The 70,944-nt window shown below is 37.5% G+C and overlaps 4 protein-coding genes across 13 annotated transcripts in view; all 4 read left to right on the top strand.

The window, feature by feature from the left end:
• Positions 1–10,389: 10,389 nt before the first annotated feature.
• Positions 10,390–20,458, top strand: LOC137125262 (cytochrome P450 2J6-like). 2 transcript variants are annotated; one of them, XM_067500441.1, is made up of 11 exons: positions 10,395–10,626; positions 11,831–11,993; positions 12,294–12,446; positions 12,601–12,761; positions 14,862–14,930; positions 15,366–15,470; positions 15,692–15,830; positions 16,352–16,437; positions 16,866–16,967; positions 17,935–18,076; positions 18,190–20,458. In XM_067500441.1, exons 1-11 carry the CDS (start codon positions 10,465–10,467, stop codon positions 18,375–18,377), a joined length of 1,470 nt encoding a protein of 489 aa, XP_067356542.1. In that variant the 5' UTR covers positions 10,395–10,464; the 3' UTR covers positions 18,378–20,458. The 2 variants fall into 2 exon arrangements, with proteins under 2 accessions (XP_067356543.1, XP_067356542.1); XM_067500442.1 differs by lacking the exon at positions 17,935–18,076 and having other exon boundaries at positions 10,390–10,626; positions 20,210–20,458.
• A 6,789-nt stretch (positions 20,459–27,247) lies between these two features.
• Positions 27,248–34,600, top strand: LOC137125261 (cytochrome P450 2F2-like). 2 transcript variants are annotated; one of them, XM_067500439.1, is made up of 11 exons: positions 27,248–27,450; positions 28,005–28,167; positions 29,436–29,594; positions 29,780–29,940; positions 30,134–30,202; positions 30,990–31,094; positions 31,225–31,363; positions 32,557–32,642; positions 32,765–32,866; positions 34,079–34,220; positions 34,341–34,600. In XM_067500439.1, exons 1-11 carry the CDS (start codon positions 27,292–27,294, stop codon positions 34,526–34,528), a joined length of 1,473 nt encoding a protein of 490 aa, XP_067356540.1. In that variant the 5' UTR covers positions 27,248–27,291; the 3' UTR covers positions 34,529–34,600. The 2 variants fall into 2 exon arrangements, with proteins under 2 accessions (XP_067356540.1, XP_067356541.1); XM_067500440.1 differs by having other exon boundaries at positions 27,401–27,534.
• Positions 34,601–34,746: 146 nt separating this feature from the next.
• Positions 34,747–54,425, top strand: hsf4 (heat shock transcription factor 4). 7 transcript variants are annotated; one of them, XR_010914115.1, is made up of 15 exons: positions 34,747–36,002; positions 37,360–37,395; positions 38,670–38,778; positions 38,894–39,021; positions 39,735–39,859; positions 42,264–42,339; positions 42,744–42,811; positions 43,433–43,532; positions 44,739–44,857; positions 45,187–45,414; positions 45,539–45,656; positions 45,828–45,893; positions 50,469–50,569; positions 53,252–53,353; positions 53,742–54,425. XR_010914115.1 is itself a non-coding variant. In XM_067500447.1 (14 exons), the coding sequence occupies exons 1-13, from the start codon at positions 35,877–35,879 to the stop codon at positions 50,526–50,528; spliced, it is 1,347 nt and encodes a 448-aa protein (XP_067356548.1). In that variant the 5' UTR covers positions 34,747–35,876; the 3' UTR covers positions 50,529–50,569; positions 51,521–54,425. The 7 variants fall into 7 exon arrangements, 5 of the variants coding, with proteins under 5 accessions (XP_067356548.1, XP_067356546.1, XP_067356545.1 ...); XR_010914114.1 differs by having other exon boundaries at positions 51,521–53,353; XM_067500447.1 differs by having other exon boundaries at positions 42,264–42,327; positions 51,521–54,425.
• A 13,738-nt stretch (positions 54,426–68,163) lies between these two features.
• Positions 68,164–70,944, top strand: part of gnao1a (guanine nucleotide binding protein (G protein), alpha activating activity polypeptide O, a) — a 98,035-nt gene continuing 95,254 nt past the window's right edge. The window contains exons 1-2 of one of the 2 annotated variants that reach the window (XM_067500113.1): positions 68,164–68,897; positions 69,656–69,698. In XM_067500113.1, the coding sequence (XP_067356214.1) occupies positions 68,780–68,897; positions 69,656–69,698 (161 nt within the window). In that variant the 5' untranslated portion in view covers positions 68,164–68,779. The remainder of the gene's footprint in view (positions 68,898–69,655; positions 69,699–70,944) is intronic. The other variant, XM_067500112.1, reaches the window with a different exon arrangement.

Below are 70,944 nucleotides of genomic sequence, written 5' to 3'. Positions count from 1 at the left end.
ATCACATAAATCACATCACATAAAAGTCAGGGTTCAAAGAATTTATGTGGTTGTTCTTTTTACATATTTTGCCATTGAACTCCATGCTTCTTTATCTCTTGCCTCAGGTCATTCTGGTTTCCCATGAGTGCATCACATAACCTGAAGTCCTGCTGAGATGAAACCCCTGTTGCATAGTGTGTCTGACCACAGCAAGCAACACAGATTGGCTGAAGACACTCAGACTAGCCAAAGTGTAAACTAAGCTTCAGTGTTCATGACACAAATATAAAGGGAACACTGGGGGAACACTTACATACACAAATGTTGCACTTGGACAATCTGCAACCAAAAAACACCTCCATTACAGGCAAAGAAGATTTATAGTTAGATTAAATCTGAATAGACTTTGTGCAGATAATGCTTCCATTCATTCTCTTGCTGCACAACATAGTAGCAACTGAGCTTCAGTACACAGACTGAAGGCCTGATGTTCTCCTTCAGGATTCTCTCATAGGGACCAAAATTGATAGTGTCCCACTTCTTCTTAGCTAACCTCTTCCCCTGTCTACACTCCTGAACTTCCTCGTTCCACCACCAAGTCTCCTTGTCCACTTTCCTCTTTCCAGATGACACATCGAGTACCCTCCTACCTGTCTCCCTGATCACATTAACTGTAGTTGTCCAGTCATCTGGAAGCACCTGACCACCCAGAGTCTGTCTGAGTTCCTCCCTGAAAACTACACAACATTCATTCTTTTTCAACTTCCACCACTTCATCCTCTGCTCTGGCTTAGTCCTCTTCATTTTCCTTAACACCAGAGTCATTTTACACACGACCATCCTGTGTTGTCTGGCTACACTCTCCCCTACCAACACTTTACAGTAACTGGTCTCTTTCAGATTACAACGTCCACACAAGATATAGTGCAACTGAGTGCTTCTACCTCCCCTCTTGTACGTCACCCTATGTTCACTACAGCCATTTCCATCCTTTTTGCAAAGTCTACCACAATCTGTCCTTCTGCGCTCCCGTCCTGAAGACCAAACCTGCCCCTCACATTCTCATCCCCTCTGTTCCCTTCACCTACATGTCCATTGAAATCTGCACCAATGACCACTCTCTCACCTCTGTGCTCTTTCACTTCTGGGGATGCTCCGCATCACCTAATCTAACTCTTCTCTTCTAACTGACATCCTACCTGTGGGGCATAACCACTAGCAAAATTCAACATCACGCCTTCAATTTCCAGCTTTAGACTCACCAACCTGTCTGATACTCTTTTCACCTCTAGAACATTCCTCACAAACTCCTCTTTCAGGATAACTCCTACTCCATTTCTCTTCCTATCTGACCCATGGTAGAACATCTTGAACCCTGCTCCTAAGCTTCTAGCCTTGCTACTTTTCCACCTGGTCTCCTGGACACACAGTATATCCACCTTCCTTATCTGCATCATGTCAGTCAACTCTTTAGCCTTACCTGTCATAGTCCCAACATTCAAAGTCCCCACTCTCAGTCCTACACTCTTGTCTTTCCTTTTTCTCTCTCTGCCTCTCTGCCTTCTTACTCTCCTTCTTCTACCAACAGTAGCCAAATTGGCATGTGTTTTACGCTGTATGCCCTTCCTGACACTACCCTCTGCATTTATCCAGACTTTGGACTGGCACAAGATGACACTGACTTGTGTCCCCTTGTGGTTGCATTAACTTTCCAGCATATTCATAATAAATAAAAACTAGTTAGAAGTTAGAACCTATAGCTCTCTTTTCCTCCATAGGATCATAAGGCATCCTCACTTTCTGTGCACTGGTAAAATGGATTAAATTCCAGGAAGATGGTATTGTAACTGTTAATTTGTCCTGATGACAATAATATAAAATAAATAAAAGTTACAAATGAAACAAAATGTTGTGTGAATGTTTTTTTTTAGGTGTGCTAATTTTGTAAATTTTGCTGTTCTACCTTGCTGTACCTACCTCAGAATTATATGACTAATATTTCATGTTTACACAGGTCTGGGGGATATTTGTGAATCAGAGGTTGTTGTTTTTGTTTTAATTGAGGGATTGTCCACTACTCAACATTCAGAAGGAAATTTGTCTCTGCCCAGTGCACACATTGCCTACTGGCCTTTCGCAGTCCAGTAAAAATATAAGAAAAAGTCAACATTAGAGATGGAGGTAAACAGAATTTGGAAAGAGGATTTCTTGGATATTTATTGAGAATCTTCTGTTCAAGCAGTTTTCAAAGAAACCCCACAATGTGATTTTCACACATACATTGTTGTTGTTACTGTACACGTGTGGCTCGCATTTATATTAAATTTGCCTATATGTGTCATTTTAGAACTGTAACAGTGTTCTCACCAGAGCTGGAAAAATGTGAATTACAAACAAGTAAGCATTAAGGCTTATAATCTATCTAAATGATGCTAAAGTTTCTTTAGATTAATGCCCTTCAAATAGGTGGATATACTCTAATACAAGTGATTAATGGATTTGGAGATTCATTGAAATCACAGCTTTAAACATATTATGGTCTCTTCCCCCTGGTTGTCAGCATATTGCTGGATGATGTCTCACAGTTTTATTGGTCTGCTTTAATTTTTGGTTAAGCTTCCATTAGTCAGCATTGTTTTTTTCAAATGAACATGTTGTTTAAATCTGTCTTTATCCAGGCTGTGATCCATGAAGTGCGGAGGATGCCCAACACTGTTCCATCCAGCTTCTTTCACTGCACGACTAAAGACACAGACTAATGGGATATTCTATTCCCAGGGTAAAATAACTTGTGTGTTAAATGGCTTTGATAAAAATGCCAGTTAAAGTTGCCAAGTCCAATGACAGAGGCCTTCATATTCAGTTGAATGGGGAAGTGGTGGCCACTGTTGTCAGCAGGCACAATATTTGTGGCAGCAGACTAACCTGCAGGCACCACAGTTTATGTTGGAAGTCGTGGAAGTCTCAACTTCTCCACAATCCTAATGCCATGCCAAAATGAAATGCAGTGTGAAAAGCCTCAGAGAACTATGTCCTTTAAAAAAGCAGAACCAAACGGATGAACTCTCCAGAAAAGTTGAACATGACTTTGCCTAATTAAGGCAGGTAACTCATTTTCATTACAATACTGTTTGTGACACATTACAAATGGTTTCTGTCTGCCTCTATGCCCTTTGTTTTTTGGCTTTGTTTCTCCTCAGGGTACACTGATCATCCCTAACCTCACATCAGTGTTGAGTGAGGAAGGACAGTGAAAGTTTCCACATGAATTCAATCCTGAAAATTTCCTCAATGATCAGGGACAGTTTGTTTAACCAGAGGCCTTCATGCCTTTCTCTGCAGGTATGAGAGCGTAACAAACAACATGAATAAAGGTGTTAGTGTTTCACACCTGCACAGTTAGGGTAGGTTTGATCAAACTCTTGTAGATGACATGAGATGTTTTTATGTCTCAGGCCCACGTATGTGTCTTGGAGAAGGTCTGGCTTGTATGGAGCTCTTTCTCATCATGGTGACTCTTCTGAGGCGGTTCAAGTTCATCTGGCCTGAGGATGCAGGAGAATCCAACTACACATCAGTGTATGGGGTGACTCTGACTCCAAAACCTTATCACATGAAGGTCCAACTTAGAGCAACGCAGTAAAATGGTCAGCTGACTCACAGTTGATGAACACAAGCAGACAGCAACCCCTGTTAACATGAAAATAATTAGTGATGCTGCCTGAACAACAAAACTAACAGAGACCTCCTCTAAGCAAAAAACAAAACATACCATTTTCTATCCTGCAAACAACAACCCCAATTCTAAAAAAGTTGGGATGATGTGTAAAAAGAAAAGAAAAACAATGCAATGATTTGCGAATCTCATCAACCCATATTTTATGGAAACAGGGGCAACAAAAGGCTGGAAAAGTAATTGCTCAGTAATTGCTCAACTAATTGGTCAGTAACATGACTGGGTATGAAAGGACCATTTCAGAAAGGCAGAGCCTCTCAAAAGTAAAGATGGGAGAATGTTCACCAATCTGTGACAAACTATTTAAAAATTGTGGAAACATTTCAGAAAAATGTTCCTCAAAGTGAAATTCTACAGTAAATATCATCAAAAGATTCAGGGAATCAGAAGGAATCTCTGTGGATCAAAACTGGATGTGAGTGATCTTCGGACCCTCAGGCAGCACATTAAAAATAGGCCTGATTCTCTACTGGACATTTTCATTTACATTTAGTCATTTAGCAGACGTTTTTATCCAAAGCGACTTACAAGTGAGGTACAAGGCAGCAAAAATCAAAGTCAAGAAGAAAACATCAAAGCAAAGTCCTATCAGAAATCCTATCCGATTCATGAGATGCAAGTGCAAGAAAGAGAAGAAAGGTCGTTTTTAGAAATTTAGAATAGAAATTTTCCCTCTTGGAAGAATTGTAGACAGAAATCAGCGTGATGAACCATCTCAGTTTAATACATGCCGGCATGGAGAAGAACACATGGATGTTGAGTGTTGTTTCTGACTTGTATCTCTCAAATCCCTTCTATTTATACTTAAACCCAAGAAAGGAACCACCCTCACAAAACATGAATGAAAAAACCAGGTGCATGCAGTTGACAGTCATCACTCTTGTCCCTTTCTAGGTTATCTGAAGATATCAGTTGTGAAGTAAATAAAACCCTTTTATTGTACCCTCTTTTAGATCTTGTGACCCCAGGACTCACTATCTGCTGCCACATTGCTTTGGGCCTTGTAACAACAAAGTGCCTCCTGTGATCTCAAACATTCCTTCAAACACTACCCAGCCTGTGATCTCTTGTCCTCTTTCTGACCTCTTCAATAAGGCCATCTTGGTTGACTGTTTGCTAATTATCTAACCATATGACTAAATTTACTCTATTCCCCCACAGTAGTGAGAGAGGACATGAAGTTATTTGGTGTGAGAGAAGGGGATGCAGAGGACAGGATTAGATGGAGGCACATGATTCGCTGTTGCGACCCCTGAAAGGGAACGGCCGAAAGGAAAAGAAGAGGAAGACAATAAGTTAGCAAATTGCTAATGTCCAGACACCAAATTAAACTAAATTAGATTATGTCAGGTAATGAAATACAAGCATTACTATTAGTATTATTAGAAGATGGTAATCATTGTCAGCCTTTTTCAACATTTATATGAGATTAGAGCTAAATTTGAATTGGTTATCATTTCAGCGACATGCTTTCAGTTGTTATTGCCCTGTGCTGTCATTCCTAACAGCAGTGGTTTCAAGAGTAACTCAGTCAAGATGCTTGTTGGGTATAAAAGAAACCTTTAGGTTTTAAGTGTAAAAACACCTTATCTATGTCTCTATCTAAAGAGACAAACTAATTGCCAAAAAGGCTGCCATTGTGATAATTTATAATTTTTTTGTCTCTCTTGGATAATTTTGTATTTATTTTTTAGATTTTTTTCAATATAATTAGACCCCCTTAACTTTATTATCCCTGTCCTTTTCCCGGTAGGTATGTACAATAATCTATAGATAATGTTTGGCATCCATTCAAAACGCAGTTCATACTGCAAAATCATTGTGATCTGTTTTTTCCAGTCTTCCTGCACAATATTATTTGACCCTCTAGAACATTTATTAACCCAATTTGATTCCTGGATTGTCCTTATTCTGGAAGAAAAATAGAAAAAATAACAGAAGGTTAATAGCTCCCTCCAGTGGGCAGTACATTGCCCAGTAGAGAATTTTGTCCTCTCTCACTACATCCATCCACCTTCTTCACCTCTGCTCCCTGTAACCTCACTGTTCCACCTGGGTCCCTCTCATTCACACATATGTATTCTGTCTTACTGCAGCTAATCTTCGTTCCTCTGTTTTTCAGAGCAGACCTCCATCTCTCTAGATTTTCCTCCAGCTGCTCCCTGCTCTCACTACAAATCACAATGTCATCTGCAAATATAGTCCACGGAGATTCCTGTGTAACCTCATCTGTCAGCCTGTCCATCACCAGACCAAACAAGAAGGGGCTCAGAGCCGATCCTTGATGCAGACCCACCTCCACCTTGAACTCCTCTGTCACACCTACATCACACATCACCATGGTCTTACAGCTCTCATACATGTCCTGCACCACTCTAACATACTTCTCTGCCATTCCAGACGTCCTCATACAATACCACAGCTCCTCTCTCGGCACCCTGTCATACGCTTTCTCTAATTCTACGAAGACACAATGCAACTCCCTATGACCCTCTCTGCACTTCTCCATCAGCATCCTCAAAGCAAATACTGCATCTATTGTACACTTTCTAGTCATTAAACCATATTGCTGCTTACAAATGTTCACCTCTGCCCTTAGCCTAGCGTCCACTACTCTTTCCCACAATTTCATTGTTTAGCTCATCAGCTTTATTCCTCTGTAGTTGCCATGATTCATTGTGGTGTTGATTTTTTTATTTTGGAATGTGTTTTACATCGAATGCCCTTCCTCCATTTATCCAGAAGACACTGGCTTCTGGCCCCTTGTGGTAACATTACATTTCAAAATTGTGTCCAATTATGTTTAAAAAGCTACACTCAGTTGGCAGTTTGTAAGGTAGCTATTAGACAAAGCTAAAGTAATGAGACCGAATGATGTTGTTACACTGACTGGTAAAGGTAGACAGCTAAACCTTATGAAGGAGACTTATTGCAGGACGGTTTGGACTGCTTCAGTTTTAGTTACATAGACCTGCCGGCTGAGAAGAGTTCAAATACATCCACAAATACACAAATGCACATACATTTATTGGTCAGACAATGCTGGAGGCTGCTGTATGAGATGTTTTAGTACTTACTAATAATAAGCCTCTGTCTAATTTCAGATTTCACACAACTGGGAGTTACAATTCTTCTGGAGATGCCTTCACCACCTGCAGTTGAATTCTCCCTCCTTCCTGCTGCAGCCACAGGAATCTGTAGTTTTAACACAGGTTAGAAACTATATGTCTAGCTCTTAATAGTTTAGTGGCATGGCTAAATAATCAACAACGACAAAAAATATTGCCTTTGGACCACAGTTAAAATGCCCTATAATGGCAAGCTGCACAATAGTGTTATTTATCGGACGTCAAATATTTGTCAAGTAAAGCCCTGCTAGCAGCACTGCTAACCAAAGCACAGTAGAGACTTCTATTTATGGTTTAGTTCTAGGTTCACATGCAATAAAAATTATGCCAGAGTTTAGTTTAGAGAATACACGTTCCATATTTTCTCATTATTTATGTTTTAAATAAACGTCATTTTCTCTCCCCACGCAAAAATTATCTTCTTAATTCAGTCTTTTTTGCTTTGCAAACAGTGTTCACATTATGTCTTATCTATGTTTATTGTACATGTAGATGAGTACTTCAGAGACCATTACAGGTTTGTGCCACTGCTTCACGTTCTTGAGCCACACAACCCGGAGAAGGCTTTGTGTTCCAATATGATTCACATTTGGAATGTTTGGATGTGGACAGTGTTTCTGTATGAGCCAAGCCCCTTACAGACTGATACTGCTGTGTCCTTTGGCCTCAATTTTGTTCAGATACATTTGAGACCATAAAATTTGAGGACTTTATATAAACATGGTTGTTATGCCTACATAGTTCAGACAACATTTGACAACTACAGCTTATGCTTGAACATGGTGATAGTTTGATCTTAATTCCACTGTGGTGGCATACATATCCATAATGTCAAACATTCATGCAGTACATGCAGTACATTCAACAGTTTCATGTTACATGTTCTAAATGTAACTAAAAATGTTGTGAAAACTTATGAAAATTAAGAGTAATGGGTTAACAGCTTAGTTTTTCTGCAGCAATTACATACATTGTTTACTTGTGTTTAATTTCAGAAAAAGGCTCCAAATCCAAAATGCATTTCTTCTTTTCAGCCACCAGTCGTCACAAAGTGCTTTCCACATCCCCAGTCCACAGTACTGAATCTTACTGTCTGTGTATGCATTAACAACTTCTTAGTGAAAAATAGTTTTCAATCTGTTCTATCACACAGCTGGTGTCATAACCCTGTGTTTATGTTGACTTGGTCAGATGATTTGATGGACATAAAATTTCCTATAGATTGTGTCACTGTCTGTTTAACGTGGGTCGTGATGAGATTGCATTACTGTTTCATACTTGTTCAGTCAGCCTAAAAGGTTCCTAAGCAACTAAACTGCAAAATAATTTTAAATAGAACATTTGATATTTGGATTATAGCCCACTGCAACATGTCTTGAATAAATGAATCAATACATTTACCTACAGACATGTGAAAACCTGTTCATCACTCTTCTGGAGTGGCAAGCTGGTTAAATGCGATGTTGAAATGCCAGATTTGTGAGTTTGATTCCAATGTTGTTCCATAAAAGAACCATAACCAGTGATCAATCAGCTTTAAAGTGTTTTCATTATTTATTAAAATAGGTTTTCCTCTCTTTCTCTAGTTGTAAGCACAGTAGGGACTTTGAATGTTGGGACTATGACAGGGAAGGCTAGAGAGTTGGTTGATGTGATGCAGAGAAGGAAGGTGGATATACTGTGTGTCCAGGAGACCAGGTGGAAAGATAGCAAGGCTCCAAGCTTAGGAGCAGGGTTCAAGTTTAACAAGATGAGAGAATGCTGCAGATCATAAGACCTAAAGGACAATCATGTTGTTCAAGTGACATCTATGAGTCTATGTAGATGTGAGGTATACCATTTACCTTTCATGTGATGATATTTGATAGTGAGCAGCAAATAAATCAGAAGAGAGAGGGACAGCAACATTATATCACAAGAAAACTTCACACATAATGATATAAAAAAATCAATAAAACAATTTAGGAGGAGTCTTCTATAACTTGGAGAATTCCTTTACCCTCAGAGAGGCTGAACAGATGGTAAAAAACACGTACTATATGTGTATGTAGCCTAGTGGAGTAAAAACATAGTCTTCCAAAATGTTTGAGGACAATACCTTATACCACTATATGTAGATACATGCAATGTAATTTAAAAACCTCTTTTCCTGTTCAGGGTTATAGGGCGCGGGAGCCTAACCCAGCTGTCTATCTCAGGGCCATGTGAAATACTTGTCAGTTATAAACATAACTTAGCAGCATCTGGTGGTTCTGGAGTCAAAGGTCCTTTACATAAGTAGAAGTCTTACAAATAAGCAAAAATACTCCATTACAAACAAATTTGTTTCTTAAAAAGTTTTCTTGAACAGTATTGAAGTACGAGGGGTTAGCACTGCAACCTCACAGCTAGGAGGTCCCCGGTTCAAATCCACCTTCCAGTTGTATATATATATCTATATAGATTATATATATATATATATATATATATATATATATATATATATATATCTATCTATCTATCTATCTATCTAGATAGATAGATAGATAGATAGATAGATACATAGATACATAGATAGATATACATAGATAGATATATAGATATATATATATATAGATATATATTCATTACATGTGTTCATACATAGTAAATATGTGGTGTATTTTTGAGTTTAAACAAATGTAGTTTGAGGTTAGTTTTCATTGTGCTAGTTTCACAAAGGTGTTACACCCTGGACTCTCTCTGAATTTTGGTGCCACTCATTGCTACACGCAGCTTGGGTTATTAGTCAGAAATTGTCTCATCTTCTATATACCTCCCACATACATTCCTTGGCTAATTTTACAGATGCCAGAGACAAGGCAACTGTGTAATGCATTCAGGCACGTATGGTCAAGATGTTCTATTGAAGATCAAACCAAGCATCAGAGTGAGGACATATTAAGCATAAGTAAACACCCTTCCATTAACCATGAGAGGACATGAGAGTGCAGTGCCATGTGGACACACAGGACTCTTACACTGAAAAGAAACAGTGAGGAAATCGAGATTTGGCACACACAATCATATTAGTGTAGTGTCATTGAAAAGTAATCTTACAGTATTAATAAAAGTATTCTTAAAATAGAGCAGTATTCTTCATTCAGTGAATAACTGCTCTACCACTACACTGGTCCACCGCTTGACCTCTTTAAATTTCTCTGTCCTCATCTATAAAAGGGACACTCCAGGGGAGATTAACACAAATATCAGTGGATTTTTCCCCCGGATCACCAACACGTCCAGAAGCAGCAACAAAGTAGCTGTCAGGAGCTGCACTACCTCGGTTCGTCCATCTGTCTTTTTCATTATTCAATCACATTAACTGACAGTAAAATAAAAACTGGTCCAATACACGAGCTGAGAATGGACAAAAATGTCAATGTTTTTAGTGATTCTAAAAACACATCAGTGGCTGCTGGTTGTGACCAAACAAAATGAACCCTGTCAGAACATGTGCCAGTAAACATGTTTGATTTGTATGCCACTCCTTTGACACATGGAACAAAGTACACTGCCAGAAAAGACAGAGGTAAGAGCTAATGATTTAAAGCAAGCCCTGTCCCCTAGCCTCTTCAGTGCAGTCTGCTCCATTCCACCATGTTTGCTACAATCATCCTGCTATGTTTCTCTGTTTGGTTCATCATCCTCCAAATCAAATCCCGGAGGCCCAAGAACTTTCCACCTGGACCCCCCAGGCTGCCAGTATTTGGGAATATGTTAAACCTGAGCTTTGACAACCCCCTAAAGGACTTTGAGAGGGTGAGTAAAACCTGAAATGAAGGATGTTCCCACTCAAATGCCTTGAATTGTTTGTGGAACTTGTAGATTGATGTAGTTGATAAATTGGTTAAATACTAAAACTTAAAACTTGGCCTGAAACTAATGAACTCCAGATTTCTAGAGCCATTGATTTTTTTTAGACTATTATTATAACAATAATTTCCAAAGTAACCATTTTAACCTGTAATATGCTTCTATGCACAAAGGTTAAGGTTTTTAACAGCATAAATGCTGTTTTCAATTGATTACGTAACATGTTGCCACAGTCTGTGCACAGTTGACTGCCTGTCAATGGACTGGACTATAACCAGCCCATGGTAAAGGTCAAGTACATAGGCCGTTTCATAATCTACACTCATAGAATGTTTATGATAAAGTGAACAATTCAAAGAGGATTTGACATCTCAAGGTCTCAAAACTAAACTCTTGCACTCATGCAGGTGAGAGGGGTTAGTTTTGTTGTTTGATTGACAGACCTCCATGTCGCAAGTCATCATGATAAGGTTTCTGAAAAAATAAATTTCTATTAATTTTTTGCAAATATTATTTTTTTAATCCTTTGGATACTACAAGTCCAGAGGGCAGCTCTGTATAATCAGCTATTTCTGCCTGGCTACACATCACAAACTGTGTGTCTGGCATAAAGCAAACAAAATGTTCACCAATACTGTACATACCTTCAAAATATAATGACTTGCCTGAGGTAATGAAAGTTTTAAAGAGGCACTGCACATTGGGTTTCTGAGTGAACCAATATATTTGAAAAATGTGATGTAAGGAGCATAAAAGATACCTCTGGTACAATCCCACCTCCTGTTAAGGTGCAATGATGTGGGGAGCAGAGCAACAGTTAGTTGCAGGAGTCTAAATTTTAGAAAATCATATACTAACAAATCTCTGTATAAGATTGTGTACAAAAAAGTGTAGTGCTTTAATTGTGACGCTTTCAATTTTCTTTTTATATTTTTTGGTAATTTTATCCTTATATTTTTGTATGCAATATACAGTATATATTGAATAATAATAATAATAATAATAATAATAATAATAATAATAATAATAATAATAATAATAATAATAATAATAATAATAATAATAATAATAATAATAATAATAACAATACAGTCAATCTGAAGCTTCTCATGTCTAAGTATTTTAAATACTAGCTCTTGTTCTCTTCCAGTTGAGGAAGTCGTATGGAAATATTTACAGTCTGTACCTAGGTTCCAAACCATCTGTAGTCATCAACGGAGTGAAAGCCATAAAAGAAGCTCTAGTGACCAAGGCTAGTGATTTCTCTGGACGACCCCAAGACATGTTTATTAATGATGCTACTGAGAGAAAAGGTACAACATGATAGTATGATCAAATACAGTATACGTTCATAAAAAATTGGTGATAGTGCAGTTTAACTTTTATTGCCTGCATCAGTGGTTCACAACTCTGGTCCTCAGGGACCCTTGCCCTGCTTGTTTTCCAAGTATTCTGTAATAGTGATTAGAACGATTATCATGAGATGATTTTACGAGATATTTGACTCAAACAAAGTTTTCATTTGTTTTTGTTTTTTTGTACAATGAATATTGAGTGTAACAGAGTGCATGATGCACAAATATTTACTGTCTATGGAAACACACCTACTGTAGGAGTGATTCTGGCCGATTATGGCTCAAACTGGAGGGAACATCGTCGCTTTGCTCTGATGACCTTGAGGAACTTTGGTCTGGGAAAGAATTCCATGGAGGAGAGGATTCATGGAGAGATCCAACATGTAATTAAGACCCTGGAAGAGAGCATTGGTATGTCATCTGTGGCTACACACAATCCTCACTATGTGGTTTATTGTTTCTCTACAATGTCTGGGGAGATTCTCAGTCTGTTTCTGTATGATGTTCTTTTGTATTCTTGTCCAGTGCTTTTGTTTTACTGCAGCCTACATTATATTTTTTACAGGTAAAACCCTGAGTCCCCAAGTCATGTTTCATAATGCAGCCTCAAACATCATCTTCCAGGTTCTGTTTGGTACACGTTACAAATATGATGATGAGTTCACTAAAGTGATTGTTCGCTGCTTCACTGAGAATTCTAAAATAGCTAATGGACCCTGGGCTATGGTGAGTCAAAACTAGTTTCTAAATGATCGAACCTGGCTCAAAAAAATCAACAAGGTCAGAGAGGCTCTAGCTGCCCTAGTGAGTTCTCTGTGCATTTGCCTTAGCACTCAGCCGAGCTAATTGCTAACATTGCCAACATGTGCTAAATGACAATGGTAACATGATGACATTTAGTAAGTATAGTCTTTACCAAACAAGCAGTGAGAATGTACATCTGCATTCCAACTTTGGATTGTCTAACATCCTCATCCATCTTAAGAGTTGTCCATAGGCCAAATGCTTTTGGACTTGCAATGTTTTTCCCATGACCGATGTGCTTTGTTCTATAGAGCCCACCATACAAATCCATTGACATTTGGACAGTAGTCAGGTTTGTTAATTCAATAGTTGTTTGCACTGTTTAGAGCTGATGAAAGATGACTCAGACACAGTGGTGCTTTGACTAAAATTCAAATGTCAACATGCAAACCTTCTCACAAAAACAGTGCTAATCAGATATGTCTCCTATATATAAGTTCAAATATACTAAATATACTGACTTGCAAATAAAGTGCTACCCTGATTGTGTGGTGGGAAAAGCATTCCATTGAAGTAAAATATTAAGACAATCATGCAGAAAATGAAAGTGCCTTTATTCACTGTTGAACCATGGTTAAAACAGATTTTATTAATTTATTAATTTTTATTTTATTAAATCATCTCATTACATGAGAAAATGAATTTTGTCATCCAGAGATAACAAGATAATTATCCTGTTATCATACGATAACGGCTTTCTTACTGTGTAGTAACAGTACTCTTTTACATACAGTATTAAGTCTTCTCACTCATATATAAAAAGCATTCTGCCCCTTGGATGTTTCACCCTTTTTTTTTGACATAATAAATCTGTCATGATCAATAGAAGAGTACAACTTTTACAAGAACATTTCAGCAAAAATATCTTCTTAATGTCAAACTGAAAACAATTAATGTCAACAAAATTCACTAAAAGTCATTGAAATGACTGACCTAAGGCTTTTGGTGCTAGTAGTCCCACAATTAGTGAAATGGGGATCACCTGACTGCAGTGAATGTGTCTCAAGTGTTTGCAGTAAAAAAGACACCAGTGTCTGGAAGGTCCAGTTACTGGCTAATCAGTGAAATCCATGATCAAGAAAAGGAAAGAATATGTCACATGTCTAAATCTGCCCAGAACAGGCTGTCAACACAAACTGAGTCACTGTGCAAAAAGGAGACTACTGAGAGAGGCCACCAACACACCGATGACTATTTTAAGGGAGTTACAAGCTTCAACAGCTGAGATGGGAGAGACTGTGCATGCAACAACTGCTGCCGGGTTCTTCACCATTCAAAGCTTCATGGGAGAGTGGGAAAGAGAGAGCCAAGAAAACTCATTGCTTGAGTTTGCTAAAAGGCTCGTGATAGACTCCATGGTCAAGTGGAAGAAAGTTATTTGGTCTGATGAGACCAAAATGGTCCTTTTAGGCCATCTGACAAAACGTTATTTTTGGGCAGACACCAAACACTGAGCATTAACACAAACACACTATCCCTACAATGAAACACAGTGAAACACGGTGGTGGAAGCATCATGCTGTGGGGATGCTTCTCTGCAGCCGGCCCTGGAAGACTTGTAAAGGTAGAAGCTGTTCACGCTTGATCACAACCTCACAGAGCTTGGGCAGTTTTGCAAAGAAGAATGGCATAAACTTGCCTGATTGAGACCTATCCACACAGATTCTGTGCTCTGATTGCAGCCAAAGATGCATCTACTAAATACTGACCTGAAGGGGGTGAATATTTATACAAACAGTTATTTCAGTTTACATATTTTTATTTAATTCACATTACTATGTAGAAACCTGTTTTCATTTTGACATGAATGAGATTTTTTTTTATTTTGTTTGTCATAGTGGCCAATTTATATTGACCACGATTTATTTATGATGTCAGTAAAAGTGTATAACATCCAAGGGGGTGAATACTTTTTATAGGCACAGTATATCCGTATAAAATCATCTTATTAAAGCAATTGATGCCAGGAAGTAGCATCTGCAATTCTGGATTAAAAAACTACTCGTTTATCGTTCTTTACAGCTGTATGATTCTGTTCCCATGATTCGTAAGCTGCCACTGCCGTTTACAAAGGCCTTTAAGAATGTTAAGGTATGTTTCTTTGATCAGAAAGATTATTCTATATTAATGGATTACTATAATCTGTTCTAATCTATTATAATAAATTATGAAAATAAACCAATTTAAAAATATATATAATAGCCAAGAATTAAGAGAGAAATATGCATATGAACATCAGTGGTATAATGGAATATTTTTCTAAAGCCTGACACACAGGCTTACATGCAATATTATATTTTTATTGATTTGATTTATGTTTATTTAATGTAAAACATTCATGTTTGTTAACAGTGTACTGTTAACAAACACAAATGTTTTACATTAAATAAATGAATGTGAAAGAAAATGTATTTGAAGTTTTTTCCTTTAATCTCAAACATGCTGTTACAACCAATTTTTTGCACTTTGTCAGTGACAACAAACAGGCTATGGCTTTGTGAATGAACTATGAATGATGTTTTTTAGACTTGTCAAAGTCTTTCAAATCGTTTGTTGACCGAGCACAAGAAAACCAGAGTCCCTGGCAAGCCACGAGATTTTGTTGACTGCTACCTAGATGAACTGGATAATGTGAGTGTGTGTGTTCTAGTATTTTTGATATTTTTCTAGGACCAAAATAATTATTTTATTTACTAAGTAAGGACATTTTTTGAAATTGAGAACTTTTTGTTTCCTTGTTTTTTTTACTGTTCACTGACTCACCCATTAGAACATACTTAAGTTGCATACAGACTAATTGGAATTCAAATTGAAGTTAATGTTCATCTTAAAACTGTCATTCTCCTTTTTAGAGAGACAACGATGCTTCTTCATTTTCAGAAGAAAAACTTGATATGTACACTCTAGATCTCCACTTTGCTGGGACTGACACAACCTCTAACACCCTGCTTACTGCCTTCCTCTACCTTATGACTCACCCACACATACAAGGTACTGTATACCTGCACACAGATATTACATGACTTGTTATTTGTCTTTGTCACTAGAGTTCTTAATTGTGTTTCTATCTTAAATACATTCATTTGTACAAATCCTATCAGAATAGTAATTTTTCACAGCAGACCTCAAACTAGAATACACCTTATTCTTGTTGGGACTACTGTATGAACACAGCTCTTACTCCAGTTGTACAAAGATCATATAAGTAGTTGCAACAGCTCAGGCAACACACAATAATTAAAACCAGGATTTTGTGAACGTGTCAGATTTAACCAAAATGCTAGTTTTCATCTTCAGCAAAGTTAGATTTTTCCAACTTAGATGTTTGTTTACTTCATCGTTCTGCAACCAAAGTATCAGACACAATACTGAGATCCTGTTTGTGTTGTCCTCTTTCTGCCATGTACTGTACCAGTCTCTCTATACATGGCTCACGTGTATTGTGAACTCAATTTTTCTTTAACCCTATATTACTCTTCCCTTTCCACCCTCCTCTCTCATGTAACTTTCAGAGCGTTGTCAGCAGGAGATAGATGGCGTGTTGGGAGGGAAGGATCGGGTCAGTTTTGATGACAGACACAACATGCCTTACATGCAGGTATATCATCATGAATTTCTCAGAATACTTTTACTTATGTTTCATGTTTACACAGCGGCCTGGATGATCTTCTTTGCCCTCTTGTGCATCATGGCTAATTTGTTTTTACATGTACTGTAGGTGTGGACAAACCAAATCAGTTTTTTTGGAATCAGATCTGGGCCATTGTCATATGTTGCCCAGACTGGAGTCATATCTGATCTCTGAAAATCTGGTTGCTGTCAGAAGAATCTGACAGAAATTCCTTTTGGGTGTTTTATTTCACCTCAGAGCACACGTGGATATTGCCTGTCAGTTTAGAATGTTTACAGTGTTTTCACCAGAGCTGGAAAATGTGAGACTGGAAATGAGCTTTAATTCTTTTATTGTAAATGTTGCTAAATAATAAAAATAAAAGAAATAAATGAAATAAATCTGTCTTTTTCCAGGCTGTGATCCATGAAGTGCAGAGGATGGCCAACACTGTTCCACTCAGCGTCTTCCACTGCACAACTAAAGACACAGAGCTAATGGGATATTCTATTCCCAGGGTAAAAAGAACTTGTGTTAAATTGTTTTTGACAGAAATTACAGTGACAGTATCAATACACTGTTAAATGTGCCAACAGCTGAGTGGAAGCCCACTATTTATCATGTGCCATTATAAAGTTCCATTGGGTTAGGATGCAGAGGGCCCCACAAGGTGTACCTTGGTGCCCGTCATGAGCCCGGATGAAATTTGGAGGCTTGCAGCAGGAAGTAAAAACTCATGCCAAATTCCGCTGTGGTGTCGCCTGACGGGACAAACCGAAAGCCTTTGATTTGATTATAAAGTTGGGAAGTCCCATGACAGTGCACTTCTTATTGATTTAAATAGGGAAGTGTATATATGCTTTCCGTTATTTAAACTCTTCTGCTAAGATGGTTATACGGAGCGTTTAATCCCTTTTATTATACTGGGCCACACTGCTGACCTCTCGGTTCTTTTAGGACACAATTCAAGCATGTTTTTCTTAGGTCATGTCTGTAGTAGAGGAAGACGTTAGCCAAAGAGGTAATGTGAATAAGATATGTGTTTGGCTGCAGAGATGAACAAATCCAGATCTTTTACGAACTTGGCATCTGATCCAAATTGGAACCACCTATAAGAACCCATGTGCTCAGGTACTAGGCCTTCTCTTTAGCTTCTCTACCCTTTGGACATATACAGTACATTGTAGTTTGTCAGCAGACAGAGTAATTGTGGCAGCAGACTAACCTGCAGGCACCACAGTTTGTGTTTGCCTGGAAATTTCAACTTCTCTACACGCCTAATGCCATGCCAAAATGAAAAGCAGTGTGAAAAGCCTCAGAGAACTAAAAGCACAAACAAACAGGTGAACTCTCCAGAGAAGTTGAACATGACTTTGCCTAATTAAGGCAGGTAACTCATTTTCATTACAATACTGTCTGTGACATTTTACAAATGGTTTCTGTCTGCCTCTATGCCCTTTGTTTTTTGGCTTTGTTTCTCCTCAGGGTACACTGATCATCCCTAACCTCACATCAGTGCTGAGTGAGGAAGGACAGTGGAAGTTTCCACATGAATTCAACCCTGAAAATTTCCTCAATGATCAGGGACAGTTTGTTAAGCCAGAGGCCTTCATGCCTTTCTCTGCAGGTATGAGAGCGTAATAAACAACATGAATAAAGGTGTTAGTGTTTCACACCTGCACAGGTAGGGTAGGTTTGATCTAACTCTTGTAGATGACATGAGATATTTTTATGTCTCAGGCCCACGTATGTGTCTTGGAGAAGGTTTGGCTCGTATGGAGCTCTTTCTCATCATGGTGACTCTTCTGAGGAGGTTTAAGTTCATCTGGCCTGAGGATGCAGGAGAACCCAACTACACACCTGTGTATGGGGTGACTCTGACTCCAAAACCTTATCACATGAAGGTCCAACTCAGAGCAACCGAGTAAAATGGTCAGCTGACTCACAGTTGATGAACTCAAGCAGACAGTTACAATGCAAACAAAAAGCAAAAGTAAATCATGTAGATATACTTAAATCAATTCAATTCAACTTTATTTATATACCGCCAATTCACAACAAAGTAATCTCAAGGCACTTTACAGAATAAAGTCAAGAGTATAAAGATGTATAGAGAGAACCCAACAATTCCCCCTTGAGCAAGCCCTAGGCAACATTGGAGTGGCAAAACTCGATTTAAAACTCCAGCAGAACTCCAGCCGCTCCTCCAGCTCAGGAGGAGCGGCCATCTGCCTACACTTTCACTGTATAATCATATATTCCATTGAGACAGCCACCCCAGTAAGAACAACATTATGAGATGTTTCAGCAAGTGCCCCAAAACCCTGGCTGGTCAAGGCAGATGACCCCCTATCCTGAGCCTGGTTCTGCTCTAGGTGTCTGTTGTTAAAGGCAGTTTTTGCTCTCCACCATCGCCTAGTGCTTGTTCCAAAGAGATTTGGTGGGTTTTCTTTAAATATTGTATAGCCTTGACTTCATTAGGTAAAGTGCCTTGAGATGATTTTGTTGTAAAGTGCATTATATAAAGAAAGTTTAATTAAATTGCATTAAAAGTAGATTGTAAAGTAGATTTTATGTATAATGAAAGAGATGAATAGTATTAAAAATAGTTGCAAAATGTTAACATTGTAAGGTCAATAACATCCATGTATCAACATAAATTACTTTACTTGACGTTTTTTGGAGAGTCTGACTTCTGTCAATAATGATGACTGGACAGGATACATAATTTAATTTGCTGCTTTCGTGTGTTGTTTTTGATTGATTGAACTTAGCAAAGACTAGACAGTTCACCAATAAACACTGTTTCCAACAACTATCACAGATTTCTAGTCTCTGACAGGAACTAGCACAAAACTGAAATTGCACACACCTGAAGAGTTAACTGTGGCCAACAGTGTTTCAGACTCACTGGAAAGTCTGGAGATAGACCCACGTCAGGCTCTTATGTAAAGGAAGGTGCTCAGATCCAATCCATTCCACTATGTTTGCTACAATCATTCTACTATAGAACTGTTTTTTATTTTATTTTATTTTCATCCTTAAACTTAAATCCTATAGGAACAACCAAGAATTTTCCAACAGGACCCCACAGCCTGCCAGTATTTGGTAATATGTTAGACCTGAACCTAGAAAGCCCCTTGAAGGACTTTGTGAGGGTAAAACACTCAAATGAACAATGTTGCTTCTCACATGCCTTTAGTTGTTATTGCACTGATGTAGTTGCTATCATTAAAACTACAAGAAATCTAAAAATAAATACTAAATAAGAAAACTTTAAACTTGGTTTTAACAGTTACTATGTCAAGATGCTTGTTCAGTATAAAAGAAACCTTTAGGTATTAAGTGTCAAATCAAATCTAATATACATTTCCATGCAAAAGGGTTATTACAGCAGCACAGTTTTTATGTAATTACACAATAGATTGTGTATAGATTGTGTATAGAGCAAACTGTCTGTGCACGTGGATCAAACCCAGCCAGTGGTACAGTGCATGTACATAAAGCATGGAGTGTAATGAGTCCAAGATCTTCTTAAAGTGGTACTCGGGAATTTCAATACTGTGTATGTGAAAGGGGTTAGGGGTTTGGTGTCACAGTCCCCGTTTTTGGACTTCAGTTTTCTTTAGTTTTACTTCCTGCTCCTGGATTTTATTTTGTTATCCTTCTGCACCACTTCCCAGTTAGTTTCTTTTGTTGTTTTTTTGTTTTTGTTTTTCATTAACCCTGAATGTTTTCACCTGTGCCTCCTGGTACTTAGGGTTGTTTGGTTTTTGGCATCTTCAGAGTACACTGATCATCACTAACCTCACATCATGCTGCATGCGGAAGGACAGTGGAAGTTTCCACATGGATTCATCCCTGAAAACATTCTTTACTTATCAGGGAGAGTTTGTGAAAGCAGAATGTGCCTTTCTCTGCAGGACATTGAAATGTTTTTATGTCACAGGTCTAATCTATTCTATACTAATCTGCACAGATGTTCAATAAAAAAACACAATTCAGAGTATTTTTTGTCTCAATATTCTGTATAAGACAACAACATGAGAAACCATCACTCCTACCAACAACGCACACCCTAAAGAGACACAAAATAATTACACATATTACATTATATATATTACATCACTGTACAGTGATCTATATATAATGTTTGGGGTCTTTTGGGGACTAAAATCTTTTATCCATTCACTCCATTCCCAAGCCATTATGGATACAGGCCATACTGCAGAATCATTAAGGTCTGTCTTTTCCGGTCTTCCTGCACAATATTTTGTAACCCTGTGGACTATTTACATATTAACCCAATTTGACTCCTGGAGTGTCTTTAATCTGGAGGGAAAATAAAAACAGAAGGTTAATGGCTCCCTCCAGTGGTCAGTACTGGCCAATGGTATTAGCACTTTTGAGTTTAAAACAACACACAAAACATATATACTTCAGGTTCTATGTATCTATCTATGTATGTGTCTATGTATCTATATCTCTGTCAGTCAATCAATCAATCAATCATGCACTGTTATTTTGTTGCTTATTCTACCCTGAGGGTCCACCATGGTACTGAAATTTAGCAATACTGAATTCTGATCCTGACTGAGAATAGGTGGTGAGAGTTATACTGCAATTATCAAAAGTCTAGAGCTCAGGTTGAAAACCTGACAGGTCTGATGTTATTGAATGGGTGAAAACAAACAGTTTGTCAGTCGTGTCGCTTTGTAATTATTGTGTGTGTATTTTGTATGTGTGTATTTCTTTGAAATTACTTATTGTCCATGCTTTTTTGTGTCTTGTGGTCACTGTGTTTGTGACTGTGGGCTGTGGGTTAGGGTTATTTTCCCTTCATGTAAAAAGGGTTATTTTCCCTTCATGTAATCTTACATCTTAAAAACTTTTTTAATTTAGATGTTTTGTAATATAAGTAAAATGTAACCCTTAAAATAAAAGCCTTAAACGACTAAAGACAAAATGTAAATGTAATTCCAAGAGAATCTAAGACATTACAAAGCTTAAATGTTAAATCCATATACTGATGTATAATTTAAAATATTAACAAGTATGAAAATAATTTGAAACAATGTGGCAAACTTTTATTTTATATGCAGTAGAATACAGTCATTCATTTGTGTCTGTGTTCATACAGTTTTCAAAATTGGCTCCAAAATGCTCAAAATCATATAAATAAGTCACAGACATTTTGAGATTTGGTTCCGGAGAGATTAAACAAAACAGGAACTTTTCAGGCCTGTGTATCAGGGACAAGAAGAAAGAACAATACATTGAAAAGAACACTACAACGAAGGACGTAGGAAAACAGTCCATGAAGCAGAGAATTCTGGGAGAAATTGAGTGCATTATAAAACACCTGGAGAACAGTGTCGGTACACTTGTAATAGAGTAAGTAACATCGAGTAAAACATTCTACAGAAATCCTTTGTTCCAGCACTTATCAACTCAGACTTTATAAAAATCTATATTTTCTTGTCTTTCGTTATTATATGTTTTCTCATTTTTAAAGTGTATCATGTAAAGTTTGCCAAGTCCTGTTTGTCAGGCAGTTTGACTCCTTGGTGCTGGTCCCTGAGCCCATGTAAAATGGGAGGGTTGTGGCAGGAAGGGCATAAAAACTCATGCCAAAGCAATGTGTTGAACAAGTTATGGTGTCGCGACCCCTGAAGTGACAAGCCGAAAGCAGTTGATCTATCTATAGATGCAAAATATATTTCATTTATTATTTATTCTTTTTGAGGGAGTCTATGTAAATACCAAAATGCCACAAAAATGTTTGTCAGGATCACCAGTTTATACTTCCTTCCAGCTTTTATTTTGTAACCTTCAGCTCCACTTCCTGCACCATTGCATTTCTGTCAGCTTTTGGACATTTGCATTTTTGTTGGATTATGACCTTGATTATTTGGCTTTGAGCTTGGATTTTGAAAACCTAGATTTGGATGTGAATATTATGTTCGGACTTGAGTTGAAACCTATATTATGCAAACTTTTCGAATTGGATTTGTTAAATTCTCTTTAACTCTTAAATTTGCATATTACATAACTGAATTGGATTTTGGACCTTTTAATTGGACCTGGATTCTTGAGAGCAAATCACCTTTTAAAATACAAATATGCATCCTACAGTGACAGCACTCTTTCATCTACCACATTGACTTTTTTTTAATTTTTTTATTCAAGGGTTGTTTAATTTTTTTAATATTCGTTTTTCTTCTTTCAAGGCAATTGTTTCTACACCCTCTGGCCATTTCAATAGAAAACCTATCAAATCTAATGTAATTGAATAAAGTAGCTTTGTTATGAAACTGTCAGATATAAGTCTATGTGAGATCATAGTGGGTGGTGGAGTTGTATGGAGTGCATTAAATTAAAGGGGTGAAAATTTAGCCTAACTTCTACAGTAGCCTAAATGCAGAATCACATCTTTGTTGCACAAACTTTGAAGTATAAGGCATTAGTTGTGATCTATTAAAGCCAAGACATTCATTTTTGACATTCAAGTTTGATAAATTATCACAAGAATTTTTTCCCCCCCTGGATAATTCAGTGCATCCACAAAGCCACAAAATGGCTCACACTCATTTTCTACAAACTATACCCCATTATGAAAACATGAATGTTTGTTTTACATCTTTTCAAATTTGTTATATACATGATTTAATTCTTGTTTTTAAGTATTCTGGGCCTTTGCCGTGACACTTAAATTTGAACTCTGGTGCATCCTGTTTCCACTGATCATAATTGAGATTTTTCTACAACTTTGGAGTCTGCCTGTGGGAAATGGAAGTTTACTGGACATGATTTGGAAAAGCAGACAGTTAACAGTGCATGTCAGAGCACAAACCAAGCCATGAAGTCCAAGGAATTGTCTCTAGACCTCTGAGACAGGATTGTATGGAGGCACAGATCTTGGGAAGGGTACAGAAAAATGTCTGCAGCATTGAAGGTCCCAGTGAGCACAGTGGCCTCCATCTGTAAATGGAAGAATTTTGGAAATACCTGGACTCCTGCTAGAGAAACAAAATTATCTGGTCTGATGAAACAGACTGAACTCTTTGGCCTGAATGCCAAGTGTCATGTCACCACTCACCAACTGCCCACTACAATCCCTACAGTAAAGCATGGTGGTGGCAGCATCTTGCTGTGGGGATGTTTTTCAGTGGCAGGAACTGGAAGACCAGTCAGGATCGAGGGAAAGATGAATGCAGCAATGTACAGAGACATCCTTGATGAAAACCTGTTCCAGAGAACTCTGGGGCAACAGTTTAACTTTGAACAGGAGAACGACCCTAAGCACACAGCCAAGATAAGAGTGGCTAGTCTGTGAATGTCCTTGAGTGGCCCAGCCAGAGCCCAGACTTGAACCCAATTGAACATCTCTGGAGAGGTCTGAAAATCGCTGTACCCCAAAGCTCCCCATACAACCTGATGGAGCTTGAGAGGTACTGCAGAAGAAGGATGGGAGAAACTGACCAAAAATAGGTGTGCGAAGCTTGTAGCATCATTCTTAAAAATACTGTATTTCTTTTTTTCTTTTTTAGCCTAAGGTATTGTGGAAAGCAAAATACCTTGCATCCATGGCCGTTCAATTCAACTTTATTTATATAGCATCAATTTATTAGGAAGTCATTTCAAAGCACTTGACATAATAAAGTCCAAAATACAAAGTATTCAGAGGCAACCCAACAATTCCCCCTTGAGCAAGCCCTAGGGGACAGTGGAGAAGGAAAAACTCCCTTTAACGGAAGAAAGCTCCGGCAGAACTAGGCTCAGGGTGGGCGGCCATCTACCTTGAGAGGTTGGGGTGAGTGGAAAGTGAAGAGGGAGAGAAAAGAAAAGAGCAACAACAAAACATTATACAGGTTGTTAGGGCGAGTAGCTGCACACTGGAAACACACAGCTCCAAAGCCAAGGACACCTGCAGAGGGAGAAGCACAACTACTGGAGAGAGAAGACACAAAATTAATAGCATGCAGTGGTGACAAATAATTGTATAGACAGGAGCTCATTGCACCTGCGGGAGTCCCCCAACACTCTAAACCTATAGCATCTTAAGTAGGAGCTAGTTCAGGTTGACTGAGCAGTTTTAACTATAAGCTTTATCAAAGATGAAGGTTTTAAGCCTAGTCTTAAAAGTAGAGAAAGTGTCTGCTGCCCGAATTTGGATTGGAAGCTGGTTCCAAAGAAGAGGGGCTTGATAGCTAAAGGCTCTGCCTCCCATTCTACTTTTGCAAACCTTGGGAACCACAAGTAGGCTGGTATTCTGGGATCGAAGTGGTCTAATCGGGCAATACAGCACTAAGAGATCTTTTAAATATGATAGAGCTTAGCATTAAGAGCTTTGTATGTAAGGAGGAGAGAGACAGAACAGAGAGAAGCTAATAAAGGAGAAATATGATCTCTCTTGCCAATTCCAGTTAGCACTATTGCTGTAGCATTTTGGATTAACTGAAGGCTTTTTAGAGAGTTATTAGTACACCCCAAAAGTAGGGAGTTACAATAGTCCAACCTAGAAGTAACAAATGCATGGACTAGTTTTTCAGCATGACTTTGAGGAGAGAAAGAAGGCTCTTCTCAGCTTCCATAGTTAACAGTACAACAGTTATATCTTATAGAAATCATTAGTAGTTTAGTGAGTATTGGGTTAAAACTCTTAATTGTTATTGAAGCTCAGTGGTGAACATGAAACTTTTGAAATGTCTGCCTGTATATAGGTGTTAAACACAACAACCTTTTAAAACTGGATAATTAAGTCCCCCAACAATTCACTGGCAAATGGAAAATTAAAAAACTTGCGAGGTTGGTTGGTGGTAGTATGAACATTAAAAACTGATGCAGCAATATTTGATGTGTCCAGTAAATCAAATTGCTAAGTGAAACCAAATGAAAATGATCACCTGACTTTGCTCTACAAAACAATTTAGTGTCTTTGAGCTTGTTGTTGCGTGAGTAAGTGTCTCGAAGAGACACTTTTCTCAGAATTCTTTTCTTAAATTGTTTGCTTAAACAGTTATTTTCATTTCAAAATCTTTTTTATGTAATTTTTAGAATTCACACTGTGTTAAAGGTTTAACAATTTATATTTCACTATACAGTCTAGCTAAAATTGAGTTATAAAATATACCAGTCAAATAAAATTAAGTTATAAAATCTAACGTGATAGTCAAATGATAGGAGAATGACTTGAAAGCTAATGTTCAGTGGATGTGTATGTAGGTAGCTACCAGCTGTTTAGCTATGCAGATTTAGGCCATAACAATTCTATAATCTGTTTCTCTTTCTGCATGACACAGGCAGACTGAACCCTGCTCTACTGAGCCATTTTAAATGGCTTGACAGTGGTTTAATAATGCAGCTTTAGTGTGGATGCTGTATTGTTGTATTGTGTTATTTCATGTACATTTAATTTATGAAATATGGAAATCACATCATGGTGTTTCTCTCTACTTTAGATTTGGAACAATGTATGTGAGTGGATCCTTTTTTGACCTTCAGTAATATGCAGCTCTTGCTCTTATCTAATTTCCTTCCATAGTTAATGTGCTGAAGGAGATCACAAACAAGTATGAGTAAAAGCCAGACTATTTTCTTCTATATGTTGGATTATATTAACTGTGGTCGAGGGAGGGGTGTTGTACATCTTCAGTACGAACACCTGGGGTTCAGCTTAGGACATCTGTTACATGCTTATCACTGATCTGTCGAAAAGACAAACAGCATCTGACGTTTCACCAAGTCCTCTAAAACAAAATGTGCTGATTTATTATTTGTTCATAGATTATGTAACTGGTTTGTTAAAACAAATGTTTCCGATGATATCTTTCAGAATCAGGGCATGTTGTAAACAAAAGTGAACTTTATATTTAAAAGAAAACTAAGTGTAGCATTAATGGCAGCTTTTGTGTTTTCTTAGTTTTCACTGTGCTAGCAGTGATGTTGATTAATCGGCTCATCATGAAGAGAGAAGAATAAAATTGTTGCACACTGGAGTCTCTCTGAATTTTGTTGCCACTTATTGCCACACATAGCTTATGTTATCAGTCAGAAACTGTAGACCAGTCAGAAATTTGTGAATTTCCCTAACTTGAGTCGAAACTTCTAAATACCTCACTAGCTAATTTAATAGGTACCAGTCACATGGCAGCGACTCAATGCACGTAGACATTGTCAAGATCCTCTACTAAAGTTCAAACCAAGAAAGAAACCCAGAAGAAAAGTGATTTCATTGACTCCGAATGTGGCACCAGTTTAGATGGGTATTTCAGAAACTCCTGATCTAACAGCATTTCACAGACAACCATTAACACCTACATTCAATATAGAGCCACAAACGAACTTAAAATGCACGTCTTTGGACTGTGGGAGGAAACTGGGGTACCTGGAAGAAACCCGGAGGAAACCAAAACAAGCACGTGAACATCCAAACCCCAGACAGAATGGCTACAGACAGTTGGTGGATTTGTACAGAGGGCATTCTGTGAAGCAACAGTGCTCCACATACATATACTAGCATATAAAACAGAAGAATCTCTTCTGTTGTGCCATAAGTGGTCAGGATGCTCGTTCTCACATTGTGGTGGTGGCTCAGGAAGAAGTGGTACACTACATTTTCTTTATCTCTAGTGCAAAGTACTCCATGTTTACTGAAGTGGGCAGCATGTTCCATGTCAGGAACTGTTGACATTCCTCTAAAGTAAATAAATTGATGAAGGGACTTTTATTTACTCATTTCTAGTCAAAGTCAACCTCTGCAGGCCACATGACTGTGCAAAGGTGCGTTTGTAAACCTCGTATAATAAAACCGAGAATGAAAATGTGTGTAAACACATCATCATGTTTGCATCTGTGGCTCTACTGTTTGCTGTTCTGCTCTTCCTGCTCCTCTTTCTGAACCGGAAGGCTAAGAACTTCCCTCCAGGCCCTCGGCCCATCCCCATCCTTGGAAACTTGCTCCATCTAAATCTGGAGAATCCTGTTGCAGATCTGCAGAGGGTAAAGTAAAAGATTAGAACCAAGAGAACCAACTGATTACTACTTTTGGACTAAATACACAACAATACAACAATGCTTATAACAGTCAGTGTTTGATTTTGTACAGTATGATCTATTTTTTTTGTAATCCAATGTATTCATATGAACTCAGTTTTTTTTTTTCATGCCTCTGGTCTGGCAGCAGCTGTGGCCATGATATCTACATGTGTTTTTTTTTATTTTTTATGATCAAACTATCTCTGGAATTTCTTGAGGGAATTTCTTTCCAATTTGGCACAAATGTCCACTTGGATTCTTGTGTGAACTGAGATTTTTTAGGTCAAAGGTAAAGTTCACGATGGTCTCACAAATCATGTTTGTGACCATAAGAAAGCTGTTGTCAATTTAAGGGGACTCATCACTATGTGAATACTTTCTGGATGTATCTATTTTTGTGTTAAGGCGGAAAATTAAATGGCTACTTCTTCCAATTATAAATTGTTTATAATGCACAATAAATGCAATAAATGTCAGTCACGTCACCTAAGTTCCAATAAAACTGTCTTTTTTTCCAGCTGACCAAACGTTATGGTAATGTTTTCACCCTGTTTATGGGTCCGAAACCTATGGTCGTCATCAGTGGGTTCCAGGTTATAAAAGAAGCCCTGGTCAACAAAGCTGCCGACTTCTCTGGAAGACCACAAGGCCTATTGATTAATCATGCTCTTCAGGTGAAAGGTACAGTGTACTTTTTTGAGTGAAATTCGAGTATAATGTACCTGATATATTATTCCTGAATGTTGCGTTTTGACCGACGTGATGCCATACCATTAAGTTTGTTTGGTCTTTTTAGTTTTTTTTTTTTGTCCTTTCGGCTTATCCCGTGAGTTCAGGGTCACCACAGCCGATCATTGTCCACATGTTGATTTGGCAGTTTTCACGCCTTATGCCCTTCTTGATGCAACCCTCCCCAATTGTATTACACACATGTAAAAAGTCAAGTGGAAATAGCATGGACATAAGGCTTAGGCAGTTACATTATGAACTATACAGTTTGGTAGTTTTGTGGACTTTGTTGGCTGTGTGGAGCTGAAGCTAATCTATTTTGAATTAATGTTGTGTGGAGATGTTGTAGGAGCATTATTATGTATAGTGTCTACACTATCTATACTAGTGTAGTTGCCACTTCTAAGGATTAAAATATTTGAAAACTAAATGATAAGAATTGTGATATTGACAGAGGTTTAACTAATCCACATAACTGGCCATTGCAATGACAAGTGTGATAGTTACTAAAATTATAACTACATGTCTTCTTTAATATGGAGCCAGACTCATTAGTTTTGTTGTTTAAAATTAATTTTAATTAACTTGGAAATTAGTCTTAATCAAGATAACTATTATGGTGAAAAAGAAAATCAATATCTTTTGTTAATATCTTTTGTTATACTGGCACAAAATTCAAGTTTCCTTTTTCATTAAATTGTGTTAAGTTAAATAAATATTTAGCTTTAAAAGTCGTGTGTGATTCTTTTCTATTTGCCCTGGCCATCTGAGCCAGGTTGTGACATCATCGTGGTGAACAAAACCAGGTGCCATTAAACAACGAAGCTCACTGTTAGAGATAACAATGAGCTCACTGTCTGTGTACTGTCAAAAATACACTTGAGCATAGACAGCTGCTATCTAACTGATGATGGGGTGGGGAAAAAACTAATGCCATTACTTGTCATCTACATGCCAATTCCCGTTGTTACTTAAAACCATATGCAACCTTCATTTCCCTGTTGTGACTAGTCAGAGCTGCTGGTTTGAACAGCAATTTGTGTTCACATTTTTACCATAAATTCATAAAAACAGGTATACAATACACAATGATGAAGATGAGATAATAAACACAGTTTAAGCTGTTGTGTTGTCAAAATGGATATTTAAAATATGTTTAAAGTTAAGTCTTTCCTTCTGTCTGACCTTTTTATTTATTTATTTATTTTTTTGCCTTGTAGCTCCAGGACTGGCTCTGGCAGATTATAGCTCTGGCTGGAGAGAGCAACGACGCTTTGGCCTGATGGCCCTGAGAAACTTTGGGCTGGGAAAACAGTCCATGGAGCACAGGATTCTGGGAGAGATCCATCTCATTACGCAAGTTCTGGAGCAGAGTCTTGGTATGTTTAAAAAAATGTAGAACAGCATCACAATCTTGATTGTTTAAACTCTATCCTGTAGAGTAGTTTATTTTCTTTTCTTATTATAAATATTCCCCTTTTTAAAAAAATCATATTATTTAAAGCAAAGGCATTTTTGTGACTGTTTGGTCAAAGAATCATTGTTCATGTTTTTGTTCATTCAGGTAAAACCACAAACCTTCACCTGCTCTTCCACAAGGCAGCCTCTAACATCATCTGCCAAGTCCTGTTTGCCAGGCAGTTTGACTATGATGACGAGTTTATGGAGTTTTTTACTGTCTATTTTAGTGAGACGTCAAAAATATTAAATGGGTTTTGGGGCATGGTGAGTGACGTTTTGGATAATAAAACCAGTACTTACAATTTTTGCTGCCTGGAAATATTAAATTCTGGTTGGACAAATTGTTTTTAAATGTTGTGATGCTTATGTGTTACATTGTAGCCTGGGACCTTTTTTTCTGGGCACACCATATGAGTTTTAAATAAAGTGTAAGTTATCATGTTTCTTTCCAATACAGATATATGACTCTGTTCCTATGCTGCGCTGCTTGCCACTGCCCTTTCAGAAAGTCTTTAAGTTGTTTAAGGTATGTTTAGTAAAGTTTTAAAATTTCTAGGTGAAGCAAATCACTACTGAATTAGGTTTATTATGGAGATACTAGCTCTGTCATTACGAAAAGCCATAGTTTCTTATGTCTTTACAGGAGCAATAATGTCAGCTTTAATGTGTTGGAGCCAGACAGACTATTTCTCTTATTTCCATACTATAGGTATATAGTATAGTATAGAAAGGCAAAGAAAAGGAATTAAATTTAATAAAATTGTCAGGCCCATTGTGAAGACCAAAAACATCCAAAATGTGACACAAAACAACAATAGAAAATATGTGCTCAACTGCTAGGAAGGGACCAAAAAACACAAACATACATTTAATACCAATCTTACTAGGTAGGTCAATTTAAACTTACAGTATATTTAGCCATGCTTTAGTTAAAATGTATCATATTGAAATAAAAACTACAGCGTAATCAAAAATACCTTATTTTTCAGGGGCTTCCTCATCATGGAGGCCTTGGTTTAAAAATATTAAGTTTACGATTTCTTTATTGTATGAATGAATAACTGAAGAATGTATCTCTGGAACTACAGAAACACTCAGTTCTTTTGCAGATGTATAGTGGTGTTAGAGAGTGTAGTATTTTTTTCTCCCAATGATTCTTTGTTGGGTCCATACAGACAATGACTGTTAAATGCATGTTTAACTGCTAAATGAAAGGACATGCTGCCAGAGACATTTTTATTTGAGTTCTATTCTCAAGATCATCATTTATTTCAAAATGTGTTTCTAGAACTTTATTAACCTGTTTTTGTCAGATGGCACGTGAAAGATATTCAAAGATTTTGGCGGACAGCAAAGTGACCAGAGTTCCTGGTAAACCACAGCATTTCATAGACTGCTACCTGGATGAACTGGACAAGGTTTGTTTGTCTTTCTGTTTGAGTTATAACAAACTGTTTACCAGTCAGACATTTCCGCTTAGATTAATAATAATCGTATAGTTGTTGGTCATGCAGATCAATGTTATCGCATTACTCTCTGTCTCTGCAGAGAGGTGATGATGGCTCGTCATTTACTGAAGACCAGCTGTGTGAATTCATTTTGGAGCTTCACTTTGGTGGCACTGACACAACTGCCAACACAGTGCTTACTGGCTTACTCTACCTAATGAATTATCCCCAAATCCAGGGTATGAATGTCCATCATCTTCTCTAGGGTTAACAATGGCCATTCAGTCCACCACTTGGTCCACACTAAAATATATAAACAACTGTAAAACTGAAATGAAAATTTGTACAGATTGTTTATGGCTCAGACACATCATTTTTATGACTTTGGCAAAACCCACACCTGTTATTTAGAACCACCATGAGGTTCAGTAATTACTTTTGAGTATTTGGTGTCCCCTATTCTTTACCTAGTGACAGTCCCATATGCAGCAAAATGTGATACACTGTGTCCTTGCACAATGAATTAAAAGCAAAGTAAGTGCTTGAAAATGTACAGTTAGGAGAAAAAAGTAAGACTTTGTACACTGATGGTGTATCTACTTTGGGTAAAGTCACAAAGTATTTGTAATTCATTATTTCCCACCTCTGGTGTAGTGACCATTTTAGAGGTGAGGATTATGAAGGATTATGTGCTGAAGCTGATCTCAGACCACTGTAAAAAGCAGATGCTTCTCTGGTCACCATGATCGACATGAAGGAATAAGTGACCCAGAGGAGCAGTGTGTCTGGCTCAAGTGTTTTACATTTTTTTGGGACAACAACCAAGGTCTATGCCACAGACAAACAAGCAAACCCACACTGTATGTCGACCGATATGCTGTAGAGGGTTTAGTTAAGGAAATGCCTTTGGTGTTTAGTATCTAATTAAAAACAAGCTTCATTTAAATGATTTCTGAGTCTTTAGGACAAATTTACTAACAAACTTTTCTAAACTGGTGCATAATCAGTTTGTTGGGGCAGTGTGCCTTGGTCATCTTCCCTCAAATAAAGATTCAACATCAACAGTAGCTATTACTATATATATTAGTTACTACATGGTTACTACATATACTTAACTGAAAAACATTAGTCTGGAAGGGCTATTTGCAAAACTCTGGGATTCCACAGATTCAAAGTGACTGCAACACTATGCATAAATAGCAAGTCACTTGATAGCAAGACTTGAAGTCATGGGTAAAATATTTTTTCACTGTGCTTTTTTAAAAATACTATTTGTGACATTTGTATATCATTTTGATATACTTTTTTTTCAGAGACACATTAATCCAGGCTAGAGAAAAAGGGGTAAACCCATACTGGAACTGTAGATGTTCTTCTTTTTGTTAACTGTAAAACTCTTTCTTTCCCCCTGTTCAAACTTTCTTTTTCTCAGAGCACTGTCAGCAGGAAATAGTCAAAGTTCTGGATGGGAAGGATCAAGCCAGTTTTGAAGACAGACACCAGATGCCTTATGTGCAGGTATAAGGATTAAGAGATTAAAAATTTAAAAAAAAATTTTTTTTTTACAATGTAAAGTAAATTGTTGCATGCACCCCTACAATGCTACAAGTGCAACAGTGTAAGAGCTGTCTTTTATGCAGGCTGTCATTCATGAGATCCAGAGGATGGCTAACACTGTTCCTCTTGGTTTATTCCACTCCACCACGAGAGACACAGAGCTTATGGGATACTCCCTACCAAGGGTATGTAAAGTAATAAATATAGTTTCTGGAGTTCAAAAAACACACAATAAACTGATGTCCTTCTAAGCATGTAAAATCTACTTAAACCTGCAATAAACCTGGGATCGATCCTGTAGTTGGTGGATGAGTGCTCTACCTCCTGAGCGACAGTTGCCTGTAGCATTTAAAATGCTGAGACCAAACCTGCTGCCCTTCATTTGATTTGAAATTTCCCTCTTTATGTTCATCTAAAGCTGCAGAAAACTTTCCTCTACTGCAGACCTTTTACTTGTGCTACAGAGTAAATTAATAAATACATTAGTTTGTTTTGTATTGTTTTGTTAGGCTTTACGTGAGGATTTCGCATTGTATTATGAAGCATATATGTATGAATCAGAATACTAAAATAAGTCATAGAACTGGCCCTGATGTTGGTTCTTTCTGATTGGTTTGAAGGATGAGACAGATAAAACCATTAGAAGATAAGAGGCTGATTTAAGATGAACTGCGTCTAACCTGGAAAGTGAACAAAAGCAGGTAGCAGCAGTGGACCAGAGAACAAATGTGACCCACTTGTCCTCTAGGATTTGAGACCATCTCTCCACTCCATTACATATGGGGAACTATTTAAGACTTGCATCCCAAACTTGTATACCAGTTCCAATAAGGCAGTGAAAGGCAACATGCGTCTGAGGTCCACAGAGATACTGTAACCAGCCAGTGAGTGTTGGGAAGACTGCAAGGGGCACTTATGTATATATGTATGTATGTGTGTGTGTGTATATATATATATATATATATATATATATATATATATATATATATATATATATATATATATATATATATATACATATATATATATGCGTGTATATATAAATATATATATATGTATGTATATATATATATATATATATATATATATATATATATATATATATATATATATATATATGCGTGTATATATAAATATATATATATGTATGTGTGTATATATATATATATATATATATATATATATATATATATATATATATATATATATATATATATATATATATGTGTGTGTGTATGTGTGTGTGTGTGTGTGTATATACATATATATATATATATATATATATATATGTATATACATATATATAACTACTACTACTGTATGTGGACCCATGGGACAGTCCATCACTCTTACTCTATTTGTTTACACATTTGAAAGATACTTTGTATATTCTTCAGGGAACCGTTATCATCCCTAACCTGTCCTCGGTATTGTTTGAGGAGGGACAGTGGAAATCTCCTCATGAATTTAACCCTGAGAACTTCCTCAATGAAAATGGAGAGTTTGTGAAACCAGATGCATTCATGCCTTTTTCAGCAGGTTTGTAAAATAACTTTTATAATCTTAGATGCACAGATAGATTGATTGTAAAAGAAGATCACGTTATAGAAAATATATAGCACTTTTCTTGCATGTTGTTATGGATATTTTAAAACACAGGACCTAGGATATGTCTTGGTGAGAGTCTGGCCCGAATGGAGCTCTTCCTTGTTTTGGTCAGCCTGCTGAGGAAGTTCACCTTTGTCTGGCCTGAGGATGCAGGGAAGCCTGATTTCACTCCTGTTTTTGGACTTACCCAGACTCCCAAACCCTATCGCATAAAGATCCAGCTCAGAGGAACTGCATGATTGGCCATGACCAAATATTACTGTAATTGGCTTATTGCAACATCAAATAAATGCCAACTTTACAACATTAAACCAGCTACCAACATTTTTATCTACACAATAGATCGAATCACCTCGTGTATGCTAAAAGAGACTTTGCTATACAAAACTTTTATAATCTTTTAGCTTCTTTCTTTTTCCATATATTAGTGTGATTGATATTAGTATCTTTGTACTGTGATCACATATTTTGATTCATAATTATTGCCAAGATGCAGCAGATAGCTGTTTGATTGTGATGACAAAGGTGATGTAAAGGTACCAAACAAGTTTTTTGGATTTTATTTCATAAATTGTTTATTTTAAAAAGCAGTCTTATTTTTATTACAGATGGTAGTTAGATGCAAATATATTTCCACTTTTACTCAATCACTGATTTCTGAAGAATATGTTCATACTGTAATTGACTATCAGCTGTGTAGCTTTTACACCTTAACTATTTTTTCTGTTTTGTTGTGCAGCTATGCCCCTAGTGGCCATAAATAGTTTAATGCAGCTTTAAAGAAGGTATGATCAGTAATTTCATAATAAAAATCTATCAAAAGACTATTAAAAATAATATGAAAATGCAGAAAGGTTGCTTATAGTGTTAAACCTGATAAAGTGAAAAGATGGAAAATGTTTAATCAAATAGGTGTAACCATAATTTTTTGTAAAATTAGTAAATAAATAGACACAATGGCCTCAAGGAAGATTAATGCACCCTTCATAACAATATCTAGACAGTTGTGATTGCTGTCGTTTCTACCTGGCATAAAGGCACACTGAACCCTGAACTACTTCGTTTCACCAGCATCCTTTTGATGGTTGGACAGTGGTTATTATTGCAGCTCTTGTGTGCATAGTGTATTGTTTTGCTGGGCGGTCTCTTGATTGTCGTTGTGGGGCCGGGGGTGTGTGTGCTGACAGGGACCTTCTGTGGTGACATTCAGTTGAATGACTTATGCAGCAGGGGGGACAGAGGCAGGGAGAGAGCAAAGGAAAAGAGAAAGGAAAAACTAGAAGAGGCACAAAGACTTAAAATGAGGATATATTAAACAGAAATGTAAAACACAGAGACATAGCAACAAAAGAACAAAATCAGAGACAGAGAGATTGTGTTGACTGTACAGAAGGAGGTTTACTGACTGAAATGGAATCTAAGAGACAAACTTGGGATTATCAGTGACGGATCAGCAGAGAAGAAGTTTCTCAAACATGGACTAAACCTGGAATCTGCACATACCCACATATACACACCCACCTTCCACACACAAACACACATTTGGTTGCCTGTTGTGAGTGGCCTCAGCAGTCAAAAGGTGTCAGGATGCAGGAGTCTCCAGGTGCCATGGGTGTAGATGGCAGCTTTGTCAGCAATGTTCCAGCCTTTCTCACCAAGCTGTGGACCCTGGTGGAGGACCCAGATACCAACCATCTAATCTGCTGGAGTGCTGTAAGTCCTCAGAACACACTTTACATGATACCAAAGTATCTGTATGTATTAAATTTGCCATCATTTCATAAAGGAAAAACAATCATTGTCTCCAAAGACACTAGTTCTAGTTTTCATTATTATATTGATGAAATGATCAACAAGTGCAATAAGCGTTACTGTCTCCCACATTAAAAAGATATTGTTATAAGGTACAGTCAGGAACAAACACACACAGAGACATATAGTTTTTACTTTTTGTTTAATTCAAAACACAAATAGAAGAAAAATAGAAAAATATTTTCAATCCAGTCTTTTTAATTTTTTACAGAAATACCAAAATATGAAAATTACAGATTACTTTCAGGTCAGATTCTAAATGCATTTAACAACAGCAACAAGTAAACAGCATGGGAGGGAAAAAAGTCAAAAGAACTGAATAAAAATTGATCTATTAACAATTTTCTTCATTTATCATGTATGGGAAGTACACTCCATACATGATTGAATTTTTCTTTCACTTATGTATACAGACACTTACTGTTGCCCTCTTGTTATGTGCACAAAGAAATTAAATTGAGTGTAAAAGTAGGAATTGATCCTTTTATCCTTATGTTAGTGAGACACATCATATGTAGTGACCCTAATGTCTTCCTACTGGGATAGGCATTTCCTTTTTAGTGTAGCTAACAAAACTGATGCATCCGTATCTGCTTTGTTTGATAGCAGGTTACTTGTTAATATATGTGATATAAATGAATCAGGCTAATGCATAAAATCTAAAATAAGGTGGCACCAAAAGTCTAAGATAAAATTCTATCTAGGCCCCCAACTGTTTTCCTACATGAAACCGTCATGTAGGAAAGACATCTGATATGTGACAGTTTTTTAAGAAGACTTAAAAGAGACATTAAAAGAGACATTTAGCTAACCTGACGTGAGTTTACTGGCTACATTTGCTTATTTCTGTAAGTTTAACTATGACATATTCAGTTAAATTCATTGTCTATTGTAAAATGTAACCCCTTTAACGTGAAGCAATTGAACATAAAATTAAACATTGTAAATGATAGAAAATATATTAAAAAGCATATTATGCCCTTAATGTGGTTAATATGTTTTTCCTTGGAAATAAGTTGTGTAGTGCTGATGTGTCCACCCAACATTAAGAGGACAGCTTGTCTGTTCATCTTTGTAGGGAAACAAACACACAAACAGATGCTGTCCAGTCTAATGACATCCATAGTTAGTGTGCAGCATCAGCTGCTGCTTTGTCCAACTACTGATAGGCAACAGAGCATCACTATAAACAAGGTAACCGCTACGTCTTATTAGAATTGTTTAAAAAGGAAATGCCTTTTATTGTGCTTCTTTTCAGAGACTAACAATGTGTGAGCATGACTCATCATTCACGGTGAGATAATCTGTTTTTATCAGCTGACAGAGCTGAATGTAGCATCCTGATGACGGCACCCACATTGTGGGGAAAATATTTCACCCCCTTACAGAAAAGCTTACAGTGATGTTATGGTGATAACATCACTATAAATGGCTGTCATCAACAGTTATCACACATACAATGGTTCTTTACTAAGAGCAAACTGTAGGCCAGAGGGTACATATATATATCTGTTATTGTATACTTAGGTGATCTCTACTGCAGTAATAATGCAGTAATAATTTTTACTATTATTTGAATTTCACTGAAGTGATGAAGGTTTTCAAATGAGAAGTGGAACATTTCCAGGAAAGAAAACTAACTCCGCTTTTGGAAATATGACAGGAGTTACCATTGGTGATGTGTATAAAGAGGGACAGTTTGTATAGCGTACATGGAAGAATGTAACCTGGTGAAGGTCCAGCACTTATATTTGCCAAATGAACAAATTATGACCTTGACCACAGGCCTTCTAAGCTGCCTTTAAATCCCACAAATGGAATAAAAGTAAACATTCTAAGCAGAGCAATATTTCACAAAATAATTTGTAATACAATAAAACAAACAGTTTAACAACACAATTCCTTTCATGTTTACACAAATAGTACTGTACCGCAGTACTAATCATATTTGGGAGTTTTAATTATCCAGTTACTGTATATTTGGGCCATGATGTTTACATAAAAAACACAATGGCCTGATAAATATACTGTATACACTGTGATTCTAAACTTGAGGTTTCTGTTGTCTGTACAGCATACAGTGTCTATTCAGTACAGTTCAATGCCAGAATTTCAGAAGTTTCTGAAGAAAATCCATTTATTCTCTACATTAACAGAGCCAAACTTTCTGCTTGAAAAATCCACTAAAGAAATAAACAAAGTATCTTGAACATGAATTTGCTGGTTGTATCTTATTACGTATCTTACTGCCTTTTCTTCCCATTGATGTTTTTGGAATATTTTGTGAAGGCTGAGAATGCTGCTGTTCTACTAACTTCCCTGAATTCTCTGAAGGGATTAATTGGTGTATGTTATGGGATGTTTTACTATCGTGCATCAAATGCACAATTCCAGAAGTGCCGCACTTTACTTGCACTACCTTCTTATTTTTAAATTACAGGTTTAAATAAACAGCAGTTTTCCAAATTCTGCCATTTTTGTAGCAGTTAGCAGCTCATTTCAGATATAATGTGTTCAGAGAGGCTTTAAACTGCCTCCTGACTCTTGTGACCATGTTCTCTGTTTCAGACCGGGACTAGTTTTCATGTGTTTGACCAGGGACGCTTTGCAAAGGAAGTTCTACCCAAGTACTTTAAACACAATAACATGGCAAGCTTTGTTCGACAACTCAACATGTGTGAGTACACTCTTCTCTCCTCTCTGTTATAGAGCTTATATTTATACGTGTGTGTGTGTGTGTGTGTGTGTGCGCACATGCATTTTTTAATACACCTATACTTGTGCGTGTTTAGATGGTTTCCGTAAAGTGGTGAATATCGAGCAGAGTGGTTTGGTGAAGCCCGAGAGAGACGACACAGAGTTCCAACATCTGTACTTCCTTCAGGGACACGAACACATGCTGGAACACATCAAGAGGAAGGTATGTTTTCAATGAAATCATATGAGAAAATGTCATAACTCTTTGTAAATTGGCTTTATTGTAGTGTTTGAGGGACAGCGCTGTTTTAAAGCCTTCCTTTGTTAATAGCTTCCATCAAAATCAATAAAGGTTAAATAAGCCATAATATCCTTTTTATTTATTTTTAGTTGTAACCTAACCATCGTGGTCATGGGTGTCCATAATATACAGTGCCAAAACATGAGCTAAAAAATGAGCTAAACGTATGTGGAAAAAATTAAGAGGAACTCCATAAAGTCCAATATTTGAAAAATAAGTTGTTTTTGAAGGTAACCCAAAACAATTTTAGTAAATCTCCAGTACAAAAATATCATTGTGAAATCCTTCATAATATAGCCTTTTTAAATTGCCTAAGCCAGAGTTCAGTAGGACAATTCTTCAGAAGAAACGAATCCATAAGAATTTGTACAAAGAGCCCAAAATTACCTTGAGGCATACAACTTCCTTTGTCTTCAGAACGACAAGGATAATAACCCAAAGCCACTGTGGTGTCTCTGCAAAGCCATACTTATAAACCACAACCTATGGCTGAAGCTGATGGGAATGTTGTGATTTTTACAGGCACTGAGATGAAAACATTTCATAATGTCTCTGAACAAAAAATTATAGCAAATGTGGCAATGTAGGTTTGTTTGTGATAAATACATTGTACCTACTGTACTTTGTGCTCCCAGGTGTCCATAGTGAAGAGTGAGGAGACCAAAGTTCGTCAGGAGGACCTCAGCAAACTGCTCTATGAAGTTCAGCTGCTCCGAACACAACAAGACAACATGGAGTGTCAGATGCAGGACATGAAACAGTGAGTGGAGTTGCTGTGTGTTTTTATGCATTGGCCCAACAAGGTCTTCATCATAGGTCTTCTGACAAAGTCCCCTTTACTCACCTTTAATCGGTAATGACACAAGAACAGGCTTCAACAAAACAGTGTTGTCTTTATAGAGATGTTAATAGTCAGTTCTTGTCTCAGCAAATAATTGAATCTGCATGCTACTTAATAGGAACTTGGATGCACACACACAATGAGTGCACAATAATTTCCATAAGCTTAAAAGGGGGGGTGGGGGGTAAACGAACAGCAATTGCCCTGACTGTTATTCCTCTTGTTAAGTTGGAACAAATCATCCAGTGATGCACTGACTTTTTCTCTAGAGGCTATTGTTGCTGAAAATAGCTGCTGTGGGTCTATTGTGCAGTGAAGCTGCTTTGTGCTTAGTATTGTTTGCTAATGAGAGGAGAGAATGTTCACCTGCTCACCTGACTAACGCACGCACACACACACACACACACACTCACATATACACACACGCACACACACGGATCAATGACGTCCAGCAAGATTCTTAGAAAGGGCGATCAGATGTGTGCACAGTGTGTAGGCATGGAGAACATATGGTCTTTTGTATTTTGAAATGGTAATTTAAAAAAAATGAACAAATTTTTAAAAAGTCTGTCAGTGGTTCGATCCCCGGTCCCAGCTATATGTCAAAGTGTCTCTGGGCAAGACATGGCACCCCCAACAGCCCATTCCCATCCCAAGCTGTGCAGTGCAGGTCCAAGCCCAGTAGAAATTGGGGAGGGTTGCGTCAGGAGGGGCATCCAGTGTAAAATCTCTGCCAAATCAACATGCGGACAATGATCCGCTGTGGAGACCCTGAACTCATGGGATACGCTGAAAGGACAAAAAAAAGTGAGGCAAATGTCAAAATACTCATATTTATGAACACAAGCTTCTCCCTTAATTTTTCTATTTATTGCAGGCTTTGGGGGGGGGTTCTGTAAGCCTACCTGCAGCTCCTGTAGTAACACAGTAACATAACATTTACTCATGTGTAGAGTTAGTTTGGACCACACTCTTCCTCCTCTATACCTGCAAAGCAATAAGAGAAGGGAATGACAAACATTACAAACCAATTTGCCTGGCTGGCTGTAAATCCTGTCTTACACCTGCCTCTTCAGAATAACTACAAGATGGAGAGAACATTAATGCAAAAGCCTACCCCTAAAAGACTGAGTTTTACCTGGAAAAGACCAGAGCTGCCTCTGTGCTCTACAGATGGACAGTGACACTCATGAGTCTCCCATTCCACAAAAATGGAAGAAAAAACACATCCGCATCAGGCTAAAACCCTAACAATGGTAAAGCCAACATTTCAATGTTACAGCTACAATGTTTATTTGTTTAATGTGAAAACTTTGAATTTCACCGCAATCCAATTAATTCTTGGAGATACACAAAAATGCCAACCTCAGGGTGACGCAAAGGGAAACTTGTTGGAATCACCAGAGTCAGTAGGTTTCATCCCCTGGGCACCATGCTAGACAGAAAGAGAGACAGTGAGAGAGATTAACTGGACTGCTTACCCACTTCTTGGAAGGAACTGTTTTCATCTCAGTTCCTTCTGAATGTCCAGGTACTTTGCATGAGAGTCTTTAAAGGATGTGCATGTGCAGTCACATCTCAGGAAGTCTGTGAGAAAATCCTAAAAACATATAAATTCTTGCCAAGGACTTCTCTCCAGGCACATTATGCCTGTGCCAATACTCCTGAGTAACCTACTAGGGAATTATTCTGGTGGTGTAATTATCAGCTGAGTCATTTACACCTACTATGGTGCCATCACACAGTAGGACAAACGAAATAACTGCTCTTTTGTACATCTCTCTACAAAAGAAGTGAAAATCCAATGTGCAAGAAAACTACTGTCGATGGTGGGGGTTCTAAACACAATAGAGACAGTAAGCACTCTTTTTTCATATAACTGTTCTGCTCTCTGTATAGTCTGTCTGATAGATCCAGTAGAAAACTGCTGTTGCACACTGACTGAAATAACCATTTCTGAGCAGGAAGAGTAAAATCAGAGTCTTGTGATGAACCCATCCCTGCAATGACTTCTTTCTTTAATGAGGTTTATATATCAAAGATCACATGTAAATGGGCACAATCTTCAGTGTCAGGTTACAAGGTGATACTTATTGAAACATTCCAGAAGCTGGACATTTAGAAAGAGCAGGATAATGGTTTTAGTGTGTATTTGAAGATTTTGTCACTAAGAAAAAGTGTAGTCATACAGATTCTTATTGTAGTGCTTATCAGCTGACTTTATATCCTTGATTATGTAAATTATTATTATTGTTTTTTTTATAAAATCGGTTTTGTTTTCATCTGCCACCTTCTTCTGTCATCTTGCTTATCCTGTTTGCAGGCAGAATGAAGTGCTGTGGAGAGAGGTGGTCTCACTGAGGCAGAATCACACACAGCAGCAAAAAGTAATGAACAAGGTCGGTCTACATGTGCGTGTGTGTATGGGACAAGCAAACATATTAAATTTCAAAATGCTGCAATGCTGCAAGAAAAGTTATGTTTCTGACTATTTCTACTCTTGATGCTTCTGTCATAAAAAGCTTGATGCTTCTGATGTAAAACTACTTCAGTTGAAGTACTTAAATTTTAGTTTGATGTCATATTCCAACTACAGAAATCGATATAAAATGTTTAAAAGCAAGTTTTTGACTCTATCAGGCCCTCGCGCAACGCGATCACTAACATATGAAATGACAATGAGCTTGATAGAAACTTGCAACATGTTTCTTCCCCTGTTTATATGTTTCAAACATGATATTTTTGGACTACTGTATATGTAGAGGATGCTGATTCATGCTGGGCTTTTTTCTTTCTTTGCCAGCTGATTCAATTTCTGTTCAGCCAGATGCAGTCCAACACACCTAGCACTGTGGGCCTAAAGCGAAAGCTGTGAGTACACACACACACACACACACACACACACACACACACACAACCACACACACAACCACAGTGGATCAATCAACAAAAGTGAGACAAACAGGGCTAAAGCAGGGCAGAGGGAAGGGCTGGCTCAGCTGACAAACTGAACAATCTAACTCAACAAGCACTATGAATGGAGACAAGTGCTGAATCAGTCAGTCAGACACACACACATTCCCACACAGTAAAGGCAGAGCAGAGTGCGTGACCCTGCTACAGCCTGTGTGTGTAAAATGCTGGTTCAGCTTAGCTGCTGAGAACAAGGCCGACATGAGAAAGAAAAGGCATGCTGGAACACAAAAGTGATAAAGAAATGTGTATTTCAGGGTCCGTGGGCTACTTGGCAAAGATTTGATTATGTGTTACATGTAGATTGTCTACTTGTTTTCATAGTCTCACTGAATTTTCAGCAATAATGTTTGGCATCAAATGTGTACAGCTGTGACAGTAAATACTGTAATAAAAGTAAAAAAGTGAACTAAACTTAGTACTAGTCAGTACTACTTTCTCCTATTCAATACATTGATAATGATGCCAAGCTTATGACTATAAAAAATGTGTAACTGAAAGCTTGTGTAACTTTTCTAGACCCCTGATGTTAGATGATGGGGCTCCCAGTCCTCCTGCCTCCAAGTTCAGCCATAGTCATCCAATGGAGTCAATGCATGAGCCATTCTACATCCAGTCGGTAAGGAAATACGCACATTATTCACCAAATCTGCCTCTTCAGTCCTAAAATTTAAGCATTTATTTCAAGAATTGCTTTATTTTAACTTTGTCTGGAGCAGTAAATATTTGTACTGTTCTTCCAATTTCTGTATAGTTACCACTGCTCTTCTGCTGTGCTCTATGACACATTTTGCTGGGAACTATCATTAGTAAATGACTCTGCTGCTGACCTTCCTCATTCAGCACAAATGGTGCTGGCAGCCACATGCTGTAAACATCAGCTTTAGAGCTGCTACTGCCTGGCCTTTCTCTTAAGTGCTTGGCCATGTTGGAATTTAAATCTGTTTTTGAAACCAGTTGATTTAGAGGACACAATTTGTAATACAGAGGTAATGACATTCTTCAGCAGTCCAAGACAGTTTTTAATCTAAATATAAAGTGTACTTGAAATATCTACATTATACCTGAACATAAATTTCGTTCTACACCCTGATGCCTTTGGCCCAGGTTTTATGTTATACTGTATTAACACTAGGGGGTACCAGTGCATAGCAACAAATAAGGAGGACTACAGATGTGCTGGGTGTGAGCCTCTGCATTGTTACAGACTGTACCAGTTAAGCTTTTGTCTGATCTGAACTAACTATTTTTGTATATTATTTGGATAGAATGATAACAAGGTTCTCGTACAAACACACTCAGCGATACTTACAGGAGCAGTTGAGAGGAAAGGTTTGCCTGCACACTATACTGATAGAAATTCTGCAGTGCCTCCTTTTGATCCATTTCAAGGCTGATTATTTTACCTAAAGACACGATATTAGAGGCAACATTTGTTTGTCTGATTTTCTTTTCCATGACAGCATTTAAATAGCTGCTACCTTTGTTAGATATGGGTATGAAAAATTCATTTTATCAAAATTGACAATCCTGAATTACAGAAACAACTAAGGAGGGGAAAACAATATTTTTGCTAAGGCTAGCAAAGTAGTGCTTTAGTTTAGTAGTCTGTTTCTATTGTTTTAATGTGGTAAAACTAAAGTTAGATTCTGGCTTTTAATCAACTTTGAGTAGGTATGTATTTGCTGTGTTTTGTAGGGAAATATAGGCCTACTGTAATAAAGACTTCATTAGCTCTGAATGTTCAAATAGAACCAAGTTGTAATTTTAATTTAAATTTTTTTAACTGGAGAAGACATCACAGTTCTCTGCTCTTCTTTTTCAGCCATCCAGTGACACTGCTTCTTGCTCTACTAGTGGCCTGACAGGAGGACCAATCATTTCAGATGTGACTGACATGTCTCAGGCCAGCATGGCCCTCCAGATGCAGCCTGATGGCACCCGGTTAGTTGCTGTTTACCACTGATAATGTAACCAAAAATTAAATATAGCTTTATAAATAACTTTAGAAATCTTTAGCGTTTTGTACATATTTGCTGGAATATAACTTTTTTACAATTTCTTGTTGAACTTGTTGATCTGGATATATTTTCTATAAATTAAAATAGTGGATCATGTGGAAAACCATCTCAATATGTGTAAGAAAGTGTATTTGCAGTCAGTATGACATTAGAGTGATGAAATAAATAAACCAAATAGAGCCATTTGATGCCATGTTTTGTTGGCCTCTATCAGCTTTTCTTTTGACTGACATCATTTGACTCTGCTCACAGGGAGAAGTGCATAATGCTCATTAAAGAGGAGCCTGTGAGCCCAGGAGTGAGAGGAGGAAAAGGAGGTGGTGTAGGTGGAAGAGAGGCTGTAGCATTGACTTCTGCCTGTGAGATGTGCTCCACAGAACCTCCCGTCCTTCCTGTCACCATGGTCCAGTCTGTACTAGAGGGGAGGGGCTCAGCTGCTTCTGTAGTGGAGAGAAGGAGTAAGAGACTTGCACTTGACAGGTACATGCTTGCATGACGTGTATGCAACATACATGCACATTTTTGCACAAACTCGAAACTGTACAGTGATGCATATAATAAGCAGGTAACCTTGTGTTTCATGAATTCATGAATGTGTGTGCAGAGTGGAGGGTACAGAAGCAGTGGAGAACGTGGATATGAGCTTGGAGGAGCTGCAGCAGCTGCTCCTTAGGAGCCATCAGCAGAGCACAGTGGAAGCTGGGGCCAGTGCTGTTATGGATGTCAGTAGGCCTACACTATACGCATCATCAAATCCGATAACTCAAAACTTATCTAAATCTACATCATGGAGAGTTATGTGTGGTTTTACATTTCAAACTGGAATTTGTATTTTTCACTGTGTGGGCAGTAGCCACTCTTCCTCGATAGTGACTGATACTCTCTCCTTGTAGCCCTTCAGTTTAAGCCTGCCTCTGACTGAGTGGAACTTCACAGAGATGGAATCCAACCTCAAATCAGTAAGTCATATAGTTTGACTGTACAAACTGCACTGTATAAACATGAGCAGAGATGATTTTATGCTTCTTTAATCATTTAACATTATGTGTTATCAAGTGTTATCATCCATCTTCTACATTACCTAATAATAATGAAGGATTATAAAAATGTCAAAGTTTATCTCTGTTTCTTAACAAACAGCCTCTTGTGGTATAGTGAATAATGACTGTCCTCTCTAGGAAACAAGAGCAATGGTCATTTGTTTAGATGGTGTCTTATTATTTTCAGTGCCCCAAAATCCAAGCTATTAGCTTATGTATTTCAATAAGAAGATATCTACAGAGTGTGTAAGAATTTATTTTTATTAAGTTAACGTGAAGGATTTTGGCAAGAAAACCGCTGTTACAAAAACAGCCAATGTAAGACACAGGATGAAAACCCAAGCATGAAATTACTTGGCAGAGGAAAACAGGACTATGGTTGCATGCCTGGATTGCCCTTTGAAATAAGGGATACAGCATAATAAGGGAGGTGATATTTAATAATGGACTCGGCAAGCAGACTGGCTCAAAGAGGGTGGGGTAAATAGTAATTAACTGGAAGTGATTATGACAAAATTGAATAAAGATTGAATAAGAGAAATAAAATTGAATCTTGACAGCATAGAAAAGCGGGAATGATGGATGTAGACTTGGAGGCAATCCTATTAGATACATAGTGAGGGTACTAAATCTTCTTTACCTAACTTTTGCCAAAGTTTCATTTGTTTGACCAATACAGTACCATGTTGGGAAAGATTTTACTCTGTTTTAACTTGGTTTTTGCCAGACTACTCTGAGATTGTTTTGTTTAAGGCTCTCTGTTGGGGCACCTGCTGTGTTTATGTAGCAAGGCTGATTATGAGAAAATTAACTGAGAAAATACAAGCCGCCAATAAGGAGCCACTGGTGATCCATTGGTTGTGTAGATGCAGTCTGACTACCTATGCAAACAAAACTCACATCTGTGCAGTGTGAAGAAGTTCCACCAGATGGAGGTTTTCAGCCAATGAAGAATTATGATAACACATACAGTTCATACAAGTGAAGACAAACTTTCCAATGAGACTCTTACAAGATGCTGTAGAATAGAAGCAAAAGCTTTGCTAACATATTTGCTACTCATCCACTTCCACGCAGTTTTCATTTCTAATTTCAGAGAGAACTAGTTGCTAAACCTCCATGCTACGTAATAAACAATGTTACAGAAGTCCAGTTTTTTTGGTCACCTTGCATTGATGTTGCAGGATGTTGAGGCTGTTCACTTCAACTTTAAATAGCTTTTCAGATGCTCCACCCTGTGAAATGTCTCCCAGTAATTGTCACAGATAGTGTACAAACACTCAAAGCAAACAATGTTAAAGACTGCATTCAGCAGCTGTGGTGACAGGTAGATAGAAAATAGTTTCAAATCAGTGTGTCTGAAAAGTCAAGTGAAATTTGTTCTCATCAGTGACCCCAACAGCAGCTAGTTCCTTAAATGATTACCACTGTTGTGCAATTTCCAAATCCCTCATTCTGCTGTTTCAACACTGTCACAAAAACAAAAGCTTCACTCTCTTTAACAGTCCAATCTTGAGCTCAATCATCATTCCTGTTCATGCATTATGGCATTGTTGTTTAAAACCTTTTGCATTTGTCACAAATTGTCCCCAGACAGTGAATCCTATCCTTTATACTGTGACCTATTTCCTGATTGGATACTTTTTGTGTAATATTTGAGAGAAGTTATTGTTTGGTACAGTATGCTGCTGGTACACTGCATTCTGAGAAGCTGTTTATAGTTTATAAAGGCACCCAGTCTAGTCCTATGAAAGCTGTTCACTGAGCACAAAAAAAGACAGCCTGGGCTGATAAAGTGCAAATAAATACATAGAAACATTTTCTACAATGGCATAGGTCAAATTGTCCATTTCATTGTTTTACTGAAAAAATACTAAGCTAAAGTAATGAAGCAAGTATCCCGCTTGTGAAGCAACTATAGATCATCTGCCCCAGACCTTTATTACAACCCAAATGTGCATTTCCTCTATTTGTAACACTACAGTTAGGAGATATCACATAAATTGATAATTCACTGTTAAAAATAAATGACTAACCCTTTAATACTGTTTAAATGCTACACTAGTCTCACATCACCTTAGTTGGTAGTAAGCTGCTGGCACCAGTGATCTCTGTGTATGGGGTCATTTTATAGAGGTATAGTCTTAGGTTAACACTGTTTAACGAGACTTAACACAGATCTCAGTTAGGATTTAACACACCATAATAATATGTAGGTAAATATTTTATTAGCTAACATTTTTTTCACAGCCTGCTCTTTAATTAATACATAAAATGTCCCCAAACTACATATTGATCCTATTCCTCCTTTTCATCATCAGAGTGACAGCAAACATTATGCGACAGAAAGCAGAAGTAGCAGATTTCACAACCTTCCTTCCACAGTCTGTGTTGAACTCATCGTGGTGCCACAGCAGAGATAATAACAAGCTTTTCTTTTCCATGCCTCACTTCTGCAGAAGTGGATCTTAACATCAACAGCACTTCTGTACCTAAAAAAAAAACTTGCCATCATCCACCATCTAGAGCTGGGGTGATCCTTCTAAAAGCCACATTTCTTGATCTTTAACGTAATTTCTCATCGAAAAGAGCTCATTTCCCCTCTGCTTTTCTTAGGTTGTGTTTGTGCAGCTGACAGTCAATACTATTCTCAGTAATTAGAGAGTGCAGCAGGATTTTCCACTTGCAGCAGCAGTCTGTGTACGCCTTGTTTGCCTCGTGTTCTGGTAATTTATCACAAGCTTTGTGCCATTTACACCAAGACATTCTGTAAGCGTCTTTGGGAGCCTCATCAATACTTCCTCTTCTCCTTTTGCTCATGAGGGTAAAACTGACATAAGAAGCAAAAACATTTCAGTGAATATGATCCACTCATGAAACTGCTTTCTCCTTGTGTTAGAGAACAGTTGGCTCATATTAATTTGCAGAAAGTCATACATCATGATACTTCTCTGCATTCTCTATATAGAAATAATGATATTTCTATATAACATAAGTCTCTCATTTACTCCGTGCATGTGAACCATACTTGTGCTGTCTGACTCTCTCACTCCTCACCTACCTTAGTACTGCTGCTGGGGTTCTTACTTGCTTTCATTTTTCTCTGTTGCCTGATTGGCCCACACTTCCTGCAGATCCTCTTTGCAGAGGAGATGTACATGGCGACAATAGTTGACAATTTTATCCAGCTTTAAAAGCAGCATTTGCAATATGGTGGTTAGAAAAAAAAAAAGGAAAATCAAATTTGTGGTCATTTCCTTTTTCAGTCTTTGTGAATGGTTTAAATAAGCCAGCCAGATAATCATCACCAGTGCTTATGTCCTATATTGCAAACAAATTGCAACTAACATTGTTCTATAATCAAAGTTAGGGCGTCTGACGTAAAAACTGTGCCAAATCAACGTGCGGACAAAACGATTCTCTGTGGCGACCCTGAACTCACAGGATAAGCTGAAAGGACAAAAAAAAAAATAATAATTAATGGGGGGATATGCACCTTTATTTGAACTGTCTTTAGCCAGTAAATCTTGCCAATTTCGGTTGTTCGAATGAAGGCCAGTGTTTGATATTTAGGTTGACTACAATTAGTTTTTTAATAACTTTGGTTGTAGTTTTGTAAATTAATTATTTAAGCAGAATTACAACAAACAAAGTTAATGGTAAATCATCTGTGAAGTCTCAGTCCTCAGTACACCATCTACTTTATTTATCTTTGCATAGTCCAGCTAGCAGCTAACTTGCTGAGATGACTGACATAATGTATTACTGTTAGCTAGTTAGCAGCTAATCTTAGGTAGCTAGCTAGCATTAATAAATTGTGTCATCTCAGTAACTCATTGCACCAGAAAGTTGTAATTCACTTACATGAAACTTTCTGCTGTTCACTGATAATTGCTGCTACTAAATCAGTTTGGATGAAGAATGCTGAGGTTAACTAAAAGGCTCGTAGCTACTTTTCGCGAGCTAGCATCTTGTTCACAGACTGAAGGGAACACATCAGTCCAGTTGCTTTTAGTGACACGGTGGAGCCGATCCCACCTGTCACACGAAACAAACCCAACCATAATAGTAGAGCAGACCTATAGATGGAGATATTTCCACAGTAATAAAACAGTTTACCGGTCTACCAGCTCCGCCAAAAAAATATGACACTAAGTTCAAGTGATTTTGAGAAAACATTCAGGGCTTAAGAATCAGAAGCTGCCCCCAACCACCCCGATGATGATGGCTTAGTCCAGGTGTCCCAGAAATGTTTACATTTCTTACTTTATATTAACACTGTATATAAACACTGACTAAATGAACAAGATTTAAAATGTGCTTCTTATGTTTCAACAGTACAATGGGTTTCATTGATCACAGTATGTACTGTACTTGTGTTGTACAGTACATTAGCAGCACTAATGTCATAGTATACCATTTGATGTGGAAGTAAATCTTTAGGGTCTTTAAGAAGTTATGGTACTAAACGTATGGATGTCTTTTCCTTTACAGTACATGTTTCAGAATCAAGAAGCAGAGGCTTTCCCAGCTACTGGCTGTGAGGAGCAGTGATCTGTGCTTTGGACTGTCCTTTCTGAAGTGGTACTCAAGCGGTTAGTATTTTTACAACTGGAGGACATACTGATCTTAAACTGCTGAATTATTGTTGAGTTATTGAGTGTTGATAGCCTTGGACTTGTTAATGAGAGTTATTGACAACGAGAAAAATATAGAACCTCACCAGAAATCCATAAAATATCAGAGAATCAAGAGTCACAGGGCATAAAAACCACTAACAGTTTATTAGCAGCACAACAGAGTTTAGTCCAGTTGCTGAAACTGAACAAACTGCTCTATTAAGGTGATGTCGATGCCAAGACAACAAGCAAACATTATCCAGGTTCATTGTGAACAGATTCATCATTTGTCAGATGTGCCATCGCCATACTGTACATTTTGGAAAATTGAATTGTGTGTTTTTCATTTGTTCAGATTTTTTTAAGTCAATCATAACCCAACACTCAAAAGGTCAGTTTGGGCCTGTAATTATTCAATAATTGTTCACTTCAGATGTTAAGCACACTGTGGGAAATTGGAAACAAATTCAGAAGTCATTGTTCCAGAAAAAATAACAAGTGTGAGAATCACATGTAGGGGTTTGGCACAGAAAAATATCCTCAAAATCCTTCCAAGACAAAAGAATTGCAATGTACCTGCTTGCCAATTGCCAACAAAGCTTAATTTGCCATACACCCTTCTCCAGGAAATAAAAACATGCATAAAACTTAAAGAGGAACTTGTTTTCACAAGGAACAAGAACTGTAGATTTTTTTCCATTATTTTTCAGTGTAGTTATTTGGGGAAAAGTTTCCATTTAAATTGTTAAATGTTTTTTTTTCACTTCACGTGTCTGTGTAGTTTTCAGTGAGGTTAGAGTGAGATGTTCAGTGCACCCTTACTGATCCTTTTTGACAACAACAATTCAGTTAACTAATGTTTAAATATGGAGGTGCTGTACATGGCTATAGACAGACACTGTCATTTCGTCTTGTTTCTCTCCTCAGGCCACAGAAGCTGCTGCTTCTCTCATAATTCCACTCTGCATAAGTTTGATCCCTCAACCCCGCCAGGCTGACACATGGCTTTACCTTCTGTCTTTTTTTCTTTTCACCTACAACTCATACCTACAAAATGAAAATGTTTAAATAGATAATGTTTTTTTTTCTACTTCCTGATTAGCTGACTGCTACTCACTTACCAGCTATGTGGGTATGGCTGCTGCCTGCATGAGAACAGATGCCAGTCAAAGTTTTTCATAGCTACCCAAACAAACAAGTGTGTTATGACATGAACATACCTAGACTACAGAATTAAAGCCAGCTGGATGCAGACAGTGCATTCTTGGCTCCAGCACTTTAGTCTTTGTGTGAGAGAAAGTTTCCTGCTCATAGACTTTATCTCCCTATTAAGGATCTATTACAGACGTAAAACAGGAAGATTTTCATTAATTTATTCGTATTTACAAAATACTCTATTTGTATCCAGGAACTAACTTCAACAGAAAGGCCACTGTAAAGTTTTTTTCAGCCTGTGTAAGGGTGTAGAAGATTTAGGGGCTCCTTATAGACTTTAAACAATTCAAATCATGACAATATGTTGAGATGGATGAGAGGGGAGTTAAGATTCTGTGATAGGTAAAAGGTTAATGGATTCAAGTCTCTCCTAAATCCATCAGGAAAGCTTTACTTTTTGAAGCATGAAGGAGGTTTTACACACAGAGGCATCCATCTAATATATCTTTGCACAGGCTTGACATGTAGCCAGAGACTTAGAGTCCATGTAAATGTATAGTTGGAGGAAATAGTTAAAAAACAGACTTCTCATATGGAAAAAGATTCAACGTCAATGCATTTTGCATTTTTGCACAAGCTGTATCACTAGTGATGACAACTGATCACTAACAGTATTTTCTGTTTGTAGACTGGCCAACACTGTTGCTCTACACATGCGTATCTTAAAGAGATACTGATCTTAATGGCCTCAGTCGCAACAAAATTCTTTTCATCTTTCATCTTGGGCACATGAAGTCTCTGAATGTTACGGTGGTGAGGACATGTCAAGTTAAGACTTGAGTGTGCATAGAACACAGAAACCTAATATACAATCAAGAAAATGGAATGCTGCTTTTCATACTTTATAAATGGAAAATCCAAATGTATGTCTTTCGAAGGATTTGATTTCAATAAATGTATGGTGGGGTGGTTACTTGAGAATTGAATTTGTTAGAGAATCATAAATATCCTGCTTGAGGAAATGCTTATTGATTCTATATGGACTACTAGGAATCATTTATAATTCTGACTGATGATGCCATTTGATGTAAAATACTATTCCTCAGCACTGGTTGCAGGCAACAGTTTGAATATACTTCTGTGAAACCTTGTTGATAAGTTGAATTGTGCAATACTGTACAGAACTGAAAACTCGCAAAATTGCAATACATAGATGACCATAGGAATGTAGGAAACAGCAGTTGTGAGTGGACTGGAACATAAATGCACTGCAGAAGGATAATGTTAGCCTGTGAGTCTGAAAGCCTTGATAGCTTTTTACACTGAGTCAGACACAAGCCAAAACTTGTAGTTACAGTTTTGGAAAGTGCAAATACAGCCTATTCTGGGTCTACAACATCTAATGGATCAATGTTGGTAATGCTTAACTATAAAGCCAGCTTTAGGCATGTTTATTTTTTATTATATATAGCCGTATGCTTTGTCCCCTGTGTGAACCTAAAGCCCTCATCGCTGCATTGGACCAAAAAGATTTGAACAAAGTGACTGACCAGCAACCCAGCAACTCCATCATCGGGGCTACGTACTGTACCGCTACTAGCGAAGGTAAAAATCAAGGGTGCCAGTTGCATTAGCTTTTTACCTTGAGCTCCAATAATTAGCCCTAGGGGTCACATTAGTGTAGATTGTACCATGGGGGACAGAAATTGACTCCTACTGTACCCCTACTTTGAGAGTGTAAATAACAACTGCAAAATTAAAAATGTAGTATACATCTTATACTGTATCTAGATTTGATAAAGTCTGATTCCCATGGAAAAGTTACAAAAACCCTCTGTGACACAGACCTGATTAGAATTGAGGTTTTTGTGTCTGCGTTAGGAGATGTAATATGCCAAGAAAGCTTAAGGACATGAAATGATGTGTTCATACCAAATTACATTTTAACCCCAATAGCTAATGCAAACTACCTCTTGCATTTATTTTCTCTAAGGTCAACATTTTTTTGTGTCAGACGGAAGAAGGGAGAAAAAGAACACTGTGGTGAATAACAAGTGAAATTGCACTAAAAATCACAGTTATATTTGAAAGTATACAGTACACTTTAGAAATAGCATTTATTCTTGTTCCTTATGAAAATATGCGTGTTAATGATTTCATTTTCAAGGAGTGACGAATACTGGCATTCATTTGCTGTTGTGTTCCTAATTTATTTTGTTTTCCATTTTAATAATTTGCACTGGAAATGAATGGATGTGTGTTCAAATGGCATTTGCTTGTCATGATTGCTGATAGATAGGGATATATTTTTGTTCACTGACTGAAAAAAATCTCTCCTGTAACAAAACCTGGAATCCCAAAAACACCTCTGCACTGTGAAAAGACGCCACTGTATCAGCCAATGGTAGCCACATGTAAGATTTTATCAACAAAGCTTAGACATTAAAACCACTTCCTGTTGCAACACTGTATACCTGCTCTCAGTAAAGACACAGGGATAAGCTTTAGTGCTTAGAGGCTTTTGAAAGTGAGCCGCAACTGCTGAAAACGTAAAATGTTTGAGTTTTTTGCCAAGACTAAAGTGTATTGTTACAGAGAGTCAAAGAAACTGTATCCCACCTTTGTATTAAATACTTAAGTTGTTAAATAAAATAAAGTGAAAGAATGCAGACCAAAAGATACTTTGGATCTTTGTTCATGTTCTGTGCATGTAAGCACAGTCACAATTGTCAGAAATCAGAATATCAGAATCTTTTTTTTAGTTTTTAGTTTTTTATTTAATCTAGCATGGCCTACCTGTTTTAAAGACCACCTATGATTTACATCTTGGAGTAAACCCACTGTTTTTTTCTCTAATGAAACCTGTTGGCTCTTGACTTTAACGTACTTTTGTCTCCCTGATAGAGCATGTTCTCTGGAGACATTTTTTCAACCAGAAGAAGAGAAATATTTCAAAATAAGGAAGTCATGGGGCCATGGGGAGCAAGCTGAAAATTGGAGAAATTGCTTTAACACTCTTCCTGAAGTTACTATAGCCACTTTTAATGGAAATACAGTAGGTTAAAAAAGTAAGTTGCTGGCAGTAAGTGGCAGTTACAGCTCTTCGGACTTAGATTTAGTTTCTTTGGTTTAATAAGTGGGGAGACAGACATTATTTTAATAATCATAATTAACACTAAGTTACTCTCAATATATTCTTTTGTAATACAAGATACTACTACTACTCAATAAAGCATCCCTGATAGTAAATATTCAAAATCAAGGATCATAAATACAGCTTCCAATCAGAAATCACTAACTCCTGACTTATTATACATCAATAATAAATAAAATAAAGAATAGTCCATAAATGTGAAATATGCACACATTGTGTCTACAAGAACACTGAATAATTAAGGATTTTTCCTTTTGAATGGACAAATATTTTGCACTGAAGTGTAAAATTGGATTGATCAAACAAACACTGTCAGGTGGATGAGGTAGATGAGAATCATCCCTAAAGCAACAACAGACGCAAGTGATGGGACCAGACACACGTGCTGCACCAACAAGAGCTGCTTCAGGAAATAGTTTTGGTCTGATGTCCAGCAACTTGAACAGATGACCAACACCTTCTCAACCACCAGTGTAAGACTTGCTTCAGGCTCCTGTCAGATACCTACCAACATCTTCACTACCTATAATCCACCCATGTAAAGGATACTTTCACCCCACAGTGTACAGTGGTGTATCAATATGGACATGCCGCTTGTCTGTAGTATATTTTTCTGATGGTTTTCTTCCAGTTTTTCTCATGTTGTTGCACAAGGTAAATTTATGATCTTCATCTGGCATCTGGGGACACAGGGGCTATCTGCACACATTGTCCAACAACAAATGGCTTTAAAAATATGCTTTTCATTTCGGAATCCCAATTATCTTTTTCCCTCACCGTGGCACAGATGGTAGACCTACAAACTGTGGTCCAAGTTCATTTCTAAGGCTGCCAAATAACAGGACATTGTACAGTTATATTTAGCAAAGGATTTTTCAAAACTCACTGAAAAAAGATGTTTGATTAAAGGATAAGGCAGGTGATTTATTTATTTATTAGGACACAAATTCCATAAGATACTAAAACGAAGAAAGAATCGCATCTATCCACCATAGCATACTGAATCCAGAACCTTATTTTAGTTAATTAACTAAAATTGTTCAAAAACGATTTAAACACATGAGTAGGGCACCCCTACTAATGTTAGTAGGTGTAAAAAATATGAGCAGGTCTCCACTGACATAGTTGACATATTGTCAAGTCTGTATAAAAACATTACATGTCCTGTAGCATTATAGGTTGTTGCTTTGTTCTTTGTGACAACAGTAAAAACAACGGAAAGATACTGAATAAATTACATGAAGAGTGTGACTCAAACACTGATTGATGCTTCTTCCTCGGTAGTCTGGAGAATTAGTGCCTCCAGCTGTCTATTTTAAGGAACCAAATCCTAATACATGAAGTCACATAACAGTAGGAGAAATATTAATTTTCTCAAAGTTTGATTGAAATTTAGACAACAGTTAGATGTAAAGCTAGGACCTGTTTTCTCACAGTTCTGCAGTGATGTAAAGAGTGACTTCTGTGCTTTTCTCACAGTGGCCCATGAGGTTTCAAAATAATTTCATATACACATGTGAAACAAAAACAATGGATTTTGTTCCTGATGTCAAAGACAGGATTTGTTTGCAGACAGAACAAATTCAGTGTATGTACAGTATGAGCATTGGTAAATTGTGGACCTACGTTTTCTTCAAAGTTATTTTGAAAAGTTGTGTATGTAGATAAATAAAAATACAAAAAGAAATACAGGTGGTCTCTATTGTATTTTTGGACAAACTCACAAACAAAAAATTGTAAGTGGTATTATAGTTTATAAACAATAAAAATGACCGGAGTTGGAAGATGACATTCAAAATACATTTTCCATGATTTATACTGTAGGACTTTATGTGTGTGTGTTCTATAAATAGATTTCTATCTCCTTTCCTCAGCTTGTCTTTGCTACTGATCTACAGTTACACCTCTGATGTAGCATACACTACATTTGTGAGTCTTACAAATTAGATTTCTTCCCTTTTAACCAGCCATCAACCTGAGAGTGTTACTGGTAAAATCACTGTCTATAATTTTCTCACAGTGCTGTTAGAGAAAAGTGTTTCTTTCTCTGAGCACTGGCACATTACAGAAAGGGTTTGGAATGAAGCCAGATGAGAGTAATGTCACCAAGCAACATTATACTTAATATCACTTACATGACACTCTTACCTTGATATTATGATTAAAGTCTTTCTAATTAGGTTTATTTTTACTTGATAATGCTTCACTGTCCATTTATTTTTTCAAGAACTTCTGAGACATCCACATTATGGCACAGTTTACTTGCAGGTCATACACCTTTCATTCTCAAGGAAAAGACAGCCATAAGGACACACAGTCTGTAGATAGGAGTATGCTTGAAAAAAATTAGTTTGCTAGTTGCTCCAAATGGCCATGATAAAAAACACACTGCACTCACTACCATGGACAAATTACTAGACAATGAGACACAGGTGTCTTCTTGTTGTTGTTGTTGTGGGTCTCTGTGTTCATTTTTTGTCTCTCTGTATCCCTGTGTCCCTGTGGCATTCTTTAGTCTTTAAACTGAGCACCAGGACTTTAAAATCAAATATATCACTTCACACAGAGGCTGGGGCCCTAAGGCCCCAGGGCCCATGGGCCCAGCCTCTTGGGCCTATTTAGTATTCCATCTTCTTGTTAGGATTTTTTCGTCTTTATCTTTCTCCTCAGAAGGATCATGATCTATGTACTTTATAATTTAGCTCATAAATAGAGAATTGTTGCAAATTGTACTTTCTTAAGTGATACTTTTATTGAGCATTGTTATAAATTTGTAAAAAAAAAAATAACTGAGTACAGCAGAACAGTGATGTTCTGTCACAAAGTGCACACAACCATGCCCTCTCCTTCACTGCTGTGTTACTAATACTGTATCATACTGTACGTGTACGAGCTATAGTGCGCAAGAGAGTATTTGCTGTAGTTAAAAATAATCTCACTGCTGAAATTCTGTTGTAGTGTTATCTCCACAAACACGATAACAGGACTGTATGTAAAGAGTTATTATTGGACCTTGAGGAAAAGATTTTCAGCTTTTTGCCTTTTCTTCTTTTTTTCTTTTTCTTTTTTTTTTTTTTGGAACAATCTAATTACAGCCGAGTGGGAAATGATCCCCACTTCATAAATCTTCTCTTCCCTTGTTGTTCGCTGGCTTCCATTCTTCTAGACTTTTTGTGTACCAATTGTTACTTTATTCTTTTTCCCATCTCATCCATCATCACTCTCTTTTTTGTGCCCTCTTATTCTCCTTTCCCCTCTATTATTTCTTTCCTCCACTTCTTTTTTATCAGTGGGAATCCTTCCCATTTAAACACCCTCAATCTATTGTCCTACACCCTTTTGTCTAATTCTTTCCCTTCTTCATCCCTCAGAATCCTCCTCCCTCGTCCCTTCCCTCCTGACCTCCTCCATATTGCTGCATTATTCAGACCGAGTGCTATTTGGAATGGCTTGTGTTGTCCCTGAGTACTTCTTCTCTCATCATGCTCCATGGAGCATCACTCTGGAGTTTAACCACTTCCTGCAATGTAGGACGTTATACAGATAATTTTGGATTCCTCACAGTTAGGAATTTTTGTAATTGTAAAGATGAACTCGCAACTGTGTTGTTTTTTTCTCCTTTTTCCCCCCAAATACCAGCCAGGGGTCCTCAGAGATCAGTTAGGCAGTAGCTGCAGACAGAGCAAGACTACAACAGACCAAGGCATCTTTTGTTTATTACTATGAGCAGCACTAACCTGAGGCATTTTAACTGCCACAGCCATATCCCAGAGCAGATGCAAGGTGCCACTCCAACAGACAAAACAGGTGGGAAGAAAAAAAGCAAAGCAAAGGACTGAATAGAAAAATTATTAGATGCAAAGAGTTGCAAAACAGTTGAATGTGTAAAAGTGAAAGATAAGAATGAACAGGGATAAGAGAGGTGTTTAGTAAGTGTGTAACGTTCTCCATTTAACACATATAATATATAATATGACAATGTGTATGTTAAGGTCATAAAGATGAAATCACAACTTGTTCTGGGAGTAACAGAAAATGCTTTGTTTTGCTTTGTGTGCAGTTTGAAGAGGATCACAGATTGCCTTGACAGTTGTAACTTTTTTCAGATTTCTCTTTTTTTCAGCAAGTTGGCCTCCATGGCACCTTAGCTATCTCTCTGTTTTTCTTTTCGTTTTTTCTTGTTTAATTTGTGGCCCAAAAGCTTTTTAAATAAATGATAGTGAACACAAGTGACAGCTGTGAGTGTTGTTATAAAAAAGTCAAGCTCAGTTGTAGTGTTGGCAGTGATGATGTGACTAGGGCAACAGGGTTGAAACTCTAATGCATTTTTCATGCAAAGTGTCTTTTTATAGTTGTGCTCGAGTTGTGGGGAGGATGCAAGCTGACTGCCAGAGAAATTAAGATATTAAAGTCAAACAAGATGGAGACACTGAATATGTAATGTTTTTGTCACAAAGGCTAAATAGTAGATAACGATGACTTTTACCACTACTGTGGTAAAGTAGAGTATGTAGGTCGAGTTTTAGCAACAGTCATTGCTTCCACTCATAGCTAGAAATAAACTGTCTCATTTTCAGTTTGCTAGTTAGTTGTTAAAATGGAGGAGATGAAAACTGGAGCCAGGACTTGCATCACTATGAATCACTGACAGCCACACAGTTATTATCAGGGACAAATGCCAGGTCAAGCATCATTTATTTAACTTATCCTTGAAAAAACACAAGCTCACAGCAACTGATTAAAATGGGAGCAATCTTTAAAAAAACATTACAAGCATCAAAAAGCATCTACTTTGCTGTGCTGTAGCTATCAGTGTACCCATCACAAATAAATAATTATTTACAATGAAAATAAATGTTGTGAAATAGCCAACCATGATTCACGCAGACAAGATCTTCCTCTCCCCACTGATAAAACAAAGATAACCCCAAAAATAACCAGATTGAAAGAATAATAAACCATTACTGCTTTGCTGAATTACACAGCATGATGGCAAGAATATACTGAAAAAAATAAAATAAATGAACGAAAATAAACAGATTTACTTTTACTTATGATGCTCTCTAGTTTCCACAATAGTTATGACAGGATAAAGTAGCTGATGCTGTTACTGTATGAGGCTCGTGGGGCTGAGCTAAAAAGATGGTCAGGACATTAGGGGATAACTTTGGTTATTTTCTAAAGAAATTACAGAAGACATTAAAACCAAGAATGAAATGCCTCTACTCATGTGTAAAGTCTGTTATTCTGCAACCTGATTCGTTTCTTTGTCTGTTCTCGTTAAAAAAAGATTAAAAACACTCCACTGGGGGACATGTTATTTCAAAATGTTTGGTGACGTTGTTGCACATGCACAGTTGTTTACTTCAATTATGGCGATTCTGAGCATTTAGACAAACATGTTTTTTCAACCAAGTGTTTTTTGCCCAGGAAAAACAGTGTCATGCACCATACTGTCGTCATCATAGTTCTTCTTATCTTATTGACATCAGCCCTCTCTTTCAGAGAGTGTTCATCATCACTAACGTTGTGATTGCATTTCTTTTCCTACCAGCTGTTCCCTGGAGGGCATAGTACTCTAGGGAATCATTGTCTCTCCTAAAGCTTCATCTGATAGCTACATACTCAGACTCCATCTCTGGTGATATTGTGCTGGAGTCGAGGACGATCCTCTGGCCTTATTTGAGGGAAGAAAAACTATTTTGTAAAAGTAATGGGTCCTCTTAAATTGCCTTCCTCCTTTAAATAAATACTCCTCATAAATATAAATATGATATGACTAACAAGAGATGAAAGCAAAATAAAATCCAGTTTGAGTAATTTAAGTCAAAATAAAATAAAATAGTTTTCAGGAATATTGTTTTTTTTTTTAAAATAGATATTGTTGAAAGTCAACAATAATGGACTTCCTGATGCGCATATTGTGAGGGAAAAACAGGATCTTCATTAAGTTATTGAAGTAAAAAATTATGATCATAATTTAGCTGGTGATTTTGCTATAGTCTCAAAGCATCATTGCATCATATTTGTGCGCATTTCTTCTTTTTTATATGATTATTTGAATAACAAGCAAATCTAGATGTTAACTGTGGGAATATGTGGTGATTAGAATTAGTTGCATATTGAAGGCAATTAAATGTTGATTATTCTTTTCTAATTTTGATGTAAATTTAAAACAATGGAAAGATCACTTCATCCTACTGAGCACTTCAATTTGTTGTCCAGCTGAGTAAAATAACATGCTGCCCATGTGCTATGTGTATAACACACAGGTAATGTTAACGTTAGATCAACTTCACCTTGATGTAAAAAATAATGGGCTGAAAAATAATTATTTGACTTTTTATGTTAAGTATTCAAACTACACTGAATATTCAAATATTTGAATAATCAAACAATTGATTATTCATGCACATCACTGCAAATGAAGTTTGCAGGGGAACTATTCAGCAATTCAGAGAAAGGAGGGACAGTTCACTTCATTACTGTAAGCTAAAACTTTTTTTATTTGATGTTTTCACATTTTTCTGTGCTAATTGAATAATATCACAATAAAGACTCTAGTTGTAAATTGTCAAGGCTACAATTAATCTTAGTAATGTAATATAATCTGTTCCTGGATAAAAGTTACATTCAGGGGTGGGGCACATAGGGTCACATGAGAAAATTATTTCATAGCAGAATATTTATTAATAAATTAAGATAAAAACTTGTGCTTCTTCGCTTGTGGCAAAAAACAAATCTCCCTGAATTTCCAAAAAATAAAAGAAATTATTACCCATATTTATAACACATGGGCATTTGTTTTGACAGGGAGCACTGGTGGACAAAAGATAAACAATAATTTCCAAACCCACATATTAAATTACCGCCTCCTCCAAGCACATTCACACAACCTTATAGTATTTACAAAATTGCACACCTTATTAACAGCTGCAGAATAAATAAATATTACGTAATCATTCATTCTTATATAACCCTGTGACAAAAAATTAGAATTGTGCTGTATGCAAACACACAACTACATCATACCTTAGCATCTGATAGGTTTGTTGTTATTTAAAGAAGAGTTTGTGACAGCCCCACAGCTTTCCAAATGATCCAGGCCTCAGTCAGGAAACATCAGTAGGCGTGTTGTTTTTACAGGCCCACACAGTGCAGTGCCCTCAGATCAGTTAAGGCTTCACTGCTTTGTTTGGTTGTTTATCTGTCTAATAAGTGCTGCTCTTCAATGGAAACCCCTTTTTGCAGAAAAGAGGAGGCAGACTGTGTTCATTATCAACATCTTTGACATTTAACATTTTCCTGCCTAAGTTGTGGAGGATTGCCCAATTTGAACAGGAAGCTGCACACAGCACTGCAGGAAGCAGTCAGGAGCTTTATTGAAGTCACTACTTCAGCTGCTGCTTTCAGTGACCTCCCTGTGCCCTTCTAGTAATACATGCAGTTCTTCTGGCTGTCTTACTGTATGGACAACGATGTGAATAAAAATGAAAAGACTGTCTCCGGGTTTGTCACTTTTTTTTATTGAATTACTCCTGATGGAAACGTGTGAACAGGTGAAATTATTCAGATCTGTCAGCAAGTATTTATTCACAAAAGTCATTCCCAAGAAAGCAGTGTCAAAGGTACTGCAGCTGCCATTTTTCTTACTGCCACTGCCAGCAGAAGGCAATTACTATATATCTCTTGAACTGTCTGTAGACATGGTTCTGATAGCCAGGTACACAGGCCAAGAGAAGCTCTTTATTTATCATGGAAGGGTGAATTAAGGTATATTGGTAAAAAAAAAAAAATGCTAAAAAATTCATGTAGCATCATTGATAATAGAGCCCTTTTCTACTGTGGCTTTGGCTTATTAAATTATCTTGCTGTGCTGTTGATATTTATGTCCCAAATAAATGCATTTTATCATTTAGGTGAGTTGTGTCATCTGCTCCAATTTACTTACTACTTGTTACAAATGGTTGGTCCCGGAACCCTCAGTGACATCATTTCAGTTATTCAATTGTTCTAGTCAATATTACAAATATGATTACATTATATTATTATGGTGTGGAATAATATAATAAAATATAATAATATGATAATATAATAAGATAACAATGAAACATGGATTTGTTTTAGTTCAATCAAATCAGTTCACAAGCCAGATTTTCAACTTTTTATATGATTTCTCTCTTTTTTTTGCCAGAGCAATTGTGATTTATACTCCTGCTGAACTGCATATTGGATGGTTGGATAGTGTCTTTCCCCACATCATCATTTCCTTTGTATCCAACCATTTGTTTATCTTTTCAAAGCCAAATTTTCAGCATTCACACTCATGTCAGGCTGTATTACCCAACTGTGTGAAGGTGAGAGAAGAGACAGGAATTGTGTTTCTAGATCTGTGTTTTTCATTTGTTACTCACCATTCAAGACATTTCCTGAAAATGTTTGTTGTTTTTTCCAGTTTTAAAATTGGTGCCATAAAACATGAAAAACAGTAATTCCTGTTTTGTTTGAAAAATGCAACATCCACCCATTAGCACCTCTTAAGTTCATGAATGTGTTACTTTTTTATTCCTTACAATTTTACATGGGTTGTGTCATTGCAAATTATGCTTTGTACAACTGGCTTTTGGGAAGATAAATCCAAAAAGAAATAATGCATTGATTTGAACTTTAGAGCTGCTCATAGCTGAACTTTCTCACCCTGACAGAGCACTGTTGCCTCTTTCCCTCTGTTTTCAATGTTTATGCTTTTTAAAAAATGTATTTATTAGGAAGCAGATAAAGTATTAGAAGAGCAAACCACTACAGGTGTATGAAAGCATGCACTGGGATTTGTATATTACATAGTTAACGTGATTCTCAGTACAGTTGTCTTTTGAGCTCACCCAGACATAATGAGGTCAGAGGTCAAGTTCAGCAAAACAGATGTACTGGATCTCTGAAGGCTCATACTCAGGCCAGATGTTCAAACCCACACCATACTGTATAGATAAGAACTTCCAGCTTATGCTTGGGACATTTTCCATCACTAGCAATAGTATTTCATGTTTATTATGGTTCACACTGGTTTGCTGAATAAATATAACATTCCTTTATGTTGTGGAGAGCATGTCAGTACTTTTCCAACTCCCTTTTCATTCACTTTACTGTGCATTTAGGCGACTCAGTGCTGCAGTAACTGTATATAGTGAAGATGCTTTCATTAAGAGCATCCTTCCTCCCTCCACAGATCTCCCCATCATCCCCATTTTCTCTTAGCGCCTTTTCTTTAGGACTGTCACTTTCTCCCTCACATCTCTCTGTGCTTATTTAATCCAGATCTTTTCATCTTTAGCTGTGATTCTTTGAAAGTTGTAGACTGAGGAGTGCAAATTGCATGCTGACACATCCAGTTAGCCCTCTTCCCACACACCCTGTACATCAGGCCACAGTCTTTGTGCTCCTTCTTAGCAAATAAGTAGTAGTTGTCATTCTTTAAACATCTGGGGACTTTTTGGATATAACTTACAACTCAGTGTTTGATGGGATTTTTTTGTGGACATGCTAACCACAGTTATGACAGTACAAAGTCTAAAAACTGAGACGCTTATGTTGTTTGCTGAAATGTCTGATGTGCTATCAAAGTAATTCACACTAAATCTATAACTTCTATTAAGATAAATAATGAACTTATTAAAAGATGTACAAATTATTCACAGCGATCAAACCAAAGCGGCGGACTAAAAAGAAGAAACACTGGTACCATCTTTCTCTTATCAACAGCCAAAAAGGTGAACAGGTATTTCTATTACAACTGTTCAGTATATAAGCACCCACATCAATCAGATCTGTTTCTCTCCACAATTACCATGACTGCATAATGGCAAAAGACAATACAACATACACACCAATGAAAAAATAAAAATCACCACAAACTTTACCTATGAAGTACTACTGAATTTATTATTCTGACTTTAATCTGCCTTCAATCAAGATTCCTACAAATTAATTCCTGTTGCTCAAACATATTTGTTTGTCCCCAGTTTAAAATTTTCTTTCTTTCTATAATGATGATTACTTGTAGATCGGGGAAACATACTGTGCTAGCTGTAGTTTTTGGCAATCGAATATTCAGCTGGGTAAAATATTATCACAAAACTGACTTTCTCATGTAATGTGTTGCAACATACTATTTTGATTTCTTCATTTTTTGTATTTGTATCCTCAGTCAGTGGATCCCACCCTGAATCTGAAGCAACTAGCATTGTTCTTACACTCTGCTATGAAGACTTGCATCACATCACTGTTGTTTGTGTGTGTGTGTGTGTGTGTGTGTGTGTTTGTTTGTGTGTGCGTGCGTGCATGTGTGTGTACATGTGTGTGTGTGTGTGTGTGTGTGTGTGTGTGTGTGTGTGTGTGTGTGTGTGTGTGTGTGTGTGGGCATGTCTCTTGTGTAACAGTAACCACAGCCTCCGTCTGTTAACGTACTGCCGAGATGTGACAAAGGAAAGAAAGTGAGAATGATGGTGCCCTAATTGAACAATCTCTCTGTTATTTCAGTGAATATGAATCATGCCACATAATGTTGTGAAAATGACTCAGAATAAATACTTTGTGCTAGTATAGCTCAGATATGAGCTGCCTATTCAGTAACTCATGTTTAAGTTCTTAAATGCCAAAGATGCAGGCTAACCAGTTTAACATCCTTTTAGAGTACATTCCACCAAATGACCCAGTGCAATAACAAGGAGCTTCTTTATAGCTTTATAATTTAACGAAGGCAGAATTTGAAATTTTTGGGAAATATAAAAAAAATCCCTGTCTTTCAGAAATTGAGGAAGAAAAAAAAAGAATCTCTCATATTCATCTTATATGAAGCTACAGCTTAGTAAAAAAAACTGGGAACACAGTGAGACAGCTATAACCAGTAATGGTTGTGAACTACACAGAGACTAAACATCCACGTCTCTGTCATTTGCATGTTGTGTCCTTTGGTTGACACAAATAACAAATAATCTATACAGGCTTTTATTTTCTTGTTTAACTTTTGTCGTTATTGGAGACTAATCTTTCTTCAAATCACAGGAGGATGTGGCTGCTGTATCAGTTTGCAAATGGCTGCTACATGATTTCTGTCACTTGTTCACATTGGCTCACTGCCGCTTCATGCTGCCCAGGGCAGTATACACTCAACTCGTTTGACTGTGTTTGCAGGAAACAGCTGCCTAGGATTTCATGTGTGGTGCCAGATGAGAGCCCTGACACTAAACCCAACAGTCTATATGTGCACTAGAAAACCAAGATTAAGAGCAGAAAGTGGCTAAAAACTGAACAGCCCTGAATAGTTGGGTTTTACATCTTTGTTATTTCATTATATGAAACATGTATGTGGACTCAACCAATGAATTTTTGGTGCAAAAACTATAACATTTACATACAAATAGTTTTACATTCTTTCAACCACAACAAACATACTTCATATGGAGACGTTTTAGGTATTTGCAGTGTTATTATATGTATAAAGACAGGGCATTCAGACAGAGGCAAATGTGAGGTAAACTAGGCTAGAGCCCAATAAATGAATTCCCCTTTCCTTAAATTATTAAAGGATGAGCTAACTACACAGAATATCTTGACTTCTACTTGCTGTCTAAATTTTAAAATTGCTCCAAATATTTTCATCTAAATGGAGATAAACCACAAAAAGATAATAACAGATGTGCCAAAAAATTTTAATTGTGCTAAATAAGCAATGAGCCTGGCAGATTTTGTCTTTGGTAATCCCACAGATCTTAAAACCCAGGTGATGCTTATAGATAAACCTCTAGGTTTCTCTGAAACTACTGGACACAACTGCAGATATAGCTAACAACCATTTGCCGTTCACTGTACTGTATTGAGAGCATGATTTATTTGAAACCAAGGAAGCTATTATATATAAAGGTAGAAAGAAGTTATAATGTCTGAGGCTTTGTTAATATAATAAAGAAACAGCAATCTGCATAGATAAATTCTGATTAACAGATTAAAACACCATTACAAATTAGGACAGCACTCAGACGCAAAGCCTTGTTTAGTAGTTTCATACAGTACGAGAGTCATGTCTCACATCAGAAGTCAGAATCACTGTATCATGTGAAACTCAATAAAGCATACATACAACTTCAATCTGTGAAATTTGACTCAAATTGAAATATACTAAGAGCTTTTGTGTGCTTTGAGCATTACGTGTTACATACTGTATTGTTTCAAGCAACCAAAGAACTCTGGACAGTGAAAAGTAATTATGCACACCACTGTTTGACATGTTTTTTTGAGGAAACACCACAGCACACAATAAACTTGACTGAGCAGCTCACTCATTACATAGTGGAAATAAATGTGTTTGCACTTGAGTTTTTGGTAAAGACCAACCAGATAGGTTACAGAGAAGTCATGTCATTAGGATGATTGGTAACTCAAATTTGTGCTGTAGAGCCAATCAAAGACACTATACACAAATATAGGTGTATATAGATACAGATGATGATGAACACTGTGGCATAGTTGAGACTCAAAGGAATGTCTTTAGTTCTGAAAACATCTGGTCATATGCAAAACAATAACTAAAAGTGAATGAATCAAAGTTACTGCAATTATTTCATGAAGGGAAAACAACCTAAATGTCATGACCATTAATATGTCACCCCAATAGTCAGCTGATAGGAGCTTTCCTTTCTCCAGCAGGCTTCATCCTTTGCAAACGGTGAGTGTGGGTTTGGACTCAGACTGACATAGACACACACCATGAACATGGGTATAATATATGAAAATATGCAAACGATATTAGCACCAACTAGACTAAACTAAAGGGCCTTGGAATATTTCAGCTGGTTGCTAATTGCCAGACTCCGATTCTTCAATTTGTAATTTTTTCAATTAATAAATCATTACTATTAGAACATAATAACACAGAATAACAACAGCGTGTTTCATCCCGAGCATTAGCGTCTGACCTCTACCTGTAATCGTGTGACCGCTTTACATTTCGTTTTGAGTAAATATTCCTGCGCCTGACTACCGTGTTTGCTAACCTGAGCAAAGACTTCTGTTTAATCTAATGGCAGTAAACACAACACATATTTCTTATTTAAGTTTTTCAGTTTTGTTGCAAACACGTGTTATACTCAGTTCATCGTAAATCCTGAAACTGGACAGCTGATGTCTGTCAAGGTACTATATGACGGTGCACCACCAGGCCGCGCCACCAGGAGTATTGATGCGCTCTCTCTCTCTCTCTCGCCACGTTTTTTTCTCGCTGTTCTGACGTCAGCAACCTGCAATCGAACGAATGAACTAACAAACGAACGAGCCCCTACCGGAGCGACCGGGAGGTAGTAGCGTTACAGAGCGAGTCCCCGCCGCCCGCCCCGGAGGAGCCAAACGGAGGAAGGTCCGCTGCGAGCCGCCGTGAGAACGCCGTGCTGGAAGCAAACGATGCGAGCGCTGCTCCCCGCCGTCCAATAACACAAACTATCGACGAGTGGAGAAGAAGAGAACCGTTACCGTGATTTACCGACTCGAAGCAAGAAGAGAGACGGAGGACGGACGGAACCCCGAGGCTACGCCTGAGAAACAAACAGCTGCGGAGGCTACATCGTGTTGTTTTTGGGTTGTGGATCAAACCTAGTGGATCCTTGATTTAAATGCTTTAACGGTACCGAGAGCGCGAGAGGGAGCTGCCCAGAGAGCTAAAGAAAGAGACAGAGGGATCACAGAGGGATCGAAGACACAGAGGGAGGAAATAAGGCACCGACAGGATTTGCTTCCAGTTTTCAAGTTTCATTGAATCCACATTTTCATTGCTTTTTTTACCCGTGGATCCCTGTACCAGCAACGTTATCAAGCTGTGTTCTCTAACCATGGGATGTACTCTGAGCGCAGAGGAGAGGGCGGCTCTGGACCGGAGCAAAGCCATCGAGAAAAACCTCAAGGAGGACGGTCTTACCGCGGCCAAAGATGTCAAACTGCTTCTGCTCGGTAAGAGACGCTGATTGAATTCCCTACAGCGGGGCCTGTAGGGCCATGAAGGATAAATGAGACGCCTGGGGAGGGGGTGAAAGGTGTGGTGTGGGGGTGGGCGATTTGTAAAAGATGATCACCACTGAGAGCTGTGGAGAAAATAAATGATCTGTCATAAGATTTAACAGGAACGATACGAACAAAAACCTAACTAATGGGCGTTGATTTGCCGGATGTTAGGATTTGCTTAAAACATCCAGTTTTCCTATTACATCAATTTAAAGCCCATCTGCTATAATATGATTTTATCCATTCAAGGTTGCCAGGTGGGTAAAATGTTATTCTGCGGATTAGGGCAATATCTAGGTAAAAGGTGGGAACTACATTAGAGATGATAACTGCAGATGGATGCCTGAAAAATGGCATTATGCAGCAATGGCGGGGTGGATTGATTCTTTGAGGGAAATTAGCCTGTAAGTATTTCATCTATTTAACTAACTCTTTGACAAGATGGAGGATAGAAGGAAGGAGCGAAAGGGGAAAAAGGATGTTGAAGAAGTACGGGTGCAGCCACTTTCTCCTTTTTTTTCATCTCCACCCTGCTGCTGCTGCTGTCTCTATTCATTTCAGTTTTTAAGCGGCTGATTCTCCCTTTCTTTCATTCTCTTACTTTCTCCCACCCCCTCCTCTCTCATTCTCTGTCTCCATCTTGCTCTTGCACACGTACAGCACACATACACCCTGTTTACGTTGTCTTCTTGTCTCTTATCCCCCAGGGGCTGGAGAGTCAGGAAAAAGCACCATCGTCAAACAGATGAAGTAAGTCTCTAATAAGCACGGTCTAATAACCCTATAGTGTTTTTATGTGGGCTCTCCCACTCTTTTCTTTCTTACACACACACACACACACACACACACACACACACACACACACACACACACACACTTATATGAAATGTTAAGCTTGAATTTAAAATGTGGGGAGCTGCTGCCTGATTGCCTGAAGCATGTCAATTTTACCTTTTGTAAAAGAATAACATGCCTGTTGACCCTGCAACCTAAACTGTTACTGGCCTTGTCAAACATCTGCGGTTGTCCTGCGTGGGTGGGAAGATGCACCACATTGGGTGTGGAAAAAATTAATGCAGGTGCAGTGACTTGCTCTGCTGCATGGAAATTGTTCGAGAAGGCTACTAAATTATATCATAAAATGTGTCATCTGCACGTAGATCCTGCATCGGTACACTTCTGATAACATGAATTTAAATAAACTTTTGAGTTGTACTAACACACTGTATGTGTTAGTAGAAGGGTTTTGGATCAAGGTGGTTAACATTTGCTATGTAGTTGTAGGATTAAATCTGCTTTGATTTCCTTATCCATGTCAATGATGGGTCTTGGGTGCAGATGAATTCTCATCATACAGTGCAATTGGTTTCTACTTTAATGCTGCTGCATTGCTGCATGTACTGCAAGCATTTTTATTAAAAGCAGTAGTTCTACAATTCAGAGGGATCAGTTTGTGCAGAAAGCAGGAGACATCATATTTTACATAACTTTGTTACATCTTTGAAAGTATTCCAATGTGAGTGGCTACCACTGGAACAGTGACTATGTAGCTATAACCTACAACCTTTAGATGGTGATGTAGCATGTCAGCACTCTGACAGAAAGCCTTGTTTAGTAGTTTCATACAGTACAAGATTCATGTTTCATATCAGAAGTCAGAATCACTGTATCATGTGAAACTCAATAAAGCATACATACAACTAGAACTTAAACCTCGAGTGAAGAAGTGAGGCCAATATTTCAGGATAATAGGGAGTTGTTCTGATTTATTGGAAAACTGGTACAAGGTAATGCATTTTTAGCTAAGAGCAGTTGCGGCATTGAAATCAAAGTAGAAGCAGCATAGCCTAACACAGTGAAAAAAAATCTTTAAAATACAATTGTCAATGTTTTTGAGACTGGTATGTCAACCAAATTAATTGATGTACAGGATTCCAAAGCATTTAATGCTGTACTTGATCCATAATTCAAAGTGCTGGGACTGCAGACAATAATT

The sequence above is a fragment of the Channa argus genome, chromosome 4, assembly GCF_033026475.1.
Source record: "Channa argus isolate prfri chromosome 4, Channa argus male v1.0, whole genome shotgun sequence".
NCBI classification, from domain to species: Eukaryota; Metazoa; Chordata; class Actinopteri; order Anabantiformes; family Channidae; genus Channa; species Channa argus.
Note: the sequence above shows the minus strand (reverse complement) of the source record. Positions and strands in the feature narration are given on the sequence as shown.

Bases quoted from the DNA above. Each gene is read 5' to 3' on its own strand.
- LOC137125262 (XM_067500441.1), top strand. From the start codon at position 10,465: ATGTTTGCTACAATCATCCTGCTATGTTTCTCTGTTTGGTTCATCATC. The intron at 15,471-15,691 runs GTGAGTGTGTGT...TCTCCTTTTTAG, and splicing joins ACCTAGATGAACTGGATAAT to AGAGACAACGATGCTTCTTC. The intron at 16,438-16,865 runs GTATATCATCAT...GTCTTTTTCCAG, and splicing joins ACAACATGCCTTACATGCAG to GCTGTGATCCATGAAGTGCA.
- hsf4 (XM_067500445.1), top strand. From the start codon at position 35,877: ATGCAGGAGTCTCCAGGTGCCATGGGTGTAGATGGCAGCTTTGTCAGC. The intron at 36,003-37,359 runs GTAAGTCCTCAG...GCTTCTTTTCAG, and splicing joins ATCTAATCTGCTGGAGTGCT to AGACTAACAATGTGTGAGCA. The intron at 39,860-42,263 runs GTGAGTGGAGTT...TCCTGTTTGCAG, and splicing joins CAGATGCAGGACATGAAACA to GCAGAATGAAGTGCTGTGGA.
- LOC137125261 (XM_067500439.1), top strand. From the start codon at position 27,292: ATGTTTGCATCTGTGGCTCTACTGTTTGCTGTTCTGCTCTTCCTGCTC. The intron at 32,643-32,764 runs GTATAAGGATTA...TCTTTTATGCAG, and splicing joins ACCAGATGCCTTATGTGCAG to GCTGTCATTCATGAGATCCA. The intron at 34,221-34,340 runs GTTTGTAAAATA...TTTAAAACACAG, and splicing joins ATTCATGCCTTTTTCAGCAG to GACCTAGGATATGTCTTGGT.